The sequence below is a fragment of the Syngnathus scovelli genome, chromosome 5 (assembly GCF_024217435.2).
Source record: "Syngnathus scovelli strain Florida chromosome 5, RoL_Ssco_1.2, whole genome shotgun sequence".
NCBI classification, from domain to species: Eukaryota; Metazoa; Chordata; class Actinopteri; order Syngnathiformes; family Syngnathidae; genus Syngnathus; species Syngnathus scovelli.
The window spans coordinates 13,979,958-14,052,046 of record NC_090851.1 but is presented as its reverse complement, the minus strand read 5'-3'; the positions used below and the strand labels follow the sequence as shown (position 1 = coordinate 14,052,046).

General features: G+C 40.5%; 1 protein-coding gene and 1 long non-coding RNA gene across 3 annotated transcripts in view; both read left to right on the top strand.

Moving 5' to 3' along the window:
* LOC137840304 (uncharacterized) overlaps positions 1–10,897 on the top strand; it is a 12,227-nt gene extending 1,330 nt beyond the window's left edge. Inside the window, exons 1-2 of the long non-coding RNA XR_011086860.1 lie at positions 1–253; positions 9,312–10,897. The exon at positions 1–253 is cut by the window's left edge and continues 1,330 nt beyond it. This is a non-coding gene — a long non-coding RNA (uncharacterized lncRNA). The remainder of the gene's footprint in view (positions 254–9,311) is intronic.
* Positions 10,898–20,805: 9,908 nt separating this feature from the next.
* Positions 20,806–57,209, top strand: neurl1aa (neuralized E3 ubiquitin protein ligase 1Aa). Of its 2 annotated transcripts, none has more exons than XM_049720773.1 (6): positions 20,806–21,053; positions 31,129–31,379; positions 31,786–32,107; positions 48,700–49,416; positions 54,220–54,369; positions 54,536–57,209. In XM_049720773.1, exons 1-6 carry the CDS (start codon positions 21,020–21,022, stop codon positions 54,775–54,777), a joined length of 1,716 nt encoding a protein of 571 aa, XP_049576730.1. In that variant the 5' UTR covers positions 20,806–21,019; the 3' UTR covers positions 54,778–57,209. The 2 variants fall into 2 exon arrangements, with proteins under 2 accessions (XP_049576730.1, XP_049576731.1); XM_049720774.1 differs by having other exon boundaries at positions 54,220–54,449; positions 54,536–54,676.
* The last annotated feature ends 14,880 nt before the right edge of the window (positions 57,210–72,089 follow it).

Sequence of the window (72,089 nt, the reverse complement as noted above, 5' to 3'; positions counted from 1 at the left end):
CAGGAGGTTCACTTTTGGGGTTAAAATGTAGAAACGGGTTTAATCGGTCAAAATTTGCAAAAGTTAGCGCAAATGTAGGTATTTTGGGCACTTAATGTTGAAATATGGTCACTTCCGGTTTGATTTGGGTCACTTCCGGTCTATTTGGGTCACTTCCGGTTTGATTAGAGGCACTTCCGGTCCAGCTGAGGTCACTTCCGGTTTATTTGGGGTCACTTCCGGTTTAAAAAGGTCACTTCCGGTTTGATTTGGGGTCACTTCCGGTTTGATTTGGGGTCACTTCCGATTTACCTGAGGTCACTTCCGGTTCATTTGGGGTCAATTCCGGTTTGATTTGGGGCACTTCCAGTTCATTCCGGGTTCATTGGGGCACTTCAGGGTCAATCCAAGATGGCCGCCACTCTGGAAGTGGGGGTCAAGGGTTGAATTGTGGAAGTGGGGGTGAAGGGGGTGAATATGGTAAGCATAAGGTGAACAAAGTGAATAAAGTTGGAATGGGTTGAATCGGTTGAAAAATGTAGAAATTAGAAGGGAAAAACTAAATTTTGGGAAAATTTGGTGTGAATTTCAAAATTGAAAATTTGGAAATTTTGCTAAGTGGGAAGGTGTGGAATAGGTAGGCAAAAGATGAACAGTTGAAAGTTGGAACGAGTTGAATCGGTGGAAAAATGTAGAAACTAGAAGTGAAAAACTAAATTTTGTGAAATTTTGCAAAATTTTGTGCAAATTTTAAAAGTGAAAACGTGAAATTTTTGAATTTGGCAAGTTTGGGAATGTCCCCAATGTGATTTGAATGTGTTGAAATAAGTGAATTTCAAACTGGAACAACAAAAATGTGAAATGTTGAATCTGCCATTAAGAATGAATGGGGAAAAAAATGCCACAAAATCGTGAATTTTGTGAAAACGGAAAATTTTCCGAACAAAAAAAATGTAAGCAGCCGTGTCATGAATATTTGGAATAAGTGAAAAGTGGAACGGAGTGAATCGGTTGAAGTATGTGGAAGGAGTTAAGCGTCAAAAAAGTGAGCGGAATAAGTAGAATAATAATAATAACTAGAATTTGCAATTCCTGAAGAAATTGCGTGTGAAGGTGAAGAGGTTGAATAAATACTTGGGGAATGCTGCAGAATGATGTTGAAAAGAGTTGAATCGGTTGAAAAATGTAGAAATTACAAGGGAAAAGGAAATTTGGGAAAATTGGGTGTGAATTTCAAAACTGAAATTTTGGAATTTTGGGTAAGTGGGAAGTTGTGGAATAGGTAGGAAAATGATGAACAGTTGAAAGGTGGAATGGGTTGAATAAGTTGAATGGGTTGAATAAGTTGAAAAAAGTAGAAATTAGAGTAGAAAACCAAAATTGAACAGTTGAAAGTTGGAACGAGTTGAATCGGTTAAAAAATGTAGAAGTTAGAGCAAATCTTGAATCCTAATAAAGAATGAATGGGAATTAAAAGAAAAAAAAATTGCGCCAAAATCTTTTGAAATTTGGAACAAAAGGAAAAAAAACGGCTTCAGGAGGTTCACTTTTGGGGTTAAAATGTAGAAACGGGTTTAATCGGGCAAAATTTGCAAAAGTTAGCGCAAATGTAGGTATTTTGGGCACTTAATGTTGAAATATGGTCACTTCCGGTTTGATTTGGTCACTTCCGGTCTATTTGGGTCACTTCCGGTTTGATTAGAGGCACTTCCGGTCTAGCTGAGATCACTTCCGGTTTATTTGGGGTCACTTCCGGTTGAAAAAGGTCACTTCCGGTTTGATTTGGGGTCACTTCCGGTTTGATTTGGGGTCACTTCCGATTTACCTGAGGTCACTTCCGGTTCATTTGGGGTCAATTCCGGTTTGATTTGGGGCACTTCCAGTTCATTCCGGGTTCATTGGGGCACTTCAGGGTCAATCCAAGATGGCCGCCACTCTGGAAGTGGGGGTCAAGGGTTGAATTGTGGAAGTGGGGGTGAAGGGGGTGAATATGGTAAGCATAAGGTGAACAAAGTGAATAAAGTTGGAATGGGTTGAATCGGTTGAAAAATGTAGAAATTAGAAGGGAAAAACTAAATTTTGGGAAAATTTGGTGTGAATTTCAAAATTGAAAATTTGGAAATTTTGCTAAGTGGGAAGGTGTGGAATAGGTAGGCAAAAGATGAACAGTTGAAAGTTGGAACGAGTTGAATCGGTGGAAAAATGTAGAAACTAGAAGTGAAAAACTAAATTTTGTGAAATTTTGCAAAATTTTGTGCAAATTTTAAAAGTGAAAACGTGAAATTTTTGAATTTGGCAAGTTTGGGAATGTCCCCAATGTGATTTGAATGTGTTGAAATAAGTGAATTTCAAACTGGAACAACAAAAATGTGAAATGTTGAATCTGCCATTAAGAATGAATGGGGAAAAAAATGCCACAAAATCGTGAATTTTGTGAAAACGGAAAATTTTCCGAACAAAAAAAATGTAAGCAGCCGTGTCATGAATATTTGGAATAAGTGAAAAGTGGAACGGAGTGAATCGGTTGAAGTATGTGGAAGGAGTTAAGCGTCAAAAAAGTGAGCGGAATAAGTAGAATAATAATAATAATAATAAAGGACAGCAATAACAATAGTGTGAAGGTCTTCACCTTCACACTAATAATAATAAAGGACAGCAATAACAATAGTGTGAAGGTCTTCACCTTCACACTAATAACTAGAATTTGCAATTCCTGAAGAAATTGCGTGTGAAGGTGAAGAGGTTGAATAAATACTTGGGGAATGTTGCAGAATGATGTTGAAAAGAGTTGAATCGGTTGAAAAATGTAGAAATTACAAGGGAAAAAGGAAATTTGGGAAAATTGGGTGTGAATTTCAAAATTGAAAATTTGGAATTTTGGGTAAGTGGGAAGTTGTGGAATAGGTAGGAAAATGATGAACAGTTGAAACGTGGAATGGGTTGAATAAGTTGAAAATGTAGAAATTAGAGTAGAAAAACAAAATTGTAGAGAATTTTTGGTAAGTGGGAAGTTGTGGAATAGGAAGGCAAAAGAGGAACAGTTGAAAGTTGGAACGAGTTGAATCGGTTAAAAAATGTAGAAGTTAGAGCAAATCTTGAATCCTAATAGAGAATGAATGGGAATTAAAAGAAAAAAAAATTGCACCAAAAGTTTCTGAAATTTGGAACAAAAGGAAAGAAACGGCTTCAGGAGGTTCACTTTTGGGGTTAAAATGTTGAAATGGGTTTAATCGGGCAAAATTTGCAAAAGTTAGCGCAAATGTAGGTATTTAGGGCACTTAATGTTGAAATATGGTCATTTCCGGTTTGATTTGGGTCACTTCCGGTTTGATTAGAGGCACTTCCGGTCCAGCTACGGTCACTTCCGGTTTATTTGGGGTCACTTCCGGTTGAAAAATGTCACTTCCGGTTGAAAAAGGTCACTTCCGGTTTGATTTGGGGTCACTTCCGGTTTGATTTGGGGTCACTTCCGGTTTACCTGAGGTCACTTCCGGTTCATTTGGGGTCAATTCCGGTTTGATTTGGGGCACTTCCAGTTCATTCCGGGTTCATTGGGGCACTTCAGGGTCAATCCAAGATGGCCGCCACTCTGGAAGTGGGGGTCAAGGGTTGAATTGTGGAAGTGGGGGTGAAGGGGGTGAATATGGTAAGCATAAGGTGAACAAAGTGAATAAAGTTGGAATGGGTTGAATCGGTTGAAAAATGTAGAAATTAGAAGGGAAAAACTAAATTTTGGGAAAATTTGGTGTGAATTTCAAAATTGAAAATTTGGAAATTTTGCTAAGTGGGAAGGTGTGGAATAGGTAGGCAAAAGATGAACAGTTGAAAGTTGGAACGAGTTGAATCGGTGGAAAAATGTAGAAACTAGAAGTGAAAAACTAAATTTTGTGAAATTTTGCAAAATTTTGTGCAAATTTTAAAAGTGAAAACGTGAAATTTTTGAATTTGGCAAGTTTGGGAATGTCCCCAATGTGATTTGAATGTGTTGAAATAAGTGAATTTCAAACTGGAACAACAAAAATGTGAAATGTTGAATCTGCCATTAAGAATGAATGGGGAAAAAAATGCCACAAAATCGTGAATTTTGTGAAAACGGAAAATTTTTCGAACAAAAAAAATGTAAGCAGCCGTGTCATGAATATTTGGAATAAGTGAAAAGTGGAACGGAGTGAATCGGTTGAAGTATGTGGAAGGAGTTAAGCGTCAAAAAAGTGAGCGGAATAAGTAGAATAATAATAATAATAATAATAAAGGACAGCAATAACAATAGTGTGAAGGTCTTCACCTTCACACTAATAAAGGACAGCAATAACAATAGTGTGAAGGTCTTCACCTTCACACTAATAACTAGAATTTGCAATTCCTGAAGAAATTGCGTGTGAAGGTGAAGAGGTTGAATAAATACTTGGGGAATGTTGCAGAATGATGTTGAAAAGAGTTGAATCGGTTGAAAAATGTAGAAATTACAAGGGAAAAAGGAAATTTGGGAAAATTGGGTGTGAATTTCAAAATTGAAAATTTGGAATTTTGGGTAAGTGGGAAGTTGTGGAATAGGTAGGAAAATGATGAACAGTTGAAAGGTGGAATGGGTTGAATAAGTTGAAAATGTAGAAATTAGAGTAGAAAAACAAAATTGTAGAGAATTTTTGGTAAGTGGGAAGTTGTGGAATAGGAAGGCAAAAGAGGAACAGTTGAAAGTTGGAACGAGTTGAATCGGTTAAAAAATGTAGAAGTTAGAGCAAATATTGAATCCTAATAGAGAATGAATGGGAATTAAAAGAAAAAAAAAATTGCACCAAAAGTTTCTGAAATTTGGAACAAAAGGAAAGAAACGGCTTCAGGAGGTTCACTTTTGGGGTTAAAATGTTGAAATGGGTTTAATCGGGCAAAATTTGCAAAAGTTAGCGCAAATGTAGGTAATTAGGGCACTTAATGTTGAAATATGGTCATTTCCGGTTTGATTTGGGTCACTTCCGGTTTGATTAGAGGCACTTCCGGTCTAGCTCAGGTCACTTCCGGTTTATTTGGGTCACTTCCGGTTTAAAAAGGTCACTTCCGGTTGAAAAAGGTCACTTCCGGTTTGATTTGGGGTCACTTCCGGTTTGATTTGGGGTCACTTCCGGTTTACCTGAGGTCACTTCCGGTTCATTTGGGGTCAATTCCGGTTTGATTTGGGGCACTTCCAGTTCATTCCGGGTTCATTGGGGCACTTCAGGGTCAATCCAAGATGGCCGCCACTCTGGAAGTGGGGGTCAAGGGTTGAATTGTGGAAGTGGGGGTGAAGGGGGTGAATATGGTAAGCATAAGGTGAACAAAGTGAATAAAGTTGGAATGGGTTGAATCGGTTGAAAAATGTAGAAATTAGAAGGGAAAAAACTAAATTTTGGGAAAATTTGGTGTGAATTTCAAAATTGAAAATTTGGAAATTTTGCTAAGTGGGAAGGTGTGGAATAGGTAGGCAAAAGATGAACAGTTGAAAGTTGGAACGAGTTGAATCGGTGGAAAAATGTAGAAACTAGAAGTGAAAAACTAAATTTTGTGAAATTTTGCAAAATTTTGTGCAAATTTTAAAAGTGAAAACGTGAAATTTTTGAATTTGGCAAGTTTGGGAATGTCCCCAATGTGATTTGAATGTGTTGAAATAAGTGAATTTCAAACTGGAACAACAAAAATGTGAAATGTTGAATCTGCCATTAAGAATGAATGGGGAAAAAAATGCCACAAAATCGTGAATTTTGTGAAAACGGAAAATTTTTCGAACAAAAAAAATGTAAGCAGCCGTGTCATGAATATTTGGAATAAGTGAAAAGTGGAACGGAGTGAATCGGTTGAAGTATGTGGAAGGAGTTAAGCGTCAAAAAAGTGAGCGGAATAAGTAGAATAATAATAATAATAACTAGAATTTGCAATTCCTGAAGAAATTGCGTGTGAAGGTGAAGAGGTTGAATAAATACTTGGGGAATGTTGCAGAATGATGTTGAAAAGAGTTGAATCGGTTGAAAAATGTAGAAATTACAAGGGAAAAAGGAAATTTGGGAAAATTGGGTGTGAGTTACAAAATTGAAAATTTGGAATTTTGGGTAAGTGGGAAGTTGTGGAATAGGTAGGAAAATGATGAACAGTTGAAAGGTCGAATGGGTTGAATAAGTTGAAAAATGTAGAAATTAGATTAGAAAAACAAAATTGTAGAGAATTTTTGGTAAGTGGGTAGTTGTGGAATAGGAAGGCAAAAGAAGAACAGTTCAAAGTTGGAACAAGTTGAATCGGTTAAAAAATGTAGAAGTTAGAGCAAATCTTGAATCCTAATAGAGAATGAATGGGAATTAAAAGAAAAAAAATTGCATCAAAATTTTTTGAAATTTGGAACAAAAGGAAAAAAACAGCTTTAGGAGGTTCACTTTTGGGGTTAAAATGTTGAAATGGGTTTAATCGGGCAAAATTTGCAAAAGTTAGCGCAAATGTAGGTATTTAGGGCACTTAATGTTGAAATATGGTCACTTCCGGTTTGATTTGGGTCACTTCCGGTCTATTTGGGTCACTTCCGGTTTGATTAGAGGCACTTCCGGTCTAGCTGAGGTCACTTCCGGTTTATTTGGGGTCACTTCCGGTTTAAAAAGGTCACTTCCGGTTTGATTTGGGGTCACTTCCGGTTTGATTTGGGGTCACTTCCGGTTTACCTGAGGTCACTTCCGGTTCATTTGGGGTCAATTCCGGTTTGATTTGGGGCACTTCCAGTTCATTCCGGGTTCATTGGGGCACTTCAGGGTCAATCCAAGATGGCCGCCACTCTGGAAGTGGGGGTCAAGGGTTGAATTGTGGAAGTGGGGGTGAAGGGGGTGAATATGGTAAGCATAAGGTGAACAAAGTGAATAAAGTTGGAATGGGTTGAATCGGTTGAAAAATGTAGAAATTAGAAGGGAAAAACTAAATTTTGGGAAAATTTGGTGTGAATTTCAAAATTGAAAATTTGCAAATTTTGCTAAGTGGGAAGGTGTGGAATAGGTAGGCAAAAGATGAACAGTTGAAAGTTGGAACGAGTTGAATCGGTGGAAAAATGTAGAAACTAGAAGTGAAAAACTAAATTTTGTGAAATTTTGCAAAATTTTGTGCAAATTTTAAAAGTGAAAACGTGAAATTTTTGAATTTGGCAAGTTTGGGAATGTCCCCAATGTGATTTGAATGTGTTGAAATAAGTGAATTTCAAACTGGAACAACAAAAATGTGAAATGTTGAATCTGCCATTAAGAATGAATGGGGAAAAAAATGCCACAAAATCGTGAATTTTGTGAAAACGGAAAATTTTTCGAACAAAAAAAATGTAAGCAGCCGTGTCATGAATATTTGGAATAAGTGAAAAGTGGAACGGAGTGAATCGGTTGAAGTATGTGGAAGGAGTTAAGCGTCAAAAAAGTGAGCGGAATAAGTAGAATAATAATAATAATAATAATAATAATAATAAAGGACAGCAATAACAATAGTGTGAAGGTCTTCACCTTCACACTAATAATAATAATAATAATAAAGGACAGCAATAACAATAGTGTGAAGGTCTTCACCTTCACACTAATAACTAGAATTGCAATTTCTGGAGAAATTGCGTGTGAAGGCGAAGACCTTCGCACTATTGTTATTCTACTTTTTTCGAAATGAAAGAAAGGAAAAATGAAAAAGGGAAATAAATGATGATAAATGATGAATAAAATATATGGGAAAATGACGAGAGTTACAAATGATAAACGTTAATAATAAGCGGGAAAAATAAAAAGGAAATTAAATTATTATAAAATAAATGGGAAAATGACAAAAGTTACAAATGATAAACGTTAAAAATGATAATCGGGAAGAATATAAAGGAAATTAAATTATTATAAAATAAATGGGAAAATGATAAAAGTTACAAATGATAAACGTTAAAAATGATAATCGGGAAGAATATAAAGGAAATAAAATTATTATAAAATAAATGGGAAAATGACAAAAGTTACAAATGATAAACATTATAAATGATAAGCGGGAAAAATATAAAGGAAAATAAAATTATTATAAAATAAATGGGAAAATGACGAGTTACAAATCATAAGCGTTAAAAATATTAAGTATTGAATAAAAAGGAAAAAAAATCATCACCCGCAGTTGGAATCGAACTCACACTGGAAGCGGCTAGAGTTAATAAGTGCCCTCGTTATCAATTGAGCTAATCAGTTTCCTTTTGGGAAACGGTAGAATTTGCTTAATGTGATGAATGTTCATGTTGAATGCGCCATTAAGAATGAATGTGTAATTTTATACCACAAATGTACTAATTATGCAAAAATGACAAATGTTTATAACGAAAAAAACTGAAGCCAGTGTCGTGTGAGTTTGTGTAATGGTGAGACGCCCAATGTGACACATGTAAAATTCGAACCCACGCAGGGAAATGGCTCGTGTTGAAATGCCATTAAGAATGAATGGGGATTTAAAAGTCACAAATTTGCTAATTACACAAAAACGGTAAATGTTATCAACAAAAAAAATGGTAGCAAGCATGACGTGAATATTTGGAATGTGTGAAAGTTTGAACGGGGTGAATCGGTTGAAGCATGTAGGACTAGTTAGGTGCCAAAAAAGTGGGAGGAATAAGTTGAATAATAATAATAATAACTAGAATTTGCAATTCCTGAAGAAATTGCGTGTGAAGGTGAAGAGGTTGAATAAATACTTGGGGAATGCTGCAGAATGATGTTGAAAAGAGTTGAATCGGTTGAAAAATGTAGAAATTACAAGGGAAAAGGAAATTTGGGAAAATTGGGTGTGAATTTCAAAACTGAAAATTTGGAATTTTGGGTAAGTGGGAAGTTGTGGAATAGGTAGGAAAATGATGAACAGTTGAAAGGTGGAATGGGTTGAATAAGTTGAATGGGTTGAATAAGTTGAAAAAAGTAGAAATTAGAGTAGAAAACCAAAATTGAACAGTTGAAAGTTGGAACGAGTTGAATCGGTTAAAAAATGTAGAAGTTAGAGCAAATCTTGAATCCTAATAAAGAATGAATGGGAATTAAAAGAAAAAAAAATTGCGCCAAAATCTTTTGAAATTTGGAACAAAAGGAAAAAAACGGCTTCAGGAGGTTCACTTTTGGGGTTAAAATGTAGAAACGGGTTTAATCGGTCAAAATTTGCAAAAGTTAGCGCAAATGTAGGTATTTTGGGCACTTAATGTTGAAATATGGTCACTTCCGGTTTGATTTGGGTCACTTCCGGTCTATTTGAGTCACTTCCGGTTTGAAAAGAGGCACTTCCGGTCTAGCTGAGGTCACTTCCGGTTTATTTGTGGTCACTTCCGGTTTAAAAAGGTCACTTCCGGTTTGATTTGGGGTCACTTCCGGTTTGATTTGGGTCACTTCCGGTCTATTTAGGTCACTTCCGGTTTGATTAGAGGTACTTCCGGTCTATTTAGGTCACTTCCGGTTTGATTAGAGGCACTTCCGGTCTAGCTGAGGTCACTTCCGGTTTATTTGGGGTCACTTCCGGTTTAAAAAGGTCACTTCCGGTTTGATTTGGGGTCACTTCCGGTTTGATTTGGGGTCACTTCCGGTTTACCTGAGGTCACTTCCGGTTCATTTGGGGTCAATTCCGGTTTGATTTGGGGCACTTCCAGTTCATTCCGGGTTCATTGGGGCACTTCAGGGTCAATCCAAGATGGCCGCCACTCTGGAAGTGGGGGTCAAGGGTTGAATTGTGGAAGTGGGGGTGAAGGGGGTGAATATGGTAAGCATAAGGTGAACAAAGTGAATAAAGTTGGAATGGGTTGAATCGGTTGAAAAATGTAGAAATTAGAAGGGAAAAACTAAATTTTGGGAAAATTTGGTGTGAATTTCAAAATTGAAAATTTGGAAATTTTGCTAAGTGGGAAGGTGTGGAATAGGTAGGCAAAAGATGAACAGTTGAAAGTTGGAACGAGTTGAATCGGTGGAAAAATGTAGAAACTAGAAGTGAAAAACTAAATTTTGTGAAATTTTGCAAAATTTTGTGCAAATTTTAAAAGTGAAAACGTGAAATTTTTGAATTTGGCAAGTTTGGGAATGTCCCCAATGTGATTTGAATGTGTTGAAATAAGTGAATTTCAAACTGGAACAACAAAAATGTGAAATGTTGAATCTGCCATTAAGAATGAATGGGGAAAAAAATGCCACAAAATCGTGAATTTTGTGAAAACGGAAAATTTTTCGAACAAAAAAAATGTAAGCAGCCGTGTCATGAATATTTGGAATAAGTGAAAAGTGGAACGGAGTGAATCGGTTGAAGTATGTGGAAGGAGTTAAGCGTCAAAAAAGTGAGCGGAATAAGTAGAATAATAATAATAATAATAATAATAATAATAATAATAAAGGACAGCAATAACAATAGTGTGAAGGTCTTCACCTTCACACTAATAATAATAATAATAATAAAGGACAGCAATAACAATAGTGTGAAGGTCTTCACCTTCACACTAATAAAGGACAGCAATAACAATAGTGTGAAGGTCTTCACCTTCACACTAATAATAATAATAACTAGAATTTGCAATTCCTGAAGAAATTGCGTGTGAAGGTGAAGAGGTTGAATAAATACTTGGGGAATGCTGCAGAATGATGTTGAAAAGAGTTGAATCGGTTGAAAAATGTAGAAATTACAAGGGAAAAGGGAAATTTGGGAAAATTGGGTGTGAATTTCAAAATTGAAAATTTGGAATTTTGGGTGTGGGAAGTTGTGGAATAGGTAGGAAAATGATGAACAGTTGAAAGGTGGAATGGGTTGAATAAGTTGAATGGGTTGAATAAGTTGAAAAAAGTAGAAATTAGAGTAGAAAACCAAAATTGAACAGTTGAAAGTTGGAACGAGTTGAATCGGTTAAAAAATGTAGAAGTTAGAGCAAATCTTGAATCCTAATAAAGAATGAATGGGAATTAAAAGAAAAAAAAATTGCGCCAAAATCTTTTGAAATTTCGAACAAAAGGAAAAAAAACGGCTTCAGGAGGTTCACTTTTGGGGTTAAAATGTAGAAACGGGTTTAATCGGTCAAAATTTGCAAAAGTTAGCGCAAATGTAGGTATTTTGGGCACTTAATGTTGAAATATGGTCACTTCCGGTTTGATTTGGGTCACTTCCGGTCTATTTGGGTCACTTCCGGTTTGATTAGAGGCACTTCCGGTCCAGCTGAGGTCACTTCCGGTTTATTTGGGGTCACTTCCGGTTTAAAAAGGTCACTTCCGGTTTGATTTGGGGTCACTTCCGGTTTGATTTGGGGTCACTTCCGGTTTACCTGAGGTCACTTCCGGTTCATTTGGGGTCAATTCCGGTTTGATTTGGGGCACTTCCAGTTCATTCCGGGTTCATTGGGGCACTTCAGGGTCAATCCAAGATGGCCGCCACTCTGGAAGTGGGGGTCAAGGGTTGAATTGTGGAAGTGGGGGTGAAGGGGGTGAATATGGTAAGCATAAGGTGAACAAAGTGAATAAAGTTGGAATGGGTTGAATCGGTTGAAAAATGTAGAAATTAGAAGGGAAAAACTAAATTTTGGGAAAATTTGGTGTGAATTTCAAAATTGAAAATTTGGAAATTTTGCTAAGTGGGAAGGTGTGGAATAGGTAGGCAAAAGATGAACAGTTGAAAGTTGGAACGAGTTGAATCGGTGGAAAAATGTAGAAACTAGAAGTGAAAAACTAAATTTTGTGAAATTTTGCAAAATTTTGTGCAAATTTTAAAAGTGAAAACGTGAAATTTTTGAATTTGGCAAGTTTGGGAATGTCCCCAATGTGATTTGAATGTGTTGAAATAAGTGAATTTCAAACTGGAACAACAAAAATGTGAAATGTTGAATCTGCCATTAAGAATGAATGGGGAAAAAAATGCCACAAAATCGTGAATTTTGTGAAAACGGAAAATTTTTCGAAAAAAAAAAATGTAAGCAGCCGTGTCATGAATATTTGGAATAAGTGAAAAGTGGAACGGAGTGAATCGGTTGAAGTATGTGGAAGGAGTTAAGCGTCAAAAAAGTGAGCGGAATAAGTAGAATAATAATAATAATAATAACTAGAATTTGCAATTCCTGAAGAAATTGCGTGTGAAGGTGAAGAGGTTGAATAAATACTTGGGGAATGCTGCAGAATGATGTTGAAAAGAGTTGAATCGGTTGAAAAATGTAGAAATTACAAGGGAAAATGAAATTTGGGAAAATTGGGTGTGAATTTCAAAACTGAAAATTTGGAATTTTGGGTAAGTGGGAAGTTGTGGAATAAGTAGGAAAATGATGAACAGTTGAAAGGTGGAATGGGTTGAATAAGTTGAATGGGTTGAATAAGTTGAAAAAAGTAGAAATTAGAGTAGAAAACCAAAATTGAACAGTTGAAAGTTGGAACGAGTTGAATCGGTTAAAAAATGTAGAAGTTAGAGCAAATCTTGAATCCTAATAAAGAATGAATGGGAATTAAAAGAAAAAAAAATTGCGCCAAAATTTTTTGAAATTTGGAACAAAAGGAAAAAAAACGGCTTCAGGAGGTTCACTTTTGGGGTTAAAATGTAGAAACGGGTTTAATCGGTCAAAATTTGCAAAAGTTAGCGCAAATGTAGGTATTTAGGGCACTTAATGTTGAAATATGGTCACTTCCGGTTTGATTTGGGTCACTTCCGGTTTGATTAGAGGCACTTCCGGTCTAGCTGAGGTCACTTCCGGTTTATTAGGGGTCACTTCCGGTTTAAAAAGGTCACTTCCGGTTTGATTTGGGGTCACTTCCGGTTTGATTTGGGGTCACTTCCGGTTTACCTGAGGTCACTTCCGGTTCATTTGGGGTCAATTCCGGTTTGATTTGGGGCACTTCCAGTTCATTCCGGGTTCATTGGGGCACTTCAGGGTCAATCCAAGATGGCCGCCACTCTGGAAGTGGGGGTCAAGGGTTGAATTGTGGAAGTGGGGGTGAAGGGGGTGAATACGGTAAGCATAAGGTGAACAAAGTGAATAAAGTTGGAATGGGTTGAATCGGTTGAAAAATGTAGAAATTAGAAGGGAAAAACTAAATTTTGGGAAAATTTGGTGTGAATTTCAAAATTGAAAATTTGGAAATTTTGCTAAGTGGGAAGGTGTGGAATAGGTAGGCAAAAGATGAACAGTTGAAAGTTGGAACGAGTTGAATCGGTGGAAAAATGTAGAAACTAGAAGTGAAAAACTAAATTTTGTGAAATTTTGCAAAATTTTGTGCAAATTTTAAAAGTGAAAATGTGAAATTTTTGAATTTGGCAAGTTTGGGAATGTCCCCAATGTGATTTGAATGTGTTGAAATAAGTGAATTTCAAACTGGAACAACAAAAATGTGAAATGTTGAATCTGCCATTAAGAATGAATGGGGAAAAAAATGCCACAAAATCGTGAATTTTGTGAAAACGGAAAATTTTTCGAACAAAAAAAATGTAAGCAGCCGTGTCATGAATATTTGGAATAAGTGAAAAGTGGAACGGAGTGAATCGGTTGAAGTATGTGGAAGGAGTTAAGCGTCAAAAAAGTGAGCGGAATAAGTAGAATAATAATAATAATAATAATAATAATAAAGGACAGCAATAACAATAGTGTGAAGGTCTTCACCTTCACACTAACAATAATAATAATAAAGGACAGCAATAACAATAGTGTGAAGGTCTTCACCTTCACACTAATAAAGTAGAATAACAATGTGTGAAGGCCTTCGCCTTCACACAATAATAATAATAAAGGACAGCAATAACAATAGTGTGAAGGTCTTCACCTTCACACTAATAATAAAGGACAGCAATAACAATAGTGTGAAGGTCTTCACCTTCACACTAATAAAGGACAGCAATAACAATAGTGTGAAGGTCTTCACCTTCACACTAATAAAGGACAGCAATAACAATAGTGTGAAGGTCTTCACCTTCACACTAATAAAGGACAGCAATAACAATAGTGTGAAGGTCTTCACCTTCACACTAATAAAGGACAGCAATAACAATAGTGTGAAGGTCTTCACCTTCACACTAATAAAGGACAGCAATAACAATAGTGTGAAGGTCTTCACCTTCACACTAATAATAAAGGACAGCAATAACAATAGTGTGAAGGTCTTCACCTTCACACTAATAATAATAATAATAAAGGACAGCAATAACAATAGTGTGAAGGTCTTCACCTTCACACTAATAATAATAATAATAATAATAAAGGACAGCAATAACAATAGTGTGAAGGTCTTCACCTTCACACTAATAAAGGACAGCAATAACAATAGTGTGAAGGTCTTCACCTTCACACTAATAAAGGACAGCAATAACAATAGTGTGAAGGTCTTCACCTTCACACTAATAATAATAAAGGACAGCAATAACAATAGTGTGAAGGTCTTCACCTTCACACTAATAAAGGACAGCAATAACAATAGTGTGAAGGTCTTCACCTTCACACTAATAATAATAATAAAGGACAGCAATAACAATAGTGTGAAGGTCTTCACCTTCACACTAATAATAATAATAAAGGACAGCAATAACAATAGTGTGAAGGTCTTCACCTTCACACTAATAATAATAAAGGACAGCAATAACAATAGTGTGAAGGTCTTCACCTTCACACTAATAATAAAGGACAGCAATAACAATAGTGTGAAGGTCTTCACCTTCACACTAATAATAATAATAAAGGACAGCAATAACAATAGTGTGAAGGTCTTCACCTTCACACTAATAAAGGACAGCAATAACAATAGTGTGAAGGTCTTCACCTTCACACTAATAATAATAATAATAATAATAATAATAATAATAATAATAATAATAAAGGACAGCAATAACAATAGTGTGAAGGTCTTCACCTTCACACTAATAATAAAGGACAGCAATAACAATAGTGTGAAGGTCTTCACCTTCACACTAATAATAATAATAATAATAAAGGACAGCAATAACAATAGTGTGAAGGTCTTCACCTTCACACTAATAAAGGACAGCAATAACAATAGTGTGAAGGTCTTCACCTTCACACTAATAATAATAATAAAGGACAGCAATAACAATAGTGTGAAGGTCTTCACCTTCACACTAATAATAATAATAATAAAGGACAGCAATAACAATAGTGTGAAGGTCTTCACCTTCACACTAATAATAATAAAGGACAGCAATAACAATAGTGTGAAGGTCTTCACCTTCACACTAATAATAAAGGACAGCAATAACAATAGTGTGAAGGTCTTCACCTTCACACTAATAATAAAGGACAGCAATAACAATAGTGTGAAGGTCTTCACCTTCACACTAATAAAGGACAGCAATAACAATAGTGTGAAGGTCTTCACCTTCACACTAATAATAATAATAAAGGACAGCAATAACAATAGTGTGAAGGTCTTCACCTTCACACTAATAATAATAAAGGACAGCAATAACAATAGTGTGAAGGTCTTCACCTTCACACTAATAATAAAGGACAGCAATAACAATAGTGTGAAGGTCTTCACCTTCACACTGATAAAGGACAGCAATAACAATAGTGTGAAGGTCTTCACCTTCACACTAATAAAGGACAGCAATAACAATAGTGTGAAGGTCTTCACCTTCACACTAATAATAATAATAATAATAATAATAATAATAATAATAATAATAAAGGACAGCAATAACAATAGTGTGAAGGTCTTCACCTTCACACTAATAATAAAGGACAGCAATAACAATAGTGTGAAGGTCTTCACCTTCACACTAATAATAATAATAATAATAAAGGACAGCAATAACAATAGTGTGAAGGTCTTCACCTTCACACTAATAAAGGACAGCAATAACAATAGTGTGAAGGTCTTCACCTTCACACTAATAATAATAATAAAGGACAGCAATAACAATAGTGTGAAGGTCTTCACCTTCACACTAATAATAATAATAATAAAGGACAGCAATAACAATAGTGTGAAGGTCTTCACCTTCACACTAATAATAATAAAGGACAGCAATAACAATAGTGTGAAGGTCTTCACCTTCACACTAATAATAAAGGACAGCAATAACAATAGTGTGAAGGTCTTCACCTTCACACTAATAAAGGACAGCAATAACAATAGTGTGAAGGTCTTCACCTTCACACTAATAATAAAGGACAGCAATAACAATAGTGTGAAGGTCTTCACCTTCACACTAATAAAGGACAGCAATAACAATAGTGTGAAGGTCTTCACCTTCACACTAATAAAGGACAGCAATAACAATAGTGTGAAGGTCTTCACCTTCACACTAATAATAATAAAGGACAGCAATAACAATAGTGTGAAGGTCTTCACCTTCACACTAATAATAATAATAATAAAGGACAGCAATAACAATAGTGTGAAGGTCTTCACCTTCACACTAATAATAATAATAATAAAGGACAGCAATAACAATAGTGTGAAGGTCTTCACCTTCACACTAATAATAATAATAATAATAAAGGACAGCAATAACAATAGTGTGAAGGTCTTCACCTTCACACTAATAAAGGACAGCAATAACAATAGTGTGAAGGTCTTCACCTTCACACTAATAATAATAATAAAGGACAGCAATAACAATAGTGTGAAGGTCTTCACCTTCACACTAATAATAATAATAATAAAGGACAGCAATAACAATAGTGTGAAGGTCTTCACCTTCACACTAATAATAATAATAAAGGACAGCAATAACAATAGCGTGAAGGTCTTCACCTTCACACTAATAATAATAATAAAGGACAGCAATAACAATAGTGTGAAGGTCTTCACCTTCACACTAATAATAAAGGACAGCAATAACAATAGTGTGAAGGTCTTCACCTTCACACTAATAAAGGACAACAATAACAATAGTGTGAAGGTCTTCACCTTCACACTAATAAAGGACAGCAATAACAATAGTGTGAAGGTCTTCACCTTCACACTAATAATAAAGGACAGCAATAACAATAGTGTGAAGGTAAAGGACAGCAATAACAATAGTGTGAAGGTCTTCACCTTCACACTAATAATAATAATAAAGGACAGCAATAACAATAGTGTGAAGGTCTCCACCTTCACACTAATAATAATAAAGGACAGCAATAACAATAGTGTGAAGGTCTTCACCTTCACACTAATAATAAAGGACAGCAATAACAATAGTGTGAAGGTCTTCACCTTCACACTAATAAAGGACAGCAATAACAATAGTGTGAAGGTCTTCACCTTCATACTAATAATAATAAAGGACAGCAATAACAATAGTGTGAAGGTCTTCACCTTCACACTAATAATAATAATAATAATAATAATAATAATAATAATAATAATAATAATAAAGGACAGCAATAACAATAGTGTGAAGGTCTTCACCTTCACACTAATAATAATAATAATAATAATAATAATAATAATAATAAAGGACAGCAATAACAATAGTGTGAAGGTCTTCACCTTCACACTAATAAAGGACAGCAATAACAATAGTGTGAAGGTCTTCACCTTCACACTAATAATAAAGGACAGCAATAACAATAGTGTGAAGGTCTTCACCTTCACACTAATAATAAAGGACAGCAATAACAATAGTGTGAAGGTCTTCACCTTCACACTAATAAAGGACAGCAATAACAATAGTGTGAAGGTCTTCACCTTCACACTAATAAAGGACAGCAATAAGAATAGTGTGAAGGTCTTCACCTTCACACTAATAAAGGACAGCAATAACAATAGTGTGAAGGTCTTCACCTTCACACTAATAATAATAAAGGACAGCAATAACAATAGTGTGAAGGTCTTCACCTTCACACTAATAATAATAATAATAAAGGACAGCAATAACAATAGTGTGAAGGTCTTCACCTTCACACTAATAAAGGACAGCAATAACAATAGTGTGAAGGTCTTCACCTTCACACTAATAATAATAATAAAGGACAGCAATAACAATAGTGTGAAGGTCTTCACCTTCACACTAATAATAATAATAATAAAGGACAGCAATAACAATAGTGTGAAGGTCACCTTCACACTAATAATAATAATAATAAAGGACAGCAATAACAATAGTGTGAAGGTCTTCACCTTCACACTAATAATAATAATAAAGGACAGCAATAACAATAGCGTGAAGGTCTTCACCTTCACACTAATAATAATAATAAAGGACAGCAATAACAATAGTGTGAAGGTCTTCACCTTCACACTAATAATAAAGGACAGCAATAACAATAGTGTGAAGGTCTTCACCTTCACACTAATAATAAAGGACAGCAATAACAATAGTGTGAAGGTCTTCACCTTCACACTAATAAAGGACAGCAATAACAATAGTGTGAAGGTCTTCACCTTCACACTAATAATAAAGGACAGCAATAACAATAGTGTGAATGTCTTCACCTTTACACTAATAAAGGACAGCAATAACAATAGTGTGAAGGTATTCACCTTCACACTAATAAGAAAGGACAGCAATAACAATAGTGTGAAGGTATTCACCTTCACACTAATAATAAAGGACAGCAATAACAATAGTGTGAAGGTCTTCACCTTCACACTAATAATAATAATAATAAAGGACAGCAATAACAATAGTGTGAAGGTCTTCACCTTCACACTAATAATAATAATAATAAAGGCCAGCAATAACAATAGTGTGAAGGTCTTCACCTTCACACTAATAAAGGACAGCAATAACAATAGTGTGAAGGTCTTCACCTTCACACTAATAATAGAGAATGGTGTAGAATAACATATGTGTGAAGGCCATCGCCTTCACACAATAAAGGACAGCAATAACAATAGTGTGAAGGTCTTTACCTTCACACTAATAATAATAAAGGACAGCAATAACAATAGTGTGAAGGTCTTCACCTTCACACTAATAAAGGACAGCAATAACAATAGTGTAAAGGTCTTCACCTTCACACTAATAAAGGACAGCAATAACAATAGTGTGAAGGTCTTCACCTTCACACTAATAATAATAATAATAGAGAATGGATCTAGAATAACATATGTGTGAAGGCCATCGCCTTCACACAATAATAGAGAATGGTGTAGAATAACATATGTGTGAAGGCCATCGCCTTCACACAATTAATTACTGCAGAGATGACCATTTTTTATTTAACTGATTAAAATCCCTTTAAAGAACTTAATTCTTATTTTTCTTCAGCATGGAGGTTTATGTACCAGCTGTGTCTGAAAAGTAACAGGACTGGGTACGCTGGGCTAAAGAGGGCTTAGCAAATTGTGTGATCATCTAACACAATATCTTGGGAATGTGTGACTCTATATATGTTTATGTCTTGAGTGTTCATCAAACTGGAACTGTCCTGTCTAAATAAAAAAATAAAAAAGTAATCTCATCTTTCTGTGACCCTTGCGCTTTTTTACATGTACTTGTAACACTCATTTCTTTTATGTTTTGCTTTCAAAGCTGAGCACTGAGAAACGAACAATGACCCTTGAGTAACGAAAAGATATCTGAAAACAGGTCGAATGCTAATCATTTTTCATTGTTCAAGGCATAGTCTTGTCGAGGTGTTTCGCTGTCTTGACACTTTGTTGTATTTAGTTCCCTCGTTTCTGTTCTGTTTTTGTTGGGTTATCTGTCCTACGTGATGTATGCCTCGCCTCACCTCGCCACGCCACGCCTCGCCTCGCCTCGCCTCGCCATGCCATGCCATGCCATGCCATGGCATGCCATGCCATGCCTTGCCTTGCCTTGCCTTGCCTTGCCTTGCCATGCCTTGCCATGCCTTGCTTACCTCAAGAAACCTTTTTGTTTGAACTTGGTTAAGAATGCTCCCTTTTGGAGCACCTTTTGTTCAAACTTTTTCAGTCCTTGTTTTTCCCTATGACCAGTAAGCGCCTAGTAACTCGGCGATCTACTGGGGAAACGCAGTCATAGCAGGGAAAATGACAAATAAATAATGTTTAATAATACAAATTATTCAGGTTTGTTGGGCCTGATTAAACGGCCCCACGGGCCGGATATGGCCCGCGGGCCGTAGTTTGCTTCGCTTATTATCTTAGCTCCATTTTTGCTCCTCTTATTTATTGTGTTATTTGTTTATTTATTATTTATTCATCACTCTTATGTATTCATTGTTTGTGCCTTCTGGTTTTTATTTTTTTGTGTTGTTTACTTGTATGTAGTATATTGTGTACCATGTCCTGTCACCGCGGGATAGTGGGAACGTAATTTTGATTTCTTTGTGTCTTGGCATGTGAAGACATTGACAATAAAGCAGACTTTGACTAATTTGTTGGTTTCATTTAAATTAAATATATTTTCTTTTTTATTCAAACCATAGCACCGCTTCTGTGCTTCTCTGCATTTGGGTCCCCAATCCCACCCGTCATGACAATAATGAAGTTATATTCATGTTTGAGAAGCTGACATCATAGGATTAAACATAATTTAACTGAATATGTAATTGATGATGAAATAAATGGTCCAAAATATTTTCGCGTCCTTTCTATTTCATGCGCTTTTAGTTTTCTGATTTTTTTTCTCTTCTAACAGCGATGCCTTGCATAGGCCGCTGAATTATTTGGCTAGGGGAGCAACAGCTGAAAGTGAGAGGATGACCATTGTTGTTTACAAATTTGTCACTCCTCACACTTCTATGATGACGCCCCTGATGATAGTGGACCTGTACATAATGAAGATAAACTTCATGAGGCGAAATAAAGGCAATAATAACGCTTGGGACGAAGCATTTGTCACATCATAATTACTTGACGTCCCAGTGAGCGTGCCGTGCGAAGCGTCACGGTTGCGGCAGTGACAGTGTTAAAAGCGAGTCTCCACCTTTTATGTAAATACGTGTGACAGATGCGACTCGTGGCGGGGAGAGGTCTCGTTGAATGAGGGGGAGTTGTCGTCATGGACGTGTAGCGACGCTCAAAAGAAGAAGGAGGAGGTGCGGGTCTCTGCTCGAGTGAGGGAGGAGGCGATAGGCTACCTTTGGATGGAAGCATGTCACGAGCGCCCGGCCTTGCGACGAAAGCATCAGCGTAATTCACGGCGGCGATAAGCGGCTCTGAGGCATACAGAAATGGGTGGTCAGATAACGCGAAATGCTTTGTACGGTAAGGAATCACCCTTCAATTCCGGATTCATGATAGCGCGTTAGTTCTGTATTTGAAGCGGTATTACAGGGGTGTTGTCAGGTAGCGCGCTGACACTAATGCTATAAATGGGATCCCTCAGTATAGATTTACGTCTACTATTAATGGTTATATTTAAGGTGATTTCAACTGTATGAAGTGTTTGTCTTGTGAGGCCCACGGGGAAGTTGTGGTGTTTCCCCTTTCCTTATAATGACTTGTGGTTTCCCTCTCATTAATAAACAAAGGACGGTAGTGCTTTGGGACGTCAATATTAGGAATTGTTGTGCAGTATATGACGTTATCCGGGAACATCCAACATCCATCCTTACCACATTATGACTATAAACTGAACTGGCCCTGCTTCAAAACAGTCGGTGGGCGTAAAGGCAGAACTAGATTTTTAAAAATTTTTTTACATCATGTTATGTAGCTCAGCGTCTTCTTTTTTTTTTTTTTTTATTCCAAAGGCGATCACTTCCCGTAGCCACTTGGCCATTGTCGGCAAGTTTGTCGTCGAAAACAAGATTTATAATTTGTAATAATCATTAGAGACATTAAAATGGTATTAACTGATATATTGTTCTTCTTTCTTTTTGAACATGCGTATGTGTTTACAGGTGACAAACTAAAGCTGCGGGGGTCAGATCTAGCCCCACCACATCCTTATTTTGTTGCCAGTGAAAACTCATGTCAACCTCCATGTTTAAATCTGTACCAACATTTCAAATTGTCTAGTCAACTATAATGTTGATATTTTGCAGTAATTATTTGTTAATTGTTTTACAGTAATTTGAACAATAGTCGAATTATTTTTATTTTATTTCTTTTGCCCCTCAGTAGGATAGGGGCTTTACTAAATACTGGGTCAATTACTGTATTGACAAACAAAATACAAAATAAAGTAATACAAGAGATACCGTAATCTCTTGTATTACTTTATTTGGTATTTTGTTTCACCTCCCCCTTATTAGTTCACCCTAAACCTATCAATAAAGGCAACACACTGTATAGTAAATATGCTAACTAATTGCAACAATAAACAGCTCCATTTTATTGAACCTAGATGAAACCTCTTGCAACTTGTATACATTTCCACCACCTGATCATTCTAATTAAAGCCCCAACATTAAGCCAATTAGTTAAAGGACAGACGAAGACCAAGGAGGCTCTCGCTAGCTCCTTACGGGGATCAAGGTCAAGCACCTGAGTGAAATCCTCTGTCTTGGGATCTGAGTACTGAGTTACTTCATTATAGTGTAAACTGTTTCCCAGTTTGTTTCAGAGCAGAATATAAAGTTCCTTCTAAGTTGTTTACATGGGATTTGTAGTCATCTATACAGTAAAGGTGTGAAAACTGTCTGGGGGACACATGAAAGACATTTTTTTGTTACCAGTAATTAAACAAATTTCCTTTACATTTCAAAACTCGTTATACATATTTATTTTTCTGTATGTTATAACAATTGAGAAACAATTATTTATTAGATTTATGTTTCATAGCAATGATTTGCGGTGAGCTTCATTACTGGTGATGTACTCACTGCTTTAGAGTAAAATATAAATATATGAACCCAAAATAGATAGTTCAGTCCTGACCCGTATCTTATTTGGTGCTACAAAGGGCATCTTCGACAAGTTTGACTATCGCTCGTCAAGCTGCTGACATTATTTCTTTGGCTGCTAAATGCCATCTCGGTTGATAGTTCAACAGCTGTAAACATGTCAACACACTCACCAAGTATACCAACTTAGTTGTTCCCCATTCTACACCACGCCTGCTTCTTTTTAACTGTGCTCACAGACAGTAATGACATTGTCCTACATCTGGGGTGCCCAAGTCCAGTGTAGGTACCACATCTACTCGAGTGTTCAGATTCGATCGGGGTCCTAACACTTTTGATGACGTCACGATTCTTGTGAAAAAAAAATAAAAACATCCATCCATCCATCCATCCATCCATCCATCCATCCATCCATCCATCCATCCATCCATCCATCCATCCATCCATCCATCCTCTGTACCGCTTGTCCTCACGGGGGTCTCAGACGTGCTGGAGCCTATCCCAACAGTGATCGGGCAGTAGGAAGGGGACACCCTGAACTGGTTGCCAGCCAATCGCACAGAAAATAGATTAGTAAAAAGTAAAATAATAATTTTTTTAAATTGTTGCAAAAAATATACCTCTTGTTCCTGCTGCATTCACCTTGGCCTCTCAGGTCGTGTGGCACATTAAAGTGAAGAAAAAAAAAAGCACAGAATAAAAATGTCATTCAACTTCAATAACTCGTTTTTCACAGATTGGGAAGAATAAATACATGTGACTATTGGTATATAATATATCCTTATGTTAAGACAGTGTTTGTGTGTGAATATTCGTCATTTGAAGGAACATCCTTCCTGGAACGTGATAATTTATCTTCTAGCACGTCAATAGGATATCCCATTCACTGCTAGCATTGGCAGAGGTCTTTTTAAAATATGTGTTCTAATCAAATTACAACGTATGTAATTGTTTTTGTTATGGGTTTAGTTTAACAGTAAACTCCTATAGTTTTATTAAACAGCTTAGAGCACACTGAATAACACTTATGCACTTGTTGCAAACAAAACAGATGCATTCAGGCTGGGGACTTTCACAACACTGCATACAAACTTGGTCAAACTAATCGTTTGTTTTTTCTATTATACTTTGTTTTAAAGATCATATTACATTTTGATTAACAGCCCTAGTAAAAGACATTGGCTATGTGCCTCAGGTTATTACTGCTGAATGCTTTTACTCCAATTCCTTGCATCTGTATAAGAGCTAGAGCGAAGAATACAGAACTTTATTCAGCATGCAACAGTTGCCGGGGTGTGACAGAAACATATGTTTCAAGGTCGGATGGCACTGTGGAGAGCTCGTGTCACTGTCATCCAAATGCGACTTCTGGCTTTTGGCAGCATGTCAACTTTATTGATGTGTAAAGGAGGATGACCTCACAGGACACAGATATAGATGGGTGCACACTCAAAATTAGCACAGACACTTGCATGTTACTCTTTTGTTTGTTAGACATTTGTGCAAAGTTATCTTTCATTCTGAAACTCAGGATACATTTATCGCAGCGCACATTCTGAAACTTGGGACATTTATTGCAGCGCACACAGCCACTAATTGCTTGCATTCAGTCAATGCACACCACAAACTATCATTAAACCTCCATCAGTCTGATGAACTCGACTGCAAATGAGTCATCATTGTGTTGCATTTTTTGGTACAGAGCATTTACTATTAGGTGATTACTTTTGTATGATCCAAGTAGTGATGAGAATCCTGAAACGGCAAGAAAATTATAGCATGACTTGGTGACAACTAAGACTCTACTGACACACCTTTGCCTGGGACATCATCATGGTGTCAAATTATTTAAATCCTTCTATAGTAGGATGATTACAAAGTAGGGCACCTAAGCACATAAAGTACTTGTACGAGCACAAATTTATCTAGTCAGTAGTTTGCATCCATCCATGCGCTATACTGATGATTGCATGATTATGAACAAAATGCTAACAGGATGTATTTTTGTTGCACAACTTTACAAGTCAATACAAATGAAGATTAAACATTGTTTTTTGTCATTTGGTGGCTCTGTGGTAACATCTTGGGCCCTATTTTAGTGCTGAGAATAAGTCTAGCGCAAAGTGCAGTCTAACTGTGTGCTTGGGTCGATTTTCTTTCTTTTGGTTTATTTTGCTAGATTAGAATTGAGCATAACACAGCATTTGCGCCTTTGTGCGCTATTGTGGGATGGAAAGAGCCGACTCACCACCATTCCCTCATTCCCGTTAAAATCAGAACAGTGGAAGCACACCATTGTTTAATGTTGCGGAAGCAGCAATTGACTCACTGAGGTCCGAGAGATTAAAGTGTGACTTGCCGGGTTCTGAAAGATTAAAGTGGTGTGTAGAGTGTAAATAAAGTATAAACTTCAAGATCTCCCTTGCGGATGATGTATATATCTACATATACTATAAGATGGGCACACCTGATTGTGCCCCTATGTGTGACTCACGGTCAGATGCTTTTAACATTTTGAGTTTATAATAATTTGTTGGATTCTACAATGCTTCAGCGGGATTGTCCCACGCTGTTGTCATATTTATAAATAAAATCAGATGACATCTACCACACATATGTGGGATCTGTCTGCCAGCCCCTTGAGCAAAACACCAAAATCGGGTTACACCACCTTTGCACAGAGTTGGATGTGCATTTACTGAGTCTAAAATCTTATTTGGAAACAAATTTGCAGATGCCCTGGGATCGATCGATCGATCTATCTATCTATCTATCTATCTATCTATCTATCTATCTATCTATCTATCTATCTATCTATCTATCTATCTATCTATCTATCTATCTATCTATCTATCTATCTATCTATCTATCTATCTATCTATCTATCTATCTACCTACCTACCTACCTACCTACCTACCTACCTACCTACCTACCTACCCACCCCACCCCACCCAATCCCCATCCATCCATCCATCCATCCATCCATCCATCCATCCATCCATCCATCCATCCATCGATTTATTTTGACAGGGACAGTGCACCTCAATGAACATTTCTGTAAATAGGTCAGTATTAGCTATAATATAGCTAACACTGTAGCTATAGTTTTCAACTGTAGTCCATGGGCACAATGTTGAGGTGCCAACAACATTGAAATATAACATTACTGTAAAAGAGTTTACAAATGATTAGTAAAAATAAGCAGTTAGTAAAAGCTAGCCAATAGTTCATCCACAGATGAAACAATAACAGTAATACGAAACATGGGCAGGTAGAGTAATGAGACACAGAGGACAATATAAACATTCAGACCATATCTCGGGAGTGCAATGCTGGTTAGATACCCATCCACTTTGTGCCTTATGGCACATAAGGCTTTCACAGAACACTTCCACTTCTCCCAGTGAGCTGCTGCAGTCCTCACAACAGCCCCTGATGTCCATCCTGCCTCTTTTCTTTTTTTCTCCACAGTACGTCTCCTGGTGGTTTTTGGCCTTCTTTTTCTTCTTTTCCCTTCTGGTACCCAGGTCATTGCTATATTGCAGTCGTCGTGATCTGCCTTAGTACGTGTCCAATCATTTTCCATCTAGTAGCTTCACTTCTTCACTCAGTGGCTTCATCTCAACTCTTTCTAGCAGGTTTTCAGTTGTGACGTGATCTTGCCAATGTATACAGAGTATTCTGCGTAGGCATCTTTTATGGAACACGACTTAGTTTTGTTCTCTTTGTGATGCTGCTGGAGCAACAGATCTTGAGTCTGATGAATGCACGGCTTGGTTTTGATAGTCGGTTCTTCAGGTCCTTCATTCCGCCTCCCTCTTTACAAACTGTAACTCCCAAGTATGTGAACTGCTCTACCTCTTCAATGTCTTTTCCATTGATCTGGATTATTCCTTGGTTGCTTGCGTCAATCCTCATTGTTTTTGTTTTTTGTGTGTTGATCTTAAGACCTACTCGCCTGGCCTCATCATCCAACCGTGTTGTTTTATTCTGAATTCAAGCCGGATCTTTAGCTGCTTTTTCAAGGAGTAAGTTGGACATTCTTTTATGGAGAGTGGTATGCTTTTCCAATATGACTTCCTCTGAAAAGACTGACCGAAAACAGTGCGCCTGTAGGGTACCACACGATCTCCTTTGACCACTGAATGAGTAGCTGTGCCAACTGTAGACTTGAGTTTAAAGGTGGAAGTGGTAATCCCTGAAGTATTTTGTATACACTTCACGGCAAATTTAAAATACTTGGATTGTGTTTAAAAGATTGTATATTTGCAGAATATGACATTGATTTAAAAGATTATATATTTGCAGAATATGACATTGATGCTATAAAACTGGTTTTCTAGCAAATATTTTAAGACCCTTTTATATGATAAGTCTATACTTTTTAGAGTGGTATGTCTGGTGAGTGACCAGTTGGCAAAGCAGTATTCTGTATGTGACAACACCATTGCATGCAAAAAATCTAAAGACTCTATGGTCATAGAAGGCCTGATTTGGTTAAAAATGTGTAGATTAAAGTTAATTGTTTTTTAAATGTTAATATGATTTTTAAATGAAAGTGTAAAATCAAGAGTAACACCGAGCTCCTTGAATTCTTGTACATGTTTTCAAGAAAGACATGAGCTTGAGTATTTGATTAGTTGTTTGGAAAATATCATGCACACTGTCTTTTTGGCATTCAGAAGTAGGCAGGAATCTGAAAGCCATCTTTGAACTTGGGCCAATGCAGCTGTGAGGAGGTGACCAGCCTTTGGAATGTTTTTTAGCTGGCGTAAATAACACGGCATCATCAGCATACATTTGCATACGGTTGTTTTTGCATGCATTTGAAAGATCATTGATGTACAAAGAAAAAAGAACCGGTCCAAGTATAGAGCCCTGTGGAACTCTCGCAATGCACTCTTGTTAAGACACAGTTGACCATAACACATTGCCTTCTGTTAGTAAGATATGATTTACCGTAATTTCCGGTGTATAAGCCGCGCCAGACTATAAGCCACACCAGCTAAAATTTGGGGATATTTTAGTTTTTTTCTTACATACGCCGCATCGGACTATAAGCTGCACGTGCACACGGGTTTTTTTTTACAAAGAAAGAGAATACACAGAAAGCCTTTTTGAAGTTTGAATAACATGCTTAACATGTTTTTCTAAACATTGCTTGTGACGCAGCAGTAGTACCGCAGCAACACGAAAGTGCACGCGAGTTAACAAAGAAATACTGGACACAGAAAGCTTTTTTAAAGTTTTAATAACATACCTTAACATTTCTTTCCAAACACTGCCTGTGACACGGCAGTAATACCGCAGCAACACGGAAGTAACACAGCACTAATAGGGTTTGATTAAATAAAACATACCGGTAAAAGTCACTGAGACGCGGCGGTAACACAGCAGCAACACGGTAGCAGAGCAGTAACAGGGCTGGTTAAAGTAAAAAAAAGAGCTTCATCGTCTTCATCTTCCTCCTGTGCACTGAAACCATCGAAGTCTTCCTCAATTTCCGATTGGAATAGCGTTAGATATCCTTTGCCACACACTTTCTCAGGATCTTTCGTCGTCGCTTTTATCCATTTCTTCTAGCATTTTCCATGATGAGGGTCTGTTCATGCTAATCTTATTCATGCACGAAGCGCTAAATTACATTAAACTAGCGAGCGACACGTAAAGCTCCAGAGTAGACGGGACCACGAAATAAAGAAAATGGTGCCGCAACACAATGTCATCAACATCGACTGCCTTAAGCTTAAAAGCGGCATCATATGCATTTCTTTTGTCCCCCATAATGACGGTTTGTGTATAAAAGCTTCCTATCAGTAATGTCCGTCTTGATCGCGTTCTGTGTGATGCGCGAAATGTTGTAAACACAAACTAGCACGTCTTCTTCGGCGCATTATATCTTCTTCGCCTGTCTCACTCTTCCGAATACCGCCGATCACGGTACGGACTTTGTGAGTGGCCGCCGATCGCGGTACAGACTCCGGAGTCGCCGCCAATTGCCGTACGGACTTCCTGAGTTGCCGCCGATCGCGGCACAGACTTCCAAGTCGCCGCCCGAGTGCGGTTCGGTTCCCCTAGTTTTTCTTTTTCCCCCAAGTCACCGCCAGAGTGCGGTTCTGTCCCCTAGGTCGCCGCCCGAGCGCGATTCTGTTCCCCGAAGTCGCCGCCCGAGTGCGGTTCTGTCCCCTAGGTCGCCGCCGGAGTGCGGTTCTGTCCCCTAGGTCGCCGCCCGAGCGCGGTTCTGTTCCCTGAAGTCGCCGCCCGAGCGCGGTTCTGTCCCTGAAGTCGCCACCCAAGTGCGGTTCTGTCCTCGAAGTCGCCGCCCGAGTGCGGTTCTGTCCCCGAAATCGCCGCCCGAGTGCGGTTCTGTCCCCGAAGTCGCCGCCCGGGTGCGGTTCGGTTCCCCAAGTCGCCGCCCGAGTGCGGTGCGGTTCGGTTCCCCAAGTCGCCACCCGAGTCCGGTTCGGTTCCCCAAGTCGCCGCCCGAGTGCGGTGCGGTTTGGTTCCCCTAGTTTTTTTTTGGGACGTCGGGAGACGTCCCTTGTGGGGGGGGTTCTGTCACGTCTCGTCCCCAACTGCTCCACTATGTGTCTGTTGTCTTGGTTTCTGTCTGTGTGCTCGTCCCTCCCCTCCTGTGTGCCCATGATCAGTGTGATTGTTCCCACCTGCCTCTCGTTACCTGTCGTGTATAAAAGTCCTGTCTGCCCCTCACTCCCTGTCGGATCATTGGTTTTGGTTTTGGTTTTGGTTGCTGTCGTGTCGTCTTCATGTCCTTTTGGTTCCTGTCGGTGTCAAGAATGTTTTGGTTGGGAAGTCAGTTTGTTTTGCTAAGTCATGTCAGTTTACCGAGTCTGTATTTTGAGTTCCGCCAATAAACCCTGGTCCAAGCTGCACTTGGTCGTCCTGCTCCATGCTCCACCCGACCGTGACGCTAGGTTGCATCATGTCAGATTTTTAATCCAAATCAAATCATTCTCCATTTTATCTTTTTTATTTCAACTTCAGACGCAACAAATTACTTTATAATCACAAAATAATGATCCATAGTCTTTTTGATTCATGATTCATAGTCTTCAGCGGGCCACTTATGATTGATTTTATGAGACAATGCTTCGGGCCAGTTTAAGTTTAGATGCGGGCCGCATTTGGCCCGTGGGCCGGAATTTGGTCCATATATAAGGTGCACTGTCGGCTTATGAGAAAATTTGAGGTTTTTAGGTGTGCCTTATAGTCCGGTAAATACGGTATTCAAGAATGCCATACCTACAATTCATAATGCAAGTGTGACTGGAATGTAATGTATAGATAAAGCTTGCCTGTAAAATAGCACAATAACATCACAAAGCTGTTACTTTTTATTTGAAGATGTCAAAAAGGGTCTTGTTTGTGTCATGTAAAACAAAAGACATGTTTTGACTGGATCCTGATTGCTGTAGAACGCGGCACAAGACAGCGGCGCAGATACAAGGGGTTGCTAAGGAACATGAATTCACACACAGCAGCTGCGCCTCTTTAGAACTCGGTAATGCATTCAGCTCAATTTGCTTTGGACCATGTGCCCCAAATTCAATTGCTTTCCTGTGGCTGTGCCAAAACAAAAGGCCGCATCAATGTTTTTAGTGGATACCCGTGCAGGATGAAATAATTCAAGCGTCCTTTCTAAATATTTCCTCCCATTTTGTATTCCTTTAGTATCAAAGAAAGTGATAAGAGTGCCAAACCGTTTGATGGTCATAGGGCTACATTTGACATCTGTCACTACCACTTTCAGCGGTTTGATACTTAACACCTACATCAATGTAGGATCTGTTGAAGTCCAATGATGATCTTTGCATGATAAACACCAACTGTACCTTTGGTTATTTTGTTTTACCCTTATATTTTAACATTTGTAATTTTCTAACCAGTGTCCCAGTTTCCTCATTTTTATAATCTATTCCCAGTGAAAGGACGGAGCAATAAATATTGTCCCTTTTCTTCCTCAGTCTTTTTCCCTTTGCCATAAGGACTTACTACAAAAACAATTTTTGTTTAGCACAGAAGCACAAGTGTGTTTTAAAAATGCCCAAAATGACATTAAGCATAATTAGTGTCCCCAGAAATCATACAAGTCAAAAATACTGCACTAATTTCTCCAACGCAAGAACTTTATGGACGACAGAGCGGCAATAGCAATGGGTGGCGTAGATCTTAAAATGTGAACGCTCGGGAGACTTGCAAAGCCTTTTGGTAAACAAAACCGCTCAATGTGCAAATTTGGTTGTCTGTGAAATTAGTGTAGTTAGCAAATAGTTATGTACCAACACAATATAAAATTAAAGGATTAAGTTCACAGCATACTAATTTACTTATTTCTATCTTGATTTACTATGCTGGTCACATGCTATGATGTGTCCATACGAGAAGTGCCTTAACAATGCTTTTTTGGTTGTGATTACACATGTGATGTAAATAATATATATTGATTTGAGTGTTTTGTCTTTTCCTCCAGACTCCCTCAGTGGGCCCTTCCTATCCACATCCCACCGCTGTCACCACAAACCCAAGAGATGTTTGCCTATCCAGTGTGGTAGTGTTGGGGGTCCCCTTCCAGCCAGCCCCCTTCTCTTTCACCCTAATGCTAAAGGTTCCCAAATTGTCATGGACCTTGCCCAAAAGATAGTCAAGAGGCAAGGAAGTTTCTGCAATGCCATCACCTTCAGCAACAGGCCCATAGCCTTGTATGAGCAGGTCCGTCTCAAGGTAGTCCAATTCATTCAATACTCATATTTCATATACTTATGTACTCATATTAAGATGTTTTGATTTTCAAAAGAAAATGTATTTACCATGCTTGATAAAGTGTATCAAGAAAAAATAAGGCAAACTTTAAATTTTAATCATGCAAAAGATGCGTGAACTTGGATCATAAATGTGATGCAGTATGCACCAGAGGACAAAATAATAGTTAAAATTCCAAATGAACTCCGACCTCTCAGCTCTCTAAGACAAATCGAACCAAGATTATTTAGACATTGTCTCAGATCTGTTTTTTTCATCATCTGAATTTGTTCAATTTGTCTTGTTTTATTTTTGTACTGATGAATCTGTTGGTTAACATTTTGGTCCACTTGCCAGTGATTTAAACATACTTTTTTTCTGTCTTCAGATCACTAAGAAACAATGTTGTTGGAGTGGAGCTCTGCGTCTGGGGTTTACGTCCAAAGATCCGTGCAGGATCAACCCGGACAACTTGCCAAAATACGCCTGCCCAGACTTGGTGTCTCAGAGTGGCTTCTGGGCAAAGGCTCTACCTGAAGAGTTTGCCAACGAAGGCAATGTTATCGCCTTGTGGGTTGACAAGAAGGGCCGTGTTTTCTACCGCATAAACGAGTCCACCCCCATGCTGTTTTTCACCGGAGTCAGAACCACAGAGCCCCTCTGGGCTCTAATTGATGTTTATGGTCTGACCCGCGGAGTGCAGCTACTAGGTAAGTTAATACAAACCTAGCTACAGTTTTTCCTTTTAGTCTGTTTTTTTATTTTAACATTCCAAATGTTCACTGTTGTCATGCTAGGTCTCGAAATTCATCTAAAACTTTAAGTTCTGAATCATACTTTTTGTCTTTATGTAGTCAAGCTGTGGAACAGTTAAACAGATCCCTGAAATGCCTTTTTTATTATGCTTTTTTTTTTCTTCTAAAACAGTTGCTCAGGGTTCAGGGTAACAACCAATCACAGCACTGCTTGTGAATGTCACATTACCAAAGTAATAACAGGGGAGCCGTGATTGCCTTAGCCCCCTCCCAAGATAGAGAAAAATGATTGTTTTTTTGCTGCTTAATTCATATTCCACAGATGCAATATTAATCAGAATGCCATGTTGGGAATAGTCAGGCTGCATAGAACATATCATTTTAAAGAAAAGTTGACTACCACTTTATTATTAGAAAAATGCCATGATTGTTAAATTAATAATTTGGAAGAAAATGAACTAAATCAACAAACAAAACCCATTAAATATTTTCCAATTCCACAGATTCACAGCAGAAGGATCAAAAAGCCCCAAAACAGTGTTGATCATTTCATAGAGTGCCACCACATCCAGTCGAAACACTAAACACGCACTTGATGGTGATAAAGTGAGCTGCTTTCAAACTCAGCTTAACATTTGCCGTGGAAATTTGAAACAATTAATTGTCGACTTTGAGAAATCTATTTTCAAACCACAGGTGCACAATGCTCCAGAAAATACTTTGCTATTTTCTGCTAGAAGAAATTTAACATGAAATAGAAATGTAACATAAAAATGCACAAACGAGTTTAAGTAATAATAATACACCTACCGTACCGTATTTTCCGCACTATAAGGCGCACCTAAAAACCTCTAATTTTCTCAAAAGTCGACAGTGCACCTTATAATCAGGTGCGCCTTATATATGGACCAGTATTGAGCCACTACAGCAGGCGTGTCCAAAGTCCGGCCCGCGGGCCAAATGTATATAGCTTATATAAGGGCAAAGTTTTAAAATGGGCCATTCATTGAAGCCTTATAATCCGGTGCGCCTTATACAGGACAAAATCATTAGCCCCCCTTTGAAAATTTCCTGACTGCTACTTACTAGAGCAATGAACTTTTAGCACAGCATTTATGAGCATATCAGATTTATTAGGAAACCTTTATTACACATAATTTTGCTCGGAAGCAGAACATTACCGTAATTTCCGGACTATAAGCCGCAACTTTTTTCCAAATTTTTGGACCCTGCGGTTTATAGTCAGGTGCAGCTTATATAAGATTTTTTTCGTGATTTTTTTCAAATCAGACGAGTAAAAACTGGTCAAATATTTTTAAAAAAAGATATCAAAAGTGACGACAATTTGTAATTCTAGTAATGACACACGAATTTGATGCACAATTTGCCTTCGCGGGCAACATAGAATGATGTGGCAGGCCGTATCTGGCTCCCGGGCCTTGAGTTTGACACCGGTGCTCTAAACTCTTTCTCTTACTCTGCCATGTCACTCAGAGATTACACAAAGCAGTGGCACTATTTGGACCATCTGCATTGTATTAAAACCCAATCAATCAGCATTTAAATTCAATTCTTCTGACATTTTGCTCACCAAAAACAAGTTGTAATGAATGTGAACTTTTAATGCATTTTATTCAGAAGGTTACTTTGAACCTTAAACGGCGGCGCGGCGTACTTATGGATTTTTACGGCCTCCGGCCTCCAGGGCGCGCTCTTGCTTCCTGCTAGAAGAGCAAGATCGAGACAGGCGAAGAAGAGATAATGCGCCGAAGAAGACGTACTAGTTTGTGTTTACATTTCGCGCATCACGCACAACGCGATCAAGACGGACATTACTGAAAGGAAGCCTTTATACACAAACCGTCATCATAGGGGACAAAAGAAATGCATATGATGCCGCTTTTAACCCAAAGGCAGTCGATGTTGCTGACATTATGTTGTGTCTACTCTGGAGCGTACTTATGGATTTTACGGCCTCCGGTCTCCAGGGGTCGGTCTAGCAGGAAGCAAGAGCGAGACAGATGAAGAGATAATGCGCCGAAGAAGACGTGCCAGTTTGTGTTTTGATCGTCTTGCGCATCACGCACACGCCCTCATTCACACAAAGACAGGAAGCTTTTATACACAAACCGTCATTATGGGGGACAAAAGAAATGCATATGATGCCGCTTTTAAGCTATACGTGTCGCTCGCTAGTTTAATGTAATTTAGAGCTTCGTGCATGAATAAGATTAGCATGAACAGACCCTCTTCACACTCGAAGAAATGCATAAAACCGACGACGAAAGAGAGACAGAAAGTGTGAGGCGAAGGATATCTAACGCTATTCCAATCGGACACTAAGGAGGAAGACTTCGATGGTTCCAGTGCACAGAAGGAAGATGAAGACGGCGTTTTTTTTACTTTTACTGGTATGTTTTTTTTAACCAGCCCTGTTAGTGCTGTGCTACCGTCTTGCTGCTGTATTGCTGCTGTGTTACCGCCGCGTCTCAGTGACTTTGCTGTGTTACTTCCGTGTTGCTGCGGTATTACTGCCGCATCACAGGCAGTGTTTGGAAAGAAATGTTAAGGTATGTTATTAAAGCTTTAAAAAAACTTTAATAAGCACAAAACGACGACCAAAACCCAGCTTCGAAGCAGACTGTTTAAGGTTTTCCCTCAAAATCTTCTCATGATCTTCTTTCCTCATGATTCCTTCTATCCTGACAAGATTCCCAGTGCCAGCTGCACTGAAGCACCCCCAAAGCATAATGCTCCCACCTCCGTGTTTCACAGTCGGGACAGTGTTCTTAGGGTTGTATGCTTCTCCCTTCTTCCTCCAAACAAAGGCCACATCTCGGTGACCAAACAGATCCAGTTTAGTCTCATCTGACCACAGAAGACGCTTCCAATATTGATGGCCTTTCTCCATGTTGTCCCGAGCATACTGCAATCTCGCTTAAAGGTGTCTCTTTTGAAGGAGTGGAGTTCTTCTTGGTCTGCACCCTCGCAGACCATTTCTGTGCAGGGCTCTTGTGACTGTCTTCCTTGAGACATCTATTCCAGACTTCCCCAAGTCATTAACTAGTGTCTTGGCAGTTGTTCGTGGATCTTTTGATACATCTCTGACTACCTTTCTTTCCAAAGATTTTGAAATCTTTCGCATTCTGCCTCTGTCTTTGTTCTGTACTGTGTGAATTTCCTTGAACTTCTCTATAATGCTTCTGACAGCAGTTCTTGAGACTTTGAATTGCTTTGATATGCTTGTATAACCTTCTCCTTCCTTGTGAGCATCAACAATTCTTTTTCTTAAGTCAAGACTAATTTATTTTCCTTTCACCATGATAGCAGACTAATGTGAACCACAGGTAAACTTCAGCCAAGCGTAATATTAAAAGCAACCTCTAGATTTGATTTCAGGTCAATCATTGAGAGCTTGGCAAAGTTTTAACAACTTGTTAGACCAGTGTTTTCAAAGTCAACCAGTGTTTTCAAAGTCAAAGTCAAAGTCAGCTTTATTGTCAATTTCTCCACATGACAAAGACACACAAAGAAACCGAAATTTTGTTTCCCCCCATCCCACGGTGACAAGACATGGCTCACAACAGACAAACAAGTAAACAAGTATAACAAAAGCGTGCTGAATAAATAATGAATAAATAACACAACAATAAATAAATAAATAAGAGGAGCAGAAAAAAAGGAGCAAGTACAGCAGACATTCCCGAAAATAGCGCAACAGTGCCGCACGCTACGCAGAAGGGGGTAGCGAGTTCAGGGCCCTAACAGCCTGGAGAAAGAAGCTGTTGGCGAGTCTGGTGGTGCGGGAGCGCAGGCTCCTGTACCTCTTCCCAGAGGGCAGAAGGTCAAACAAAGAGTGAGCCGGGTGACTCACATTTCTGGCAATCGAGGTTGCCTTGCGGGCGAGATGGGAGGTGTAAATGTCCTTCAGGGAGGGGAGCGAAACACCAATAATCTTACCAGCCGTATTCACTATGCGCTGCAGGGCCTTCAAGTTCTGTTCAGTGCAGTTACCACCCCAGACAGCGATGCAACTGGTGAGGACGCTCTCAATGGTGCCACGGTAGAATGTAGACAGGACTGCCTGAGGTGCACATGCACGCCTGAGCTTCCGCAGAAAGTACAGGCGGCACTGAGCTTTCTTTGCCAGTGACGAGGTGTTTGCGGACCAGGAGAGGTCCTCACTGATGTGCACCCCCAGGAGCTTGGTGCAGCTCACCCTCTCCACCACAGCACCGTCGATGATCAGCGGCAGGTGTGTTGTGTGACCCTTCCGGAAGTCAACAATGATTTCCTTGGTCTTATTGACGTTCAGCAGGGGGTTGTTGTCCCTGCACCACGTGGTCAGAAGGTCAACCTGTACCGAGTCTCGTCGCCCTTCGTGATGAGACCCACCAGAGTCGTGTCGTCAGCAAACTTCACTATGCGGTTGTCGCTGTAGGTCGCAGTGCAGTCATGCGTCAGCAGGGTGAAGGGCAATGGACTGAGCACGCAGCCCTGGGGGGCCCCCGTGCTCAGCGTGATGCTGGCGGAGATTTTGTCGCCAACACGCACCACCTGAGGCCTCTGACAGAGGAAGTCCAGGAGCCAGTTGCAGAGGGAGGTACTGAGGCCCAGCTCGTCGAGTTTGCAGATGAGTCGCTGCGGCACAATGGTGTTGAAGGCAGAGCTGAAGTCCACAAACAGCAACCTCACATATGAGTCCTTTCTCTCCAGGTGGGTGAGGGCCGAGTGGAGGGCAGAGCAGATGGCATCCTCAGAGGACCGCTTGGCACGGTACGCAAACTGGAAAGGGTCAATGGTGGGGGGGAGAACGGACTTGATGTGCTCCATGATCAGCCGCTCAAAGCACTTCATGATGATGGGCGTCAGTTTGGAATATAACTCAACAGATCAACCATTACTCCCAAAGGGCTAATAATTTTGACCATGGTATTTTTTGGTTTTGTATGTAATGTTCTGCTTCTGAGCAAAATTATGTGTAATGAAGGTTTCCTAATAAATCTGATATGCTCATAAATGCTATGCTAAAATCTCATTGTTCTAGTAAGTAGCAGTCAGGGAATATTAAAAAAATAATGACATTTTCAAAGGCGGGCTAGTAATTTTGTCCTTCACTGTATATGAAGAAAATTTTAAAATGGGCCATTCATTGAAGGTGCCCTTTATAATCCGGTGCGGCTTATAGTGCGGAAAATACGGTACATGTATAACTCATAACATTTACCACAGTCATCTTTAAAAGTCATTTAAACTTTAAATAAAACACCTTATTTTCAGACAGTCTATATCAGTTTTACTTTTCTTTAGTCATCTGAGCCTTAATGAGACAACTGAGCTGACGCAGCTGTTGTGATTGAGGTGCGCTATGCCAAAGGGTATTGTCTCCCTGGAGAAATGTAGCGCACGAATTATCTTGCTCTCATTTTTTATGTTTGCTAAAACCTGGCATTTGAACCCTCTTTATATCCCCTCCACTGTATGTGTGCCAAGTACTATATTCTTTTCCTTAGAAAGCAACTGTTTTCATCCCGCTACTGTTTAAAAATAGACTACTAGTGCCATCAAGATAACATATTCGGTTGCAACTGTCCGCAGAGTTGATTGACACAATTCTAGCTAGAGTAGTGGTGGGATCTATGTAGGCAGTCTAAAGGGAGCCTATAATTAAAATGTTTCATTCAGTCATGTAGTCTCCATAAGAGGTACAGTTAAATGTTTATTAGGGTGACCGCATTGAGATGAATCACCTCACTGTCAGGAGGGTAACAATCTTTAAAGAGGAGCTTGTAAGGGTTTATATCACTAGTTACCCTTCTGCTTTATAATTTCTGTAAATGATGCCAAGGTTTTGTCTGACAGAAATCAGTGGAGTGCATCTATGGAAGAGAAACAAACTTCTCAGCATTACTTCCAAGCACATACTGTATTATTCTTTAGCGCAACAGAAGTCCCTGTTGCTATTTTACATGTGGGTCATATGCAGGCCTGCCATAAAAGAATGGTCTCATGTTTCATTGTGGACTGACTGACATCACTCTACAAATGGGGGTCAGTTCCGTGTGGTTGTGAAACACCACTGATGGCTTGCATAGAAAGATTTGATGGTGCATTTCATTGTCTTTGTGAGCATACTAATTCATTTTCTTAGGTTCTGTGCACCCCTTTTCTGTGCACAACCTTCCATAAACCCTCCCCATCTCCCGATAAGCCCTTAGGCATTAACATCTGAAGTACGTTCACATCTGAGACCTTTTCTCTTTGCTTTCATCTCTTGTTTTGTCTGGCATTAAAAAATGCGGCTGTTTCTTTGTTTCATTCTCAGATGGCAAAATATAAATTAATGGCTTTCTTACCACACTTGATTTGGGTAAATAGGCTTTTGTTTTTTTGCCATGCATTTATTGATACTGCCGGGCAAATCCTTACCTGAATCCTTTAAATAATTATATAACTCAAATCATTTATTGTGTTTATTTAACTTTTATTTATCCAGTTATTTAGACACTTGAGAAGGCCATTTGCAATGCCTGCTTGCTGTCAAGTCGGCACTGCAATTAGAATTAGAAGTAATTTTAATTATTGTGCTTTCCTTTGACAAACTATACATAATCCCAAATATATAAAGGCTAAATTAAAATCCTTTGGGATATCGTTTTGCTCTCAGATTTCGTATAACTCGTACATGAGCCCAAGTAACAAATACATAACAGGGCTCCAGACTGCCCCCAAGTGGTCACAGTTTGCCCCTAAAATTGCAGACAGTATGAAATACAGGGGTGTCAAACTCATTTTTTTTCGCGGGCCGCATTGTAGTCAGTTTCTTTTGGAGGGTCATTATGACTGTCAACCCAAATAAATGTATCAGCACCTCATATTATACACAGTATAAGCTACAAAATAAACTGACAAATAACTCGTTTTCAAAGCAGACGAGTAAAAACTGGCCAAATAGTTTAAAAAAAAAGATATTTTTAAAAGTGAAGACAATTTGCAATTCGAGTCATGACACGAATGGATAATGAACACTCATTAGATGACTACTAGTATTAGTAGAGGTCTGTGGCGCAAAACTATGGTAATCTTCATTGGTGGATTTTAATATCGTCGCTGTTAAGGAATATGGGTATATTGGCTTTCCTTTTGTAAAGGCTTTGTCTGGAATAACCTTCGAACAACCTCTCCTCCAAGTACTTCTGGGTCAACTTGCTTGCATAGAAAAGGAAAGTTCTTTGGCAAAATCGGGAATCTGTAGCGGCCCTGGTTTTTTTTTTTGTCTATTTCTTATGGCATCTCCTCACCTAATCTATAGACTGATCCCAACTAATTGAAATGCCTTGTTACGTTGTACATGCTACATTTAAGTGAAATGTGTGGCTGTTAATTCATGCTGTTAGATGCCAAAATGTCAGTAATGACAAGTTGTTCCTCTAAGAAGTGTTGGATTGGAGTCAATGTTAAAGAATGATTCAAAGCATGTTTTTTTATTCTAGTTACAACATATAATGACATTATCAGTTAACGGTTCTTGGTATCGATAATTATTTAAATGTCAGGACTAATAGTTGCACTCAACCTGAAAAAAAACATTAGCTCTTGCTTGTTTGTGTCTTGTGCTTGCATACAAAATAAAAGGTTGGGCTCATGACTGAGGTTATTATCTCTAAGGTCCTGGCATTGCATCGACAAGAAATAATGACCATGCTGAATTCCGATGATGACAAAAGGGACATAGCATTTTTCCCTCTTTGTTACGGCCACGTGTTAGAAGCCTGATGTTCAAAATACGGTTTAAAGCTTTGTGGCCTGATGAGGGAATGTGCACTTGTCCTTTGCCAAGAATAAAAGAACATCGCAAAGCATCTAGGACAAATTCCCCTCTGACTACATCCCTCTATTTGACAACCCCTCCTCCTCTGTCATTTTGATTCACCTTCTCTCATGCATTAGTGGGTCATTGTACGTGACCTTAATGCCTAGCTGGTTAAAGGGACTAAATCTTACTTTCTTTAACATGTATTTGTGCTGCCTTTCCAAATATATACTTCTGAGGGCCCAAAACATTCTGATTTATTTTGCCCATTTGGGCCATTTCCTCTTTATTTGCTCTCTATTGTTGTATAACCTGACCTCTCTTTTTTTTAAATCTCTGAATATCACCTGTTTCATTTTATTTTCTCCATCTCTGTCTTCACCTTTGCTGACATCAGATAATACCCTCCCATGAGACTTTGGATAAAGATAAACCCATTGAGCATGTGCGCCTGTGTGCGTGCGCGCGTGTCTGAGTAAATCCCAGCTTCAACAGTGGCTCACACTCTTGGCATCTTTCATCTACCCTGGCGAACAGATCTACTAAGCCAACGTCCCTCCCCGCACTTAACCATGTACGGCATTAGCTTGCCATTCCCTAATCAAAAACATTTACTGTGTGAGCCAATGTCTGTTTGAGCCAAAATAGACATGCTGCATTTCTCCTCCAGCAACCTCGGCCTTTGTATTGTCAATGTGTCGTGCTTAGAATGGATTAGCCTGCCAGGTGGTTTATTCTTACAATCAAAAAGGCGCCGTCCGGGGAGACAGGAGAATCACAAGCCAAATGGGTTGTAATTCCTATTCTGATAAAAGTTTTTTTGAAAAAAAATTTATTGATCAATAATCCAGTTTCGTTCGGTCCATAGTGATGAATCAGGTGAGCGTACCGTTTGCACCGCAAATCCATCCTCTCTTGGATCACGTGTTACAGAACGTACATTGGATCACGTGTTACGGAACGTACACATACACACACACTGTCATGGTATTGACAAGTTGCACGATTTTGGCTTGAATACCAAGTGGAACTCCGTGATTGGCTGTTTTTAAAGGGGCCACGGGCCAATAGGGCAAAGGGATTGTGTGTGGGGATTGTGCTAAAAGCGCACGTGCACCACCATTGATGGCCAGCAGCTGGTGAAGCCACAAAAGAACAAACGTAACACACAGATTAATCCAAGGAAATACAGTTTAAGAGGGTCCACAAAAATACAGCATGCAGTATTATAGTTTAATAATGTATAGTTAGAATTTAGACAGATCAGGGCTGGGCTATATTGACCAAAACTGATATCCCGGTATATTTAGGACGAATGGCGATTTACGATATATATCAGTATTTTACACAAAACATGTTCTGTTTAAACACGACACCATGTTCCACTTTCTGCTCAACAGAGCACAGCTGAACAAATAAAAGAAATATGAAGAGAAGTATAATAGTATGCAACCATTTATTAAATCTATGATACAAATAGCTTACATTTTAAAAATAACAAATGTAAACTAAAACAGGCTTACTTTGGCAGGAAAGCATGGGCCTACAGCTTCATGGTAATTAATGAAAACTGATTTAAATAAAGAGCTGTACAAATACTAAAACTGTAAATAAAACAGACTGACCCTGGCTGGAAACAGACCTACAGCTGTTTTTACAGCTGTATGAAATGAAAACCGATATAATAATGAATGCAATGAACAAAAATACATTTGAAAATACAATAAATAACCCATGACAAATTTAAAGGGGCTACATGTGTTTTAAATAAAGTCATTTATAAACAAGTAAAAAACTAAAAGACAGGCAATACTGAAGTGTCCAAAGTTGGCCATAAACATCACGCAGATTCATACTGTCTTCATACAGCAGTTGTTGGTTATGCTGCAGATGGTGGAAGAGGTTTGAAGTGCTTCTGCCTTTTGAAATAATTTGCTTGTCGTATAACATTTTGTTGCTCTTCATCTACAATCCGAAATCCAAAATACCTCAAAATTACAGAGCTATTGGTTTTTTTTTTCCTTTTCAACTAGCTCTTCCTCTCTATCACCCGGCATCGTAGCCGCCATTTTCTTAGTATGTTGAGTTGCGTTGTGCGTCGGAGAAGCTTATGTAAACACGCAAGGCGGGGCTGAGCCAAAGAGGATGAAACGGAAATAGTGCCCTGTGCAGTACCTGTCAGGCACAGAGAAGAGCAAATAACAAAGGCAGCACATAAATACATTACCGTATTTTCCGGACTATAAGTCGCAGTTTTTTTTCATAGTTTGACTAGGGGTGCGACTTATGATCAGTCACATTATTACTTGATCATTAACACATCACGTACTTACTAGTATAGTTGATCACTTTACTTCATGTTATTTCAAGATTCAAGATTCAAGAGTTTTTTATTCGCCATGTTTGAGCATGCCAAACAAGGAATTTGACTTCGGTAAATCACAGCCTCTGTTCAACATTTAGGTGACTAACAACAACACTCAGGACATGTGAAGAACGAAAGATATTCTCAAACACCCCCTGATCTTAAACTCCCAAGAGGGCAAGGAAAAACTCAAAACTCCAGCTAGGGGAAATGAGAAACCTTGAGAAGAGACCACAGATGGGAGGGTCCCTCTTCTAGGATGACCAGGCTGCAATGGATGCAGAGAGGACACATAGTCCAAACAGTGTAGACAAAAAAGGTGTGGCAAGCGGGATGTTATTGCACAGTAATGACTCTGAGACTCTAAGAGTGGTGTGAGTTCATCAGAGCGACAGCCTGGGGGAAGAAGCTGTCTCTGTGTCTGCTGGTTTTAGTGTACAGAGCTCTATAACGGCGTCCGGAGGGGAGTAGTTCAAACAGGCTGCAACCTGGGTGCGAAGGGTCTGTTGAGATGTTACTTGCACGTTTCCTGGTCCTGGACAGGTACAAGTCTTGGATAGATGGGAGGTTGATTCCAATTATCTTTTCTGCAGTTCTTATTGTCCGTTGCAGTCTGTGCTTGTCTTGTTTGGAGGCCGATCCAAACCAGACAGTGATGGAGGTGCAGAGGACAGACTGGATGATGGCAGTGTAGAAGGTCTTCAGCAGCTCCCGTGGCAGGTTGAACTTCTTGAGCTGTCTCAGGAAGTACAGCCTCTGCTGGGCCTTCTTCCGGACAGAGTCTATGTGGCCGGTCCATTTCAGGTCCCGAGAGATTGTGGTTCCCAGGAACTTGAAGGTGTCTGTGGAGAGAATAGTATTACTGCGGATAGTGAGGGGTGAAAGTGGTGAAGGGCCTCGCCTGAAGTCCACTGTCATCTCCACGGTCTTGAGCGGGTTCAGGTCCAGGTGGTTTTGGCTGCACCAGTGGACCAGCCGCTCCACCTCCTGTCTGTACGCAGTCTCATCACCGTTCTGGATCAGTCCGATGAGAGTGGTGTCGTCTGCATACTTCAGGAGCTTCACGGAAGAGTCACTTGCGGAGAAATCGTTGGTGTAGAGGGAGAAGAGCAGTGGGGAGAGGACGCATCCCTGAGGGGCTCCAGTGTTGGTGGTCAGGGTGTCAGATGTGATGCTCCCCAGCCTCACACGCTGTCTCCTGTTGGTCAGGAAGCTGGTGATCCACTGACAGGTGGAGGCAGGCACCGCAAGCTGGATGAGCTTCTGTTGGAGGATGTCAGGAGCGATGGTGTTGAACGCCGAGCTGAAGTCCACAAACAGGATCCTGGCGTACTTTCCTGGGGTGTCCAGGTGTTGCAGGATGTAGTGCAGTCCCATGTTGACCGCATCATCCACCGACCTGTTTGCCCGGTAGGCAAACTGGAGGGGGTCCAGCAGGGGGCCCGTGACATCCTTCAGGTGGTTCAGTACTAACCTCTCGAAAGATTTCATGACCACAGATGTCAGTGCAACAGGTCTATAGTCATTCATACCTGTGATGGCGGGCTTCTTGGCCACTGGAACGATGGTGGAGCTCTTGAAGCACGAGGGCACCTCACACAGCTCCAGGGAACGGTTGAAGATCCGTGCAAAGGTGGGCGCCAGCTGCTCAGCGCAGACTTTCAAGCAGGAAGGTGACACGCCGTCTGGGCCCGGTGCCTTCCTGATCTTTTGTCTCCGGAACATCTGGCGCACTTCCTCCTCACGAATCTGGAGTGCGGGCGCGGCCTCTGCAAGAGAGAGAGTCGGTGACCACGGTGATGGAGGTGTGGACAGAGCAGTTGTGGGGGGAGGTGAGTATGTGGATTGTGTAGATTGTGCTGCAGGAGGTCCCGTTGTGTGGGAGGACCGATCAAACCTGCAGTAGAACCTGTTTAGCTGGTCAGCGAGCCTTGGGCTCTCCACAGGACGGGGGGTTCGTTTCTTGAAGCCCGTGATGCTCTGCAGGCCTTTCCACACTGTTGAGGGATCAGGATTGGCAGAGAGGTGTCTCTCCAGGCTCTCCCCGTAACACCTCCTGGCTTTCCTGACCTCTCGGTTCAGTGTGTTTCTGGTCTGCTTGAACAGGTCCCGGTCGCCGCTCCTGTAGGCCTCCTCCTTGACTTTGCGCAGCCTCCTAAGGTTCGGTGTAAACCAAGGTTTGTCGTTGTTGTACGTGCAGAAGGTCTTAGTCTGCACACACAGATCCTCACAAAAACTGATGTATGATGTGACAGTGTCAGTGAGTTCATGCAAGTCTGAATTTGCAGCTTCAAAAACACTCCAATCGGTGCAGTCAAAGCAGCCTTGGAGGTCCTGCCTTGACTCCACTGTCCACTTCCTGACAGTCCTCACCACAGGCTTAGAAGTTTTTAGTTTCTGTCTGTAGGCAGGGATCAGATGAACTAGGCAGTGGTCCGAGAGTCCTAAAGCTGCACGAGCCACAGAGTGGTATGCATCCTTAATTACGGTGTAGCAGTGGTCCAGTGTCTGTGCCCCTCTGGTGGGACACGTTATGTGCTGTCTGTATCTGGGGCGTTCGTGTGCGAGGTTCGCCCTGTTAAGATCACCCAGAACAATGATTAGTGAATTTGGTAGAAGTCTCTCCATGTCTGTCACCTGGTCAGCCAGCATCTGCGTGGCTTCACTCGCACGTGCGTGTGGTGGGATGTAAACAGCCGCCATGACGATCGAGGAGAACTCCCGTGGTGAATAGAACGGCCGGCAGTTTATGAAAAGTGTTTCTAGGAGAGGGCTGCAAAACTCTTTCAACACCATGACATCGGTACACCAACGTTCATTAATGTAGAAACAGAGACCACCTCCCTTTGATTTTCCGGAGAGCTCCGCGCTGCGATCTGCACGCGTTAGCCGAAACCCAGCTAACTCCATGGCGTGGTGGGGGGTTCGTTCGCTAAGCCACGTCTCAACAAAACACAGCGCGGCGGATCTGCTGAAGTCCGTGTTCCTTGAAGTGAGGAGCAGCAGTTCGTCCATCTTGTTCGCCAGGGAGCGGACATTCGCTAGATGAATTGACGGTAGGGCAGAACGGAACCCTCTCTGCCTCAGCTTTACGAGGGCTCCCGCTCGTTTTCCGCGTCGCCGCCGTCGCGCTAGCTTGTATAGCACCGCCGCTCCGGCTAAAATCTCCGACAAACAGTCTGTATCAGAGAGAACAGGAGAGAAAATACCAGAAGAAGACTGACCGATGTTTAACAGTGCTTCTCTAGTAAAAGTGATCCGGGATGGACAGCAGAAGACACAGAAAACACACAAAATAAGACAAAGAAACAGAGAGCGACTCACCGTGGCAGCCATCCGCGGCGCCATCAGATGACGTAATCTTTTTCACTTTAAACCGCATGAGAGCGCACTAGGCCTGTGGAATAATTGGAACTGCAATTGACAATGAGTCTGACCTCAGCGCCGCATGTACTTCCGTAGTCAGCAGTGGCGTTGTTTTTAAGTGACACGGAGGACGAAGATTTCGGGATTTTATGATTTGGAGTGACACGGATGGTTCGATAAAATTGTTATTTATGTTATAGTTATTTGAATAACTTAATATGTAACGTCAGGCACGTTCTCAGTTCCTCGTTTGTTTTTATGTAACGCTAGCAAAACGTATCGTTTAGCCAGTTGTTGCTTATTCATGTCTGTTCTTGGTGTTGGATTTTGTCAAATAAAGTTACCCCAAAAATGCGACTTGTACTCCGGTGCGACTTATATGGTTTTTTTTTTCTTCTTCATTATGCATTTTATGGCTGGTGCAATTTGTACTCCGGAGCGATTAATAGTCCGGAAAATACGGTATATATATATCGGTATAGCGGGATTGTCCCAAATACGTATCTCTTTCTGAAATATATTGGTATAACTCGTAATACCGATGTACCACCCAGCCATAAAACAGATGACTCGACAGTTAGTCTTTAATTGTCCTAGCATGCATGTTAAAAGTGAGAGGAAGCCAGGGCACTTGGAGGAAACACACGGGGAAAAATGCCAAATCCATACAGGATGCCAACCCAAGTGTGAGGTGGATGTGCTGAGAAGAAAATCATGGGTATAACAGTTTTGAATGTACCATTTGTGGTGTGCAGCCACACGGAAAGCGCAACAAATGACACACGAAGGGATTTCATTCATGGATATTCTCACGTCGGATGAAAATTCTCGCAAAACCTTCCAAGATTACCGTAATTTCCGGACTATAAGCCGCGACTTTTTTCCAAAATTTTGAACCCTGCGGCTTATAGTCAGGTGCGTCTTATGTAAGATTTTTTTTGTGATTTTTGTGATGATTTGATCACTTTTATACACTCGTAAAAAATTTTTGTTGTGCGGTATCTTGAAGAAAAAAAACAACAAAAATACTATTTTGAAACACTACTATGGCTGCTGCTTATTCTGGCTGTGTTGCTTGTGGCTATTATGAGCTTTAGTAGGAATGCACGCTAGGTGACCTGCGTCAAAGGGCTCTAAACCCTGTCTCTTACTCTGCTATGTGACTAAGAGATTACACAAAGCAGTGGCGCTGTTTGGTCCATCTGCATTGTATTAAAACCCAATCAATCAGCATTTAAATTCAATTCTTCTGACATTTTGCTCACCAAAAACAAGTTGTAATGAATGTGAACTTTTAATGCATTTTATTCAGAACGTTACTTTGAACCCTGAGGCTTAAATGGCGGCGCGGCATATTTATGGATTTTTACGGCTTTCTGTGTACTGTGTTTCTTTGTAAAAAACTCATGTGCACGTGCGGCTTATAGTCCGGTGCATCTTATGTAAGAAAAAAACAAAAATATCCCTGAATTTTAGCTGGTGCGGTTTATAGTCCAGTGCGCCTTATAGTCCGGAAATTACGGTAAATGTGATTTCAGAATAAACAATCAGTGGACAAAGAAGCGACAGTTTTGTCAAAAAGAAAAGGCATTGATCAAAGGAGCACGGAGTCTCTGTTGCGCCATGATTATTTTGATATTTGATTCTCCTCTGCGCCGCCTCGTCACCTTGCTTTCTGATTGGCTGCACGTCACTGTCAACTGGCTGCGTGCCCGTTTCCCCTTGGGTGACACCACACACTTTCAGTCCAAAAAGTCCAACATGTTGAATATCCGCAATTTGAGGTCGGGTGTCCTTTCAAGCAACCGAGATCAGTCTGACGACCCCACACATGGCATGAATATCTGCTAAGATTATCTTTAGAGCCATTACTAGAAACAGAGCCGACCTACAATTGTCGGTAGGGGAGATTCGAGACTAAATTGGGGTTGATAATCCGGCCGTGTGAACCACTCTTTAATTTATTACCACATGTTTTCCAGCTAAAAGATTTCCAATCAATAAATATCACATAACTTACTGAACTCACCTTTAGCATATTAAACTCAAGTACTTTAGAACAACAATGTCCCATTCCATTGTAGGATTATTGGGCTGGTGTGTCTTCCCAGCAGCTGTTTACAGGCGAGTGGCCTGCCCCACAACCCTGGTAATTGAAGCCAAGAGCTTTATCTGTAGTTAGATAGAGGCACCCAGACTCCACCAGGACTGAGAGGCTCTCCAGAGACAGACATAGGCCTCCTGCCCTCTTTTCTTACCTCAGTTGTGTTCAAAAGAGGATCTCTCCTTATCTACCTAACCTTCTGCTTAGGAGGGAAGAAGAGGTCAGTCCTTCTTGCACATTAGTCTTGCCTAGTTTTGTTGTTCGGTATACTGGGCTAATTTTAACTCCACCACAGGGAAGGAAGTAAAGGAGGGCACATACGTACAGAGTTGTTATTTTGAGCAATCATGTCATGTTCTAGGATGAGCAACTTTATCTCTGCTTGAGTAGTGGCCGTGTCTGTGTTTGTGTGTGTGTTTGTGTGTGTGTGTGTGTGTGTGTGTGTGCGTGCGTGCGTGCGTGCGTGCGTGCGTGCGTCTGTGCCTATGTTTTTTGTTTTTAGCCACACCATTCAATATATATTAAACTGTATTTTGGACTAGCACAATCATGTGTACTTACTCACACAAATGGTATGGATATGTGTTTTATAATTTAATTCAACTGCAGAAAATTGTATGATTCAGCACTACTATTTTCTCTTCACACGTGGATTTGGATCTCAGTTTTGTTTTTCGAAATACCCTTTTTATGTACTTTTCTTGGGGTTGCTGTTGAGTTTGTCTCTCAGCTGACCTTGGGCAAAAGAAAAGGCTACCTCGGATTACAAATTTAAACTAAAGTACTTCTGACAGTGGTGTTGTTGCACTCTTATTATCATCTTGCATTAACTAACCACAAACTGAATTGCCAAACATAAATATTACAGCACTGAATTACTTTTTCACATCTCTTTTCAGACAGTGAGCTTGTTCCCCCTGACTGCCTGCGCCCACGCTCTTTCACAACAGTACGCTCCTCCTCTCTCCGCCGTGAGGCTGACGACTCCCGTCTATCCGTCAGCCTGTGTGACCTCAACCTTCAGCAGGAGGACGGAGGCAGCTCCCACTCACATCATCACACGCTCCACCTGGTGTCAGCCTCCTCAACCTGTCCCATCCCCCAGAACTCCCTTAACTCACAGCAATCATCTTTGCTGCCGTCTGCCCTGGAGAGTGATCTCCAGTTCCACCAGTTGCGTGGCGCCCATATTATGACCCTTGACGAACAGACTGTGGCGAGATCAGAGCATTCACGGGAGGAGCGCACTTTAGTTTTCACCAATCGCCCCCTCCATATCGGAGAGTGTGTGTACATCAAAGTCACCAAGTCCAGTCCAGCCCGCTCAGGCTCCCTGTCCTATGGTGTGACATCATGTGACCCAGCTGTGCTGCGCCCCAGTGATCTGCCATATAATCCAGAGGCTCTAGTCGACAGAAAGGAGTTTTGGGCAGTGTGTCGTGTGCCCACCCCTCTACAGAGCAGTGACATCCTAGGCTTCTTGGTCAACCAAGAGGGAGAGGTCATCTTAAGCCACAATGGCACCAATGTTGGCATGCAAGTCTGTGTGGACAACTCGCGCCCACTCTGGATGTTCTTTGGTCTACATGGTGCTGTCACTCAGCTAAGAATTCTGGGTAAGCAGAAATCTCATGCAATGACATATATTCCTTACACTATGTATTATTATGTATACATAAAAACACATACATACATATGTATGATTGGCCATGTTTCAGTGTTTTTGAAAAAAGAAAAAATATAATACTGACGGATATTTTTTAATTGTTATTGTACCAAAAACTAAGTTGAGTAAGCAAGGGAAAAAGACCCAATAGAAAATACCAATGTGTGCTTTGAGTTTCTTGTTTTTTGTTGTAGTGATTTCCCGCGAGTTGGTATTTTGTCATTTTTACTAGGGATGTCCCAATCCGATATTCTGTATTTGTATCAGCTCGGATTCGGTAATAGGATCAGTTCGATCCTGTTTCATGTGTTCTGCGGGGTACTTGGAGCAGGGACATAAGCGAGCATGGGTATCAACAAGGAAATAAAACTGGGAAAGCAGATTGACTGACAAGTCAATTGATTAACTGATCAATGTTGCCATTATTCACGCCGACAATGATTGGTTGAGTTTTTTCTCGTCCCACCAAGTGCACGGTTTATATATCTGTCAGTGGGGAGAAATTTGAAAAATATTACAAAATTGGAAAAATATTACAAAATACATTCTAAATAAGATCCTCTCTAATACATTTAAGTACAGTAACCCCCTGCTTAGTTTAGATTCACTATTCATAAATTCACACTTTTGTGGGGGTTTTTTCTGTTGAAAACTCTCCCCAGTGATTTGATGAAAAATTCATGTCATAATGTTTTTCGTATATTATGAAGCCCAAACAAAAGTCTGTAGTAAAGCACCCCTCGTACTCTTTGATGGCATATTTTAATTTATGACAAGTCTAAAGTAAAGGACAGTGATGGAATTATGTCTCACCTTTCTACAAGGTACATGCAGCCTTAGGGAGGCAGCGTCATAATGGCTATAGTGCATACTTAATGAATGCCAAATAATTGTTTGTCATTTTGAACACATGCATTGGTAAAAGACACCATAATTACTAATCTTAGTGTTGTACACTACAGTAATTTTTGTAAAAACAAGCAGAAAAAGGACTGGCATTGGCATAATTTCTTTGAGCACTGAAGTGCCTGTTTTCTAAAGAAGCAATTACAGTTCAAACCCAAGCTAAACATCACCTAAAAATATCACAAGTGCTGGTCTGTTTAACAAAATGGATAACAGTGTATGACAGCAGTGGAAATGTTATCACCAGAGGGGGAGAGGGTACCCAGAATATTTACTCAAGAGTACTGTTCCTGCAGAATAATATGACTCAAGTAGAATTAAAAAGTAGTTCTCCAATATTGCTTTAATAGGAGTGAACAAAACTACTCAGGTACTGAAGCAGTACCTACTGAGTAACTTCCGATTTATATATGAATCAATTGATGAATTTGTTGATCCATACTGGTTGTACAAGCGCTCCGCCAAAACGTTTCAGTCCGTTTCAGTGCAACTAGTAAATTACAAGGTCACATTCAGCATTACGGCAAGCGTGGTCAGGGGCGTCACTGAAGTAAGCTACTACTGGTCGATCGCATGACATTTAAAAAAAAAAAAAAAAGTTTTTTCTATTGGCTAGAATCCATCCCATCGCGTGATTGACATACATGTAAGCCTATCGAGAGGCAATCACAATAAAGTGCAAACCCCCCACCGCAGCAGTCTGGCTGCGCTTACACAAGCCCGGCACCAAAGCTAACATGCAAATCAACGTACGCATTCGCTTTTTTCTTTTAAACTCAAGAAAGTTTATGACCCATCAAAAATGAGTGGGGTTGCTCGAACAAGTAAGAAACCAAACCCTATCACTTTCATCCCATCGCTTGATTGACATACAGGTAAGCCTATCGGGAGGCAATCACAGTGACCCGCAGCAAGTTCGGCTCCGGATACGCAAGCTCGGCACCAAAGCTAACAAGCTAATCAACGCGTTACACATCAACGTCATGCACTCGCGTTTTTCTTTTAAACTAGAGAAAGTCTATGACCATCAAAAATGAGTGGGGTTGCTGGACCAAGTAAGAAGCCAAACTGTATCACTTTCTTATGGAATGGGAGTTTGACTTTTTTTTTTTACCTCGTTGACTGGGTTGATTCCCTTTAGCATAGCTCCATCTAGTGGATGCAGAACGCAACCCTCGTCAACATCAGTTTGATGCAGTATCTTATATTCTATGCGCTTTTTAATCCGGTGCGCCCTATATATGAAATAATTTCTAAAATAAAAAATTCAATGAAGGTGCGCCCTATAATCCAGTGCGCCTTATAGTGCAGAAAATATTGTACACTTTAGTACTTGCAAAATGTGTGTGTGAGATAGAGACAGAGGCTGCAGTACAGTATTAAACCCAAAAGATGTCCATTTCTTACTTATGACCATAAAATGTTGGCCTAAATGCAGCACAATAAAAGCCACAAAACTCCTGAGTAAGCAATTGAGTCTGGTGGGTAGTCTCTTATTAAACACATTTTCGAGGGGGGGGGGGGGGTGGCAAACCTGAGCTAATCAACAGCGAAATGAAACAATCCATTCAATGGTTGTGACATTAAAAAATTCTTTTGAAATATATGCTTCCAGTGCTGTCCGCTGCTGGGGTTTTCATAACTGTTACAAGTTATTTAAAAGTAGTTATTTAAAACTGATTTGATGCCAAAAGATGTTAACAAATGTCCCTCCATGTCTGCCACGTACCATTTTGAATAAGGAGAGTGACGTTGCGCACAAACATATAAATGAATTCGATTAGACGGTTCGTTTTGAACCGACGCAGCTGCGGTAAATGGCATGCTCTCCAGACCCACTTTCTTACAAGTCAATGTGGCTTGCCAGACTAATCACTCACAGCCAACATCTTCACCCAACTGTTAACATTATGGCTTAGTATAATAGCACATTGCTGCACAGCTGATTTTTTTGCTGTGCAAAACCCCCCACCAACAAATATGAAACAGAAAAATAATACAATAGGTCTCTTTACCAACTTTCATCCTGGAATCCTCAAGTGTAATCTTTCTACATTCTTTACATTCCATCATGGAACATTTCTCATCTGATGCTGATGTATTGCTTTGTGTTGACAGGAGAGCAATGAAAATTTCAATTAAATTGAACAAAGGCCAGATTGAGCGTTGTTAAAGATGGTTCTGTGTAGGAGGGCAAGATAAAGCATTCATTACAAAGACTTGAAGTAAAGTCATGTTCTGTGTTCCTAATGTAGGCAGATAAACGCTGTTCTGTTTCGCTTTACCCCCAATTTTGCGCAAAAATAGCATTAACAGAGAAAAGATAGAACCAAAGCCTTGTTAACACCTAAAGAGGAAAAAAGGCTACAATGGGCTAAATAAAAGTTGGGTGGTATGAGGAAAGTGTGGAGAAAGTCAAAACTTTGGATGCAGGGAAACCTTTCTTAGCTGTTTTCACCGGTCAGTTTAATCTTGGCACTTAAACAGAGGTGGGGTTGCACGCAGCAGACTTTCTGAGCTCAGATGCGCTAGAATAGATGGAACTGCTTGCTTGCCTACCTGGGGATTAATAGGAGCTGGACAGAAGGTGCTAAAAGGATTCCAGGAGGCTTGTGTGCTACATACAAGGCATTAAAGTTGTTGCTGAAGATGTAAAATAGTACCTATCAATTGGTAAACTAAACCAGTCACAGATGTTTGTTAATCTCAGTCTCGTCATATAGAGCGCCTACATTTATGAAAATATCTACATCAAGTATCATCAAGATTGTATCTAATTGTATCAATTGTATCCATTTACTTTTATATGACTTACATTTATTACACTGGTGACTAGGAGGAATTTGTGGTTCTAAGTCTTTTCGTGGTACGTGTGCATGTACGTGCACCCATTTTGATAGTGAAGGAGTGTGTGCTTTTAATGACTTGGAAAGAATCAGCCTCTCAGTGTCCGACTTATGACACATCAAGTGGTGATGTATGTGTGCGTCCATTTTGATAGTGGAATGTGTGCTTTCAATGACTTGGAAAGAATCAGCCGCTCAGTGTTCAACTTATGACATGTCAGGTGGTGACGTAGATTCGAGGCTTTCAGACAGCTGTTTTTCAGATCCTCGCAGCACATGCCACCACGCCTTTTCGTGACACATGCCATGCTTCAGATTCTTTTATCATCTCCTTTGTGGCTTTCAAAACCAGTGTGTGTGTCTCACATTATTTATTTACCCTTCTCAGGCAGTTCTGCAACACCATGAGAAATGTTCATAATCTTGCGCAATAATACTCTCGGGGAAGGAATGAGAGACAAGCAATCATTCTTGAACCATTCCAGCCCGGGTGTGTCCTGGTCAAACCTCGATGGATAAATTAAGAAAATATATTTCCTTTCCTGATGGCCATGTACCCCACCCCCCAAAAAAGAAATCTGTCATTATAACAGATGTTCTTATATTTCTTACTGGCAACTTGCTCTTTTTCCTCAAGTGGCTACTGCAGTATTAAATGCTGGGATGCTTTTGACCTTTACTGGCCTCACACATTGCTTGTCATTCATCCATTGACAGTTGACAGGGGTGGGAGTGCACTAATAATCTGTCTGGGGTTGACTCAAGGTTTAGTGTCACGCTCAAGGACAGTTTTGACACATTGGAGGAGGAGATGAAGGTCAATTCTCCTACCTGAGTGACCAAGGCTCTCCTTTATATTGCATCACACATTTTGCCAACAGAAACAAAGTCAGTGTGAAGCAGAAGCTGGATGACACATTTTTCTTTAGTAAATTTACGGTTGACCTGGACACTTAGCTGATATTGACACTCTCTTGTCCTGCTCCTTTTATCTTCTGTAGGCTCCACTCATGTCGGAGACAGACGGGCCGGGTCGAACCCCAGTTCCCCTTCTTCGTCACCACACACTCCAAGTGCCCTGTGCAGCGGCAGCTCAGATCCCGTCCTCAACCGAGGCATGTGCTCGGCTTCTTACTGCAGCTCAGCAGGGAGTAAGTCTATCCTTACGGCCACTACAGAAGCAGGGAGTCAATCAGCCCTCAGGGGACTGGATTGAATTCAGTATGAAATAGTGAGCACATGACATCATCTTGTAGTTTGAAACAAATGGACATGCTTATCATGCGCTCTAACAAAATATTTCTACTCTTTGTTCAGGAACAACTCCTAATTCTCCAGTCAGCCTGCCTAAGTCACCTACGTTCCCATCAGACCGCGGCCCTCGGTCTGATGAGTGCTCAATCTGTTACGAGAACACAGTGGACACTGTCATTTATGCGTGTGGACACATGTGTCTTTGTTATAACTGTGGCCTGAAGCTCAAGAAAATGTCCAACGCATGCTGTCCCATCTGCAGAAGACAGATTAAAGACATCATCAAAACCTACCGAAGTACATAAGAGCACATGGTGGAAGCGCAAACTGCCAGAGATGAGGGAAGGGTTTAAGGGGAAATCTTGACACTTTTGATAATCTATTACACTTGCTGTTGCTTGAGTCTGCAACATGACTCGTTCAGGTACACTACTGCTGGCACGTGGTCTCATGCAGAAGTCAACATGCCACAAGTGTTAACTCCCCACCCCCTCAGGAGACTTTATAATAGAGGGCAACCACTGAAACAATTTTCCAAGATTGCATTTGTTGAGCCGTGCTGCCACGATGCAGGGACTGTGCTGAAACCGGGCTGAATGTTTTAACAAATCTTTTAAGGACGTGGCGCAGAACTCAGTCAACCGCATGTGTACATTCTGTCTGACTGAGCCAGTGGAAACAAGCACACTCACGTTTCATATAAATCATCTCACTATCTCACAACTCGAGTTTATACTTGGAGATAGATGAGTCGGGCTCCAGCAACGCACTGATGAAATGATGACTCATTGGTGCTGCTAATCAGTGGTGACATGTTTAAGAACGGTGCTGACTGTAATAAGAACTCTTGTACTCATTTTATCTACTGTATCTTTATGGTAGTTCTACGTACTTCAAATGTTGGTGGTAAGTATGTTGTGCTAGCTAGCTGTTTGCTCTACAATGTGGTGTGTTGCACTGAAATTGGCATCTTCATGGAAATGCCCCATTCGCGTGAGACGATTAAAGAACGCTCATAGGTTTAAGACTCCGCAGCTCACAATTCTTAAAAAAAACAACAGGGAGTGGATTCTCAGGGCCAATATTTTTTTAGGGGGGGTTATTTGTAAGACGTAAAGACTCTTTTCCCAAACTCTAGTCATAACTGCCTGATGCACTGTGAGTAATCCTGACATTCACATCTCCTTAAAAATAGCTCTGTACGAACATGTGAAGTCGGGGGATTGTTGCCATGGTATCAGAAGGCAGTACAGTTACGACACAGCGGCCTTAACCAGCGTTTGCTACAAACCGATGTTTCTGCAAGAAGGAAAATTACCCAAAAAAACACTCTTGTGTGACTCAAAGCAGTCACATTTTATACTCAGTGGAGGAAAAAGAGCACACAAAATGTTAATTATTTTTATAAATACGCAGAAGTTCCCATATTATATTAACATATCTTCTTATCTTTGTGACAGGTTTTCACCAGCAGCAAAGAGCCTTTATAGAAATTAAGTTATTGAATGATACCTCTCCCACACTCTCATTCCAATGTATTCTTCGCAAATCATTTAAATGGGGCTCAAAGCTTTGCTGCTATTGTATTTGCCAGCTGTCCTTTTCCGGTAAATGCTGACAATGGTTAGCTCGGTTCTACACGTCCCTCCACAGTTCGTGCTACTGCTTGAAGTGTTGAATCACATTTGAATGTTAATTTATGTATTTAGAATAAATTATTGTATTTTTTTAATTTTGTGGTCAAGTTAAAAACAGTCTGTTACTTCTAGGATTGTCCAGATTGACCCCCTTCTTATCATTGTTGGGATTAATAGTTTTGGTATTAAGTCTGTTTTCTTGATCTCAACATTTAAATGTATTCTAGTTTTGTAATAGTACAAATGGTTTGTTGTACTTTGCTGAATTGTTGTTCAGAGTTGCAGGATATAAATTTGTAGGTTTATTACAATCTATTATCCTTTTTTTCTCTGCAATATATTGTGCATAAACTGACGTTAGAGTTGAGTCCATCCCACATAGAGCTCTTATTTTGTGTTAAAGACATCACTGTGTATCACTTGTTTGCTGGAGATAACTTTCACGTCAAGCACTTGATTGTAAATCTGCAATTGTTCAGGCCCTCATTTCAGTCATGGCATGTTTGGTATTGTTCGCTTTGACCAAATCTACACTTTAGTAAGTTCATCTGCATTGCATTCAATGTATCAAGACAACGTCATACTTTTTGGCATCTTTTTAGCTGACTTATTCTGTTTCTCAACTCATTTATGTTGTATTCAAAATGTTCAAATGGCTCCTTGAATGTTACTGACCCTATAATGTAGTTATCCCATCACTCATGTGAGGGCTCTGATTTTACCTTTTTTTTTTTTTTTTTTTAAATTCTGTTTGGCGTGTTGCAGTTTTTATAATGCGACTGAATGACTGTGTGCGTGTGCGCGCGCGCGTGCACAAGCGTGTGTGCGTGCACAAGCGTGTGCGTGTGTGTGCGTGCATAAATTGTCGCTGTGGATTTTGTGTCATGTGTGACTGATCTGTTTACCTCATGTAAAGTTCAGGACCGACAATAGACGAGCACTTATGAATGTGCATTTTTATCCCTCTGTTTTGCCATAGTTGTGACAAGAGCAACATTCTGAATTGGTTAGCATCTTTTTTCTTTCAACTCAGCTCAATCATCATAAGATGTATTGGGTGAAATTTGTTCAATAAATTTTCCATATGTGCTTGTGGAAAATGTTGGGTTTGTTTGTCGGAGACGTATTGTAGTGGTATTGAATTGCATTGTATTAGACATTTTCATGAAATTTTGACATTACAATGGAGTGCAAATATTTTACAGTCCATGCCATCTATTCTTCTATTGGCTAATCTTCACTTTCAGCGACTTCGGAAGCCTATCCTGGTTGACTTTGCGCTACAAAGCCTATCCTGGTTGACTTTGCGCTACAAAAAAAAAAAAAAAAAAACAGCCCACACAAATTAAGAAGGCACTTACCTTTGATCTCTATTGTATGCAAATGAGGTAGGGGTCATAAAATCTTATGGCATTTTATGGCGCCATAAATCGGCGCAATTTTGGATTGGGGGGCATGACTGGGCATGTTTGGGGCCTGTATATGCTAATGAGGTAGCCGCCAGTCTGGCGTGCGTCAAGATTGTCGCCATTTTGGATGGGTATGTATGGGGCCTGTATTATATCAGCCGGATGTTGGTGTATCTAATTTGACATACAACGGATGTTGGTGTATCTAATTTAACATTCAATAGTTAGTGGGGTCCGTTCAATAGTTTGAGTTTACGTTGACTATTCCGTGTTGCTTCTGTTGTGTTTTGTAAAGAAGAACTATAATGGGTCATTCTAACCTCTCGTCAGCGGAGTCATGTTTTCTAACAAACATTGATGAAATAGATTTGCAGCCATTTTTGTGAAACAAGGGGGGAGTTTTGTTTAAAAAAAAAGGCATCTGAAGGAGACAGTCAAGGTGTTGCGGCACCTAATTTGACATACAATAACTTGTGGGGCCCCCCGAGTTGTCTGTGTAACTTTGTTGAAAAAGGCATCTGAAGATGGCTCCGAGTTGTCTGCGTGTAACTTTGTTGAAAAAGACACCTGAAGGAGAAAGTTTAACATACAATAGTTTGAGCTGAGGTCGAGTCATTAAAGCGTCGTCAATAGGTTATCTGTAAGAAAGAGAGCATGAGAGAAAATGTTGGGAGCATTTAATTTTGGAGGGAGACAGATGAAGGCCTCTGAAGGCCTTATATTTCAGTATATTTGATGTACCTCCAGCATATTTCATATGTTAATTTGTTTAGATAGTTTTTATGAAAGTTGCCTAAGTTAAAAACATGTCCTGACTAAAAACACGTGATACACAGAGGTGTGGTTTGAGAGAGGGGGTGGACCTGCTGCAGCAATATACGGCAGAGTATCGAGCGGCTAGTTCACAGAAAAGAGCTAAGCTAAAGCTTTGGTGTTAAACTGCAAACCTGAAGCTCAAATCATGATAGTGGAAACACCGGTCAGTATTCATCTTTGCCGTAAAGGCCCTGATGGATTGCTAGACGCACCTAGGAAGAAACATATGTATCTCAAGCGTATGTAACAGCCTCCTACAGAAAAACTTGAACAGAACTGGTATCTAACACCGGAGACTCTGTGGAGATTTAAATGTTTTTATGAGGTCGGCGAGCTATCTTTCTTCATGAGAAACCAAGGGGGCTCTGGACCAAACAACGACTGTGAGCCAGCAAGCACGTATGGTTCGTTGAACTCAAATGACTGGGGTGTTTTAAATCAACTCCTACCCGAGGTTTTGACTGAATATCTTGATGAATACGGATTACAAGGTGAGCTGAACATAACATGGGTTTCAAGAATTACAGCGAGCCGAAGATGTTTGTTCATGCTTAAAGTTTCTCCTCAAACTGTTGATGGGACAGAAGATGGATAGCTAATCGATCTACTGTATCTGACACTAGAAGTGTTTAATAGCGAATGTGGAGTTTTTCAAACAATAGTGAATGTACCATTAACAGAAAGGTATAAACGTATGCAAGCATTTGGTGACAGTATTACGGGACTCTTTCTATCTAGCCATGTCTGGACAAACATCATCGGAGTGAAACGTAAACTGACTTTAGATTAACTTTACAAAAAAAAAATAACTTTAAACTCCCCCCACCCTTGCCCTCCTCACACCTCTTCAGTACAAACTTTGCTAGCCCCCCTCTTTTTTTACCTACTGTTACAGAAAGGTGGGGCTGTAGTCATTAGCATACCTATCTAAAATGTATAAGAAAGGGCTTTCGGGCTCAGCCTCTACACCTACCAGCAAGAGACCGCTCTACACGTCAGAGAAAGAAGATGGCTCAAAAAAGACCCGCCAGACAACTTTTACCAAGTTTTGCACCTGTGAAGAACGGGCCAGGAGAAAAGCTTTCCAGAGGTGTGCAAACCGTACCACGTTGTACGATCACACTCTGGTCCAGCCCTGACAACTCTGGCACAGCACAAAGCCAGGGTGACACAGCTTTCATCGCATCTCCACGACCAAACGTGTCGCCTGAGGGGTTGAGGTCCGCCTTACCATTGGCTGGAACAGAATCACCACTGGCTGCTACAACGTGGTCAGCACCAGAGGGGTTTGACATCTTGCCGATGCCTACACCCGAACCGAGCGTCACAACGTCACAGCTGAGCGGGTGAGCGATCTCTCATCACCGATGCTTCAGCTACCGTCGCTGGACTACGCTGATCAGCGGTTCGAGCGTCTCTTTGGAGCTTCGTCATCAACCTTCGAGGTGTTTGAGAGTCCTGAGACTCTTTCGGCGACCCCAGGGTACGGCGGCGAGAACCGCTTAGCAAACGGGATGGAGCAGCAGCATGAACATTGGTCCTCGTCTCGTGCCATTGACCTGTTTGACGACGCATGCGCGCGTTACCCTGAAAACGGTATGGATTTGCCACGCTTATCTGCCACTGACATTGCCCACAGAGACACAGAGACAGAGGCCATGGTAACCGGTGATTTTGCGGGCTACATGGATCTGTCCGCAGATGACACAATCGTAGAAGGCTATCCGAATATCGTTATCGACTACCCCTCACCCACCGCTGGGGGCAACATTCCGACGCAGGACTCCCCGCTGATCGACATGGACTTTGAACTAATACTGTCGCTGTCATCAACGCCTGCGAGAGTCAACACACAGCCACATGAATACACTATGGAGGTAGAGCCCCTTTCATGGCTGGTGGTGGAAGATTACATACGTGTGAAACTAATGGTCGCTCATCTTTTGTACGATGCCTTAATTAAACATGCAAAAATGACATGTGACCGGTGTACCCTTGACGATCTTAGCCAGTTGCATCACACGTGCCTGTTTATGTTGGACCGCTGCTTTTATTTCTATGCAAATTACGAAACAGTGACGGCTGAGTTGTGCAATGCTAACTTCCTCCACACTTTATTGACCATGCTTTTCTATTTTAGGACATCCGGGTCGCTTAAAAACATCCGCAACACGGCTGCTGCCATTTTGCACGACCTCGCGCACGAATGCAAGGTCTTTGCCCGTCTTTGTTCGATAAAACAAGAATTTAGTAACATTGTGCTGTTGAGTAATATGGAAGTCGATCTATTATTTAGAACTTTTGGAAAGACACAATGGGAAATATTGTGAGAAAAATGTAGGCCCAATTGGCGACTATTCTAACATTGTTTATAAACTATATTAAATACCATTTGCCAAATGATATAACCGGTGAGCTAAAGAGATTTAAAACCCTAATTGAGTCCAAAGTAGCACCGCCTGTGTTATTTTCATTCATGCGTTATGTTAAACCTTAGGAGCTGTAGAAAAACTTTTTTTTTTTACCATGTTGAATTTCTTTTTTATGTTTTTTATGTTTACTGCTGGGCGGCTCGGTGGCGCACTGGGTAGCACGTCCGCCTCACAGTTAGGAGGGTGCGGGTTCGATTCCACCTCCGGCCCTCCCTGTGCGGAGTTTGCATGTTCTCCCCGAGCCCGCGTGGGTTTTCTCCGGGCACTCCGGTTTCCTCCCACATCCCAAAAACATGCTTGGTAGGCCGATTGATCACTCCAAATTGTCCCTAGGTGTGAGTGCGAGTGCGAATGGTTGTTTGTCTCTGTGTGCCCTGCGATTGGCTATAGGTGTCCCCCGCCTACTGCCCGATGACGGCTGGGATAGGCTCCAGCACGCCCGCGACCCCCGTGGGGACTAAGCGGTTCAGAAAATGGATGGATGGATGGATGGATGTTTACTGCTGTGTGTTTTATACTTTTTTTGTACTCATTAGTAATGTTTTTAAGAACTAGCTGAATTTTCTTATTTTGTAATAAACTATTGTGACCAACAAAGTGATTGTTTTTCTGTGTTTATTCAATTTAAAATCACAAAATCTCATACCTGTATGCTTCATTAACCGCGCCACACTTCGTTGTCCAGCAGACCACATCTAACAATGGGTGGGGAGAGATGTCCTGAAAAGCACAATTATAATGCTAAAAATCCAGCTAGTTTCGGGGGAGAGGCACGCTTACACAGAACAGCGGCTGTTAGCTGTAAAAACACTAATATAAAAAAAGTGAAAGATTTTCTATCAGATCAAGATGCTTATACTTTTCACAAACCAGCCAGAATAACCTTTCCTAGAAATAAAGTTTTTGTTCAAGGTCCTATGAGACAATTTCAAGCAGATTTATGCGATATGCAATCTTTAGCACGCTACAATGATGGATATAAATATTTACTGACCGTGATCGATATTTTCTCGAAACGTGCATATGTACGAGTTTTGAAAGCTAAAACAGGTACGCAGGTCACCAAAGCATTTGAAGATGTCTTATCAGTTAGCGGCACGCCATTACGACTCCAGACAGATAAAGGGAAAGACTTTTTTAACAAACATTTCCAGAAATTGAGACAGCACAATATTATACATTTTGCAACGTCTTCCGATACAAAAGCACAGACTGTTGAACGATTCAACAAAACATTAAAGTCATGCATGTGGAGGTATTTCACAGCTAAGAACACACAACGATACGTTGATGTAATTCAGGATTTTATTGTCAGCTATAATGACAGTTTTCATACTAGTATAAAAATGACACCAAATGCCGTAAACGAGGATAATAAAGATATTGTTTTCACCAACCTGTATGCAAACAATCCTTTCCACCGGGGGGACAAGTTCTGTGTCACTCCAGGTGAAACTGTGCGACTTTCCAAACTAAGAGGCTTTTTTGAGAAGGGTTATTTACAAAGTTACACGGATGAAGTATTCAGAATAACACGTCCATCGCGTTCCACCCGTCTACAAAATATTGGACTTGGACGGTATGCCTATAGAAGGCAGCTTTTACGAAGCGGAATTACAAAAAGTAAAAATAAAAAAAATAAAAATTTTCCGCATAGAGAAAATTCTTAAATCACGCACCGTGTCAGGCAGACGCAAGTTCCTCGTCCACTGGGTCGGCTGGCCGGCCAAATTCGACAGTTGGGTACCCGCAAAGAGTGTTAAAGACATTTGAAGTTCGATAAAACGGTCATTCTGTGAAAATTACAAGACGGGTGAAGTCCAGAGAGAATTCTACGTAACATTAGCGTCAAATGCTAGTATGCACATTTTCAGTGAAAATACCCTTTCAGAATTTAAGGTGGAATTAGCGCAACATATCGACTTAAAAGGTTCATGGGAGGTCGGATTACGTGAAATCTCATACATCAACTCAATTTCTGACATTCCTGAGAAAAAAATGAATTTCTGTCTCAAACAGCCGAAGCTTTCTGCTCACAGAGGCGACGTATTCCAAGATGATTCAGAAGTTCGACATATGCTGAAAGTTCGAGGAGGCGTTTACAACGATCATGAGTCATTGGCTTCGGAAATTCAAACTCTATTAACTAAAGCGAGTAAGAAAAAGATTGATGTGCAATTTGATCAACATAAGCAGAGGTTCTTGTTTTCGGGCGAAGAAGGTTTGAGAATTATGTTCAAGAGCCCTCTAGCGTACATTGTTGGAATCAAACCTGAACATTGGCTCTCACTCAGACCGGAAGGCGTGAACGCACAGCATCCGGCCGACCAACGAGCCGGATCATATTTCATATTTGCTTACACAGACATAATACATCATCAGACAATAGGCGACACCTACGCTCCGATGCTTTAAACTCACCCCATTGAGGGGGAATACGGTGATGTTATAAACAAGACTTTTAATCCTGTTTACTATTTAACCGTGTGCAGAAGCCATATTGAGACCATTACGATTTACCTACGAACAGACCAGAACAATCCGTTAGAATTTGAATACGGGAAAGTTATTCACATTCTGCATTTTAGATAGAAATAATAAAAATAATGGTGACGTCAACCACACATCCTGACCTGTATTGTTTTGTCAATTATTACGAAACACAAGTAGGGGGGTCATTTCCGGGGTTCCAAGGAAGCCCCGTTCAATATGGGCACAGTCTGGGCTCTATTTTTGCAAAACTCTTCCGCTTCGTGATGCCGATGTTCAAAAACGGCTTTAACTTGGCGAAGCCACACCTTCAAGCCGCTGCTAGAAACATTTTAAAAAACGTTTAAAATCTGCACGAGGGGTTGGAGACGCAGGTACATTAAGCTGTGCTAATGTACGCAGAAATTCGGTCCATCCTACCGGTTGGCCAGTTAGTTTTTTCCCACTCACACATAGATGTCTTAACAAATCGCTCATATGTGAGCCTTTGACAGTTTTTCCTCTAAAAATAAATTCACTTAGCGGCGTCCATCTTACATCTTCTGCCGATAATCTTTTCAACACAGATGGCGTTGCGGCGGAAACGTGGACCTATGGCGTCCAAAATATCCCCCCATTCTTCACCCAGCACCTTATCTGTCGTCTTTCTTTCACCCGCCTCATTGGCTTCGTTGCGAATCGCAATAGGAATTTGCTCTGAGTCTTTTTATTTGACCAACCCAATGTAACATTGCATCAGGGCTTGATAAATGTTGATCTTTTCATATTGATTTAAATTTTTATTATCCAAAATCTGCTTCATCTCTTCATCCAGAGAATACTCGGCTGTATCGCAAATGGTCGGGGCAGGCCGGTTTAGTCACTCGAGCTGATAAGGGGAGACCAGGTACATTTTCTGCGCCGTTTTCAAACTCATTTTATTATTTGTTCATAAAACCACTAACGACGGTTCCCAGAATAGGTGCGAATGCGGCTAGTAAAGGCAATATAAAACCACCTTTCTGAACTAACACAGCTCTTTTCTTCTTCAAAGTATTTTTCTTATCAGCCAAAAAGTGGATATTTTTCTTTTGCTTTTTAAGTTTCTTGTAGAGTTTTGATTTTAGAGGCACATGTCCTTTAAGAAGATTTAGAGCAATCTCACAAATGCTTACGTTTGGCCGGTTTGGATGTAAACAAAGACTTGAGTAACGGAGCATTTGTTTTTAAAAGCTTCGTCATCGTTTTATTGTTTGGGAATATAAACTACAGGCCACTGGTTATGTAGTACACATGTATGTAGTCTATATTGTTCTGGGCACGTAGGTGTCAAATCTATCAGTAAATACCCGTGCGGCTCCCTTGTAGCATCCTCAAAACATTCCAGGAAAAACGGTTGTTGGGAGAAATTTGATTCGCCAAAACATTCACTTGCAATTTATCGCGGAGGTTTTTGAGCAAAATCAAATAATTTAAACTAATAGTACAGCTGAATTTGCCCTGATGGAATGCATTCTGTGTTAGCATTATAACGCTTAAATTTTTATGATGTCTATATTGGGTGAATATTCGAACCACTTCCGGATTATCCGAAGCTTGGAAGATGATGTCGTCCAGAATCAATAGATGCTGCTGCTGTGGCGGGAACAACTTCTCGTCATCAAAAGATTCCGGCAGCCCCTTGATAAAAATTATGTCTTTATTCAGGTTTTTGAGCTCATCGTACATTGGTTGATATGAAGTATAAACCCAGACAATATTATCAGGTTTTTTTCAACCGTGTAGCCGAGATCAAGTGCCTTAGCAAATTCAGGGGTTGTCCAAACACCCGTTAACGATCTTTGCTCATCATCATGTGTACACGCTGTCTGCTGGTTGTTACGCTCAGCGCATGTACAGTGTGAAGACGAGTTTACCTTTAGCTGTTTTGAAGGGTAAAACAGGAAAATACAAACCACGGGGTGGGTTGACTGTGACGCTGATGAAACCGAAATACGACCTGAGGTCTTTAAAATCAGCGTGGATAATCGTTGGATGACCGATGGGGTAGGTGCCCATACTATTGATGAAAGGGTATAATGACGTCACATCAACATACAACACACGCTCGTCAGTTTCTGCCGTGTATCTTAAAACGAATGCGTTTGTTCGACCCCCAAAAAGGGCCTGCCTCGGCTTGAGCAGTGTAGGAAATTTGGCTTTTTTTCAGGAATTCGTTCACCTCTATGTTCAACTTTTTCATTTGCAACCATTCGTGCTCCCACATAATTACAAGGTGCACATCCTGTTTAAGCTGTAGTTCCTGAATTTTCTTTTGGGTGTTATCAAACCTCTCCTGAAAAGGGCGTTTTGTTGTCTGACATATTTTAGAGAGGTCGTAGCATTCTGCGCAGCCGTGGTGATAACCAAAATACTCAAACACTATTTTTATGCCCCCAATTTCAGAATACCCGTCTACCGTGTAGTTATCTATCTTAACCTCGCCCCCGTTCAATGCATGCCTAATGTGAATATTATGGCTATGCATGATCCATTGCAGGTATTGAATAGAGTCATGCGAAAAAGCTTTGTACTGACGCATATAGTTGTCTGAAGGTGTAATGGCTAGTGTTTGAGGGGTTAGAAAATTTGTGCGAAAAACTTTCATGCACGTAAAGGCTATTGTCACAGCATTGAATGGGTCTGTTCCGGTGGCCTCAAAAAACTCACTCCTGAATTTCTCACACCCCTGCATTAACAGGTCAACGTCATTCTCGCAGTAGGCTATCGCCTGTTAAGCAAAATCGAACGCATTGCTAGCTTCTTTGGCATACCATTCATCAAACTTAGCTCGTTGAGAGGGTGACATTCGCTCGATATTGTAGTATGTAGGGTCAGGGTGACATCCCACATAGTTTAGATGTTCTAAAGAGCTGAATTTGTGTGGGAAATAACCCTTTGATTTGTCTTCAAACCCCAGGGCCTTAGGCATCGCACTTAGAGGCATCATCAGGAATGAGAGTGAGTCTATGAATCGAGATTTTGTGTCTAAATCGACAAAAGACAGAACTTTACTCCCCTGCATCAGAATGTCAAGTTTGAGACCTAATTCAAGGTCTCAAAGGTTGTATGTCATCTTATCAAGATGTATGAATCAAAATCCCTCGCATTATGTGCAACAAACCGTTGTTTAAACCGTGGGTTTCGAAAAAATCTGAGAAATTCGTCAACACAATCTGTGCCAAACCACTGTTTCGCCAGTCTATTTGATTTACACCAGATGAGAAAAGGTTTGTGTAAACCATCTGTATCTACATAGGTTTCGAAATCGTAGTAGACTACATTTTTGCAAGGCGGCTGAGCCTTGATGGGCTGAATGTAGCACATGTGGGGGTTCAGCAAGGCATCATCTTGATTTAAGATCTCATCACACACTGAGCATTTTTTAACAGGCCAGCGATGTTTAGCACTGGTACCAAGCATTTTTTGTATGAGATGCAGTTGCTCACACGATTCGTCGCTCGAAACTCTTTACGTTTGGCAAGATGTTTAGCACTGGTACCAAGCATTTTTTGTATGAGATGCAGTTGCTCACACGATTCGTCGCTCGAAACTCTTTATGTTTGGCAAAGCATTCCTCATTACGGCAAGTTTTGTTACAATCGGGGCAGATAACACGTTTAAATCGCCATTGTTTACAACGCGGATCGAGACAAATGTTACAGTGTCCTTCACAATGGTGCTGGTGCCAGTTCTCGTGCCCCTTGTAAAAATGTCTGCAAAAGAACGCGTAACCAACGAATGCCTCTATAGCTTTCACGCCGTAGTAATGACCCTCGAGGTGTAAGACAAATAAAGTGTCGTCGTCTGTTTTGGGATAATGTGTGTCGAAAAAAGTCATGTGCAAGAGTCCTCTTTTCGGTACAATACAGTTATTTTCCGTTTGAGGACTTTTTCAAATTTATGGACATCCCCCAGACTCACAGGTGTTTGACAATTCAACCCCACACGCTCATGTAAAAGCCGTGCGTGTCTTGTGGCCTGTTTTGTTGTTAGTGTGTCATTTAGCAGATAGGTTTGTGAGAGAGCAAAACATAGATTGATGTCTTTATTACTTTATTTATGTGTCGTTTTTTTCAACCATGAAATTTCTTTATTGGTACTGTTCAGCAACCTGCGACGCATTCCAACGCGCAATGGAGTGACTATTTGTACAATAAGCTCTAAGCTCTCATCAGCCAAAAGCTCTGCATTTGATTGGGCTAAACGCTCAAGCATGTCTGATACACTATCTCTGATAGAGTTTATGTCAGTCGTTTGCTGGTAGATGTGAGCTCTATCATTACCACTCAGTAACTGAGCTTGAATCACATCACCTGGTTGTGCTCGCCGATCCACCTCTTGCAAAACATCATCTATTTTATCTTCAATCTGGAGGTAAAAGGCTGCAAAATCATTGATGTTCGCTTGCGATGGTATATTTAACTGCCGCCTTACCTCGACATTATTGAAATGCGGTCTATTGACTACAACAGAACCGCCGCGCTGATCAGTTATTACAGAACCACTGTTAGATTGGTGGGGCATGTGTTGAAATGCTGGTGTGCTGTCATCAATAACATCTATTTCGTGATGATTTGTAACAGAGCAGTTGATAGGCTGAAATGCCGGTGGAATGTCATCAATAACAGCCGGCGTTGAATCGACAGGCTTAACGGTCAACAGGTCAACCAGAGGCTGCGTATTTAGATTTTGAATCATGTTTAGCAACTGAACAGGAATATCAGGACTGATACACCCGCTGCTATCATTAGCTTGGTTGTTTAATTCTGCTATCATGTTTAGCAATTGTGACGAGATCTGTGTAGGACTCTGTCTACCTTCTGATTGTTCAGTTCATCTATGACAATTTGTAAATGGGTAAGAATATCAGGACTGACGGGGCTTTCTTCCTCCAACAAAGCATTGTTCACATTGTTGAGCAAATCTGATATTTGGCTCGTAGACGTTAACAATGATTTGCTATCAACCAATGGGTTGCTAGCAAATCATTGTTAACGCTTGACAAATCTAGCTCAGGTGTATCACTTCTTTGGTTTGTTTCACAAAATGGTTGTAAATCTATTTCGTTGATGTTTGTAAAGAAATCTGACTCTGCTGATGTGAGGTTAGAATGACCCATTATAGTTCTTCTTTACAAAACACAACAGAAGCAACACGGAATAGTAAAACGTAAACTCAAACTATTGAACGGACCCCACTAACTATTGAATGTCAAATTAGATACACCAACATCCGTTGTATGTCAAATTAGATACACCAACATCCGGCTGATATAATACTGGCCCCATACATACCCATCCAAAATGGCGACAATCTTGACGCACGCCAGACTGGCGGCTACCTCATTAGCATATACAGGCCCCAAACATGCCCAGACATGCCCATACATGCCCCCCAATCCAAAATGGCGCTGATTTATGGCGCCATAAAATGCCATAAAATTTTATGACCCCTACCTCATTTGCATACAATAGACATTGCATACAATAGACATCAAAGTCTTGCATGGCTCACAAAAACAATCATTCCCACTTATATTCACACAGCCACTGGAATTGGAACTGAACCGAGGAATAAAGCACTATTGAAAGGAACTCTGCTTTAGCAAACCAAGAGATTTGAGATTTAAAATGGTCTTTGGTTTTTCACTTGTATGGTGCTTTTTCACCCACAGGGCCCTCAAAGCGCTTCACACTGTACTGGCTTGCAACGAGTCCTGACCTCACACCTACTCACACCTTTGCCATCTGTCTGTTCACCTCACCACATTAATTGACAGGCCTTGCAACAAACCGTCCAACTTTGCCTGAAGGTCCTCTCCGGCAGCTGCAGGACTGCTTTGCCAAATCTCATTGGGATTTATGCCAGCCACGACTTCCAAGAGCATGTTGATAATGTTCTGGCTTTCATCAAATAGTCCATTGACAGTTAATAGTGAAAGGGTCAGGGATTTTCCAAACCAGAAACACTGGATGAACAGGATAGTGTCTCTTTTAGAAAGCCACAACACCACTTTCAAGTGAAGGGACAAGTATTGTCCTCCGTACACCTTGACACAATAAGATGTGTGTTACGTTCCATTCTAAAGCCTCTAAGCCAGGGGTGTCCAAACTTTTTGCAAGGAGGGCCAGATTTGATAAGTGAAGGGACCCGGGGGCCAATACTTTTTTCAGACAGTTTTCAACTACAGAAATTTCATGCAAATACATACTGTTATGAAACTAATTTCATTGTCCCAATTGTCTTTATTTTTTAAATGACAAAATAACCAAATATAAGCCACTCAGGCAGATGTGAACAACTTTAAAAACACATATTCTGCCTTTCATTCATATCTGAAGAGTCAGATAACGTTGAACAAACTGTATGAAATAATTTAATTTACAAGAGTTTAAAATTATTTTTGCCTCATGAACATTTTAAACAGGAGCAAAGTTGTCTGTTATTATTAAAACTTAAAACAAGTGAATTTTGCTCTTGTCATTTACAATATTTTTCAGAAAGTAATAGTTTGTGTCACGTCTACAGGTTCATAACTTCAACAGTATTAACATGGCCACTTCGTAATATTTAATATTAAGTAATTTTTTACTTTTGATTTACTTTTGACTCACAGCCCCACGTGATGAATTGCTGTTGTGATGCCAGTTCAGCTTGGAGCTGCTTCACTTTATCAGCGCGGTCACTCCCTGTTAGCTTGTCGTATGTGTTAGCATGTTTAGTCTGATGGTGTCTCTTTAGGTTGAAATCCTTAAACAAGGCAACAGTCTCTTTACGAATTAGACAAACACAATTGCCTTGATTTTCAGTGAAGAAGTATTGTAATTCCCATTTCTCTTGAAAGCGACGGCCCTCAATGTCAACTTTCCTCGTTTTCTTTGAAGTCGCCATGGCAGAAATGAGCGGAGAGGGTTGGTGCTGCCACCTTTTGGTAATAGGAGTTTCAAGTTTCATGATTTTTTTTAATTTTTTTATTCAATTTGACAGTGCAGGCGGGCCATGAATAATACATTATAAGACCGAAGCTGTGGGCCGTATGAAATATGACCGGGGGCCGGATTTGGACATGGCTGCTCTAAGCCATAGCAGCGAATGGCATCAAAGTTGTTGATTAGAAGGAAGCAACAGTAATGCAGAAAAGTACAACTGACCTACTTCAAAACTTAACACTCAACATGACGAACTGATTTTTGACAGTCTGACTTTCTATTACTGAATTTAGGAATATGAATAATCTTGTGAAAAGAATCACAAGACAGGGATAAAAGGGTGCTGGGAAATTAAAATTTTAAACCGTTCAATTTTTAATATAGAAATGTAAGTACTCGTGAAAAGCTAAGGGATGTCAGCAGGAAGGTCGTGAAACCTGGACTGGTTCAAGAGAGACATCTATAGTTCATCAATTGACATGGGCTCGGTTGTAAATGGTACTAAAAAATATCAATGCAGCACATTTGCTCCCATTTTTCATGCGCTGAAATCGAACATCTAAGACTTTTAATACATACGTAAAAAAAACGATGATCACAAATTTGTCCAAATCTAGTTTGTGAGCAAGACTGTTGTGCCTGCAGGCTTGCAAAATAATGGAATACATATGCCGGTGTTACATATTCACAATTCAGAATAAAAGACAAAAAATGTAATTGTATTCCGTTACCGAAAAAAAACCATGCATATCACTGCTACATTTATTAAAAACATATTTTGCAGGATTATATTTTCCACGTATGGGCAGAGTGGTGCTATTTATTTGAGCCTCAAGGGAAGAAAGGACCGATTCATCATAAATGACATTTCCAATGAAATGTTTGAGCTGACCCCTCCGCGAGTCGTCACCTTATCGTGGTGGAGGGGTTTGCGTGCCCCTATGATCCTAGGAGCCATGTTGTCGGGGGCTTCATGCCCCTGGTAGGGTCACCCATGGCAAACGGGTCCTAGGTGAGGGGTCAGACAAAGCACGGCTCACCCAAGCCCCTTATGATGAGTGATATAAATGGACTTAGTTTTCCCTCGCCCGGACGCGGGTCACCGGGGCCTCCCTCTGGAGCCAGGCCTGGAGGCGGGGCTCGAAGGCGAGCGTCTGGTGGCCGGGCATAGCCCGAAATGGAAACGTGGGTCCCCCTTCCCATGGGCTCACCACCTGTGGGAGGGGCCGAAGGGGTCGGGTGCAATGTGAGCTGGGCGGCAGCCAAAGGCGGGGACCTTGGCGGTCTGATCCCCGGCTGCAGAAGCTGGCTCTTGGGACATGGAATGTCACCTCTCTGGCTGGAAAGGAGCCCGAGCTGGTGTGCAAGGCAGAAAGATTCCGACTAGATATAGTCGGACTAGCCTCCACACACAGTTTGGGTTCCGGTACAAGCCCTCTCGAGAGGGGCTGGACTCTCTTCCACTCTGGAGTTGCCCACGGTGAGAGGCGTCGAGCAGGTGTGGGTATACTTATTGCCCCCCGGCTGGGCGCCTGCACATTGGGGTTCACCCCGGTGAACGAGAGGGTAGCCTCCCTCCGCCTTCGGGTGGGGGGACGGGTCCTGACTGTTGTTTGTGTCTATGCACCAAACAGCAGCTCAGAGTACCCACCCTTCTTGGGGTCCCTGGAGGAAGTGCTGGAGAGCGCTCCTTCTGGGGACTCTATCGTTCTACTGGGTGACTTCAATGCTCACGTGGGCAATGACAGTGAGACCTGGAAGACGTGATTGGGAGGAACGGCCCCCCTGATCTGAACCCGAGCGGTGTTCTATTGTTGGACTTCTGTGCTCGACACGGATTTTCAATAATGAACACCATGTTCAAACATAAGGGTGTCCATGTG

What these genes read in the sequence shown, in the direction of transcription:
- neurl1aa (XM_049720773.1), top strand. Translation starts at nt 21,020, where the DNA reads ATGGGTGGTCAGATAACGCGAAATGCTTTGTACG. An exon ending in CCGCGGAGTGCAGCTACTAG is followed by an intron (nt 32,108 to 48,699) that starts GTAAGTTAATAC and finishes ATCTCTTTTCAG; the next exon opens with ACAGTGAGCTTGTTCCCCCT. An exon ending in CACTCAGCTAAGAATTCTGG is followed by an intron (nt 49,417 to 54,219) that starts GTAAGCAGAAAT and finishes TATCTTCTGTAG; the next exon opens with GCTCCACTCATGTCGGAGAC.